Genomic DNA, 72,089 nt, shown 5'->3' on the forward strand with positions numbered 1-72,089 from the left:
GATGTCATAATGGGATTTTATTAAATCATTTAAATATGTTTTTAATTCCTAAATAATTAATAAAACTTTGAAAATTAATATTAAATAATCCGTAAGTCAGATCAAAATATTTTCAACATGAAAGTTGATCAGCACATCGAGACGAACCCGGATACACGGTCCATTCGTCTGTCACGCGTCCCTAGCATAGCAAACATGGAACTTTTCCATCGTTTCCAGTATAACCGGTAGTAGCCCGAGACCCGGAAAATATCGTCAGATATTCTTCCGACCCGTCTATGACGGATGTTGCTGCGTTAGCTCATGTCTAGCCTCCATCTTGCCATGTCATGCTTTGTGTTGCATCGGTGCTATTATTTATTGTTTCTTCCCCCTCTTCTTACCGGTAGACCCCGAGACTGACGCTGCTGCCGGGTACATCTACGACCCTGCCGATCAGTCCTTTGCCGCAGAGCAGCAAGGCAAGCAAACTCCCCTTGATCATTCCTATATCGCCTATGTCTTTCTTCCTACTGCTTGCATTAGTATTTTGCTACTGTTGTAGTTAGCTCCTATATCTGATGCATAGCCTGTTTTTGATGAACTGCTACTTTCAGTCATGTACCTTTAACCTGCTTAGTATAGGTGGAGCAGTCATCCCCTCTGACCCCGTAGTTCAGTTGCCCCGCTTGTTTTCAATCTCGATCTCTGATCGACGAGCCAGACCCGACACAGCGCATCCACCCCCCCTTCGTTGTACGACGCTACAGAGATACTATCGGGTACCGAGGGTGACATCTCGCTAAGTACTCCTGATGATATCTCTGTAGTATAGCTAGTCGGTCGTGGTTATCGAGGGTGATTCCTCTTTCACCATTCCCGATGACGCCCCTGTCGTGCAACCCCTCAAGTGTGGGACCCCCGAGGGTGATTCCTCTAAGCCCACCTTGACGGGTACATCGTTCGGAATCCAACGAGGGTGATACCTCGGATTCCCCCCGATGTTACAACCACACAGTTACTCGACCATGTTACTGGGATCATTGGTGATTAGTTGTAAGACGGGTGGATTCCCGTGAGATTGTGTTGCTGGCCTAATTAAAATGCTAATGGATTTGGGTATTTGATCTGGGTTGGTCGGAGACCTTTTCGCACTAACCGGCTACGCGGGAAGAATTATGGGTACTCGGCGTCGCGGTATCAGCCGAAGCTTTTCAGATGCCAGCAATGTAGCGGCACGCGCCCGAGTGGTCCCGAGATGCATCGCGCTTGTGATTAAGGGATGCTAGGACTGACGTCGGCTGCCCACGCCACGTGCAGGAGCGTGAAGGGGAACTGGGCCCATGAACCCTTTGTGCTTAGGATTTAGACCGGCGGGCTGGCCTCTCTGATTAGTGTTAGGTGGGGCTGCGACGTGTCGATATTCCGAGGCCGGGCAGGACCGAGAAAAGTATGTCCGGCCAGAGTGTTATCGAGCGTGACAGGACATGTGGTGCACCCCTGCAGGGATGAAAATTAACTATTCGGACAGCCGTGTCCACGGTTACAGGACGACTTGGAGTTGTGCCCCGATCTTTTACAACTACAATTGTTACTTAACTGGAATTAGTTTGCCTCGGGATTGCTTCCTCGCAGGGAGTCGAGGGAGGATCCTTAGGCGTGACCTCACTTTAATTTTGCTGCAACAATATGACTATTAATGTTTTACCCGTGTTCTACTCTCGTCTATTGCTGCAAGACCCTAAAGATGCTAGTCTTCGATAGGACTAGGCCTTCTCTCTCTATTCTCGCATTGCTGCAGTCAGTCCACATATAAACCCCCCTTCTTTGATACTGATGCATAATTAGAATAGTTCTGATGTAAGACTTGCGAGTACTTTGGATGAGTACTCACCGCTGCTTTGCTCCCCCCTTGTTCCCTTGATCCGTTTGTTGCGACCAGATGATGGAGCCCAGGAGATGGAGGTCCCCGCCGCCGACGGCTGCTACCCCGACGGTGCCTACTACTACGTGGAGGCCGCTGATGATCAGGAGTAATTAGGAGGTTCCCAGGCAGGAGGCCTCGCCTCGTTCGATCGTTGTATCTTTTGTGCTAGCCTTCTCTAAGGCACCCCATTTTTTATGTCTGTACTCAGATATTTGTTGCTTCCGCTGACTCGTGTGTTTATCGAGCTTTCGTATTCTAGCCCTCGAGGCCCCTGGCTTGTAATATGAAGCTGATGTTATTTTATTTGTGTCTAGAGTTGTGTTGCGGTATCTTCCCTTGAGTCCTTGGGTTTGATCGTACGCATTTGCGTGTATGGTTAGCGTACGATTAAGCCGAGGGCGTCACAGATGATCAAAGAACAACTATCTACTACCTCAATCCAATGATGTCTCGGTAACAAGTATCCACTTCATGCATTCTTCTCTTACAAAGGACCCAACCTGTCTTTTCTTTTCCAGGTTGCATCATGGCATGAATCTCTTGATTCGTTCTTGTAGTACTTGTTTGCTTTCTCAAAGCATCTGAACGATGATGTCTTACTACTAGTTGGGATGTCTTTGATGTTCGTATGTTGGAAGTTCAAATTATACAGTAAGAAAATATTTGGCCATGTGCTATGCTTCCAAGCAAAAGATCTCATTGATATATTTATGACTTCCTTTGGATATCTAGTTTGTTCCTTCTTGTAACCATTTCGTGTGTACACCCTTCTTTATGGATATATATCATCATGATTGTCTTCTACTTAGAATATTTTACACATGAGAGAAGTTACATCTCTAATTGATATCCTCTTTTCTTTCACGTCCATCGTTGCATTTCCTCTTTCAAGTTTTTTTGATGGCTTCGTGAAAGGATTTGTTTTGAGTGCGCATCTTATTTCTACATCTTGATGCACTCTTTGGCCGTGAAGATTATTTTTCCTCATACTTGTCTTGATGAGGGTTTTGCCATTTTCAATTAGTATCCCTCCTCTTGACAAGATTCTTACTTCCTATCTTCACAATGGGTTGTCACAAGCGTTGGTTCTTATTTTGTTTATTAGTAAGCTTGTGAACCCATTTGCTAGTATGTGTGTGTGGGAATGACATGTCTTGCACTTTGTATCTCATATTCATCAAGACTATGTTGATGAGCAATGCTCATCCTTACCTTAAGTCTTCTCAAGTGCTTTGCCATGACTCACACACATTACTTTGGTTGAGCTTATTCTTAAGTTGCTTCCTTTACATGTTGCTCAACCATTAGTTTTGTGCAATTGATATGCCTATTGTCTCCTCTATCTTCTTGCACTCGTTGTGTGTGTCTATTAATTCTGGGGGAGCAACGATCCTATTTTGTGCACCTGTGTCAAATACAAAAATCTTACATTAATGCACAAATCATGGGGAGCTTCTCTAGTTTTTGATAAAGCACTATGTTGCCTTTATCATAATATCTTTTATTCATGTAGTTCGAAGGACCATATGATTGTTTGTTCCATCTGGGATGTTTTGATTGCTTGCCTCTATCTTTGTATGTCTTTGTGGCATACGATTCTTCCTGCAATCTTTGGGTCCTTAATATAGTTTGTTCTCCTCCAACTACTTATCATTGTATTTGTGTATTTTTCTACACTCATTTGCTGAGAAGTACACACTTTTTGGAGGACCACCTACTATATTTGCTTTCTAAACTTTTCGTCCATTTTGGCAATCGATGCCAATGGGGGAGAAGTTTAGAGAGTTTACTTTGGATATGTTTAGAGGGTTTTGCTTTTATTGCGTAAGCATTTACATCTTGCTCACATGCACTATTACCTTGTCTGTGTGCGCTTGGTTATGCTTATTTCCTTATATAAACTCTCTTGAAGTGGTTGTCTTCAATTACCAAAATGGGGGAGATTCATAGAGCATAATATATCTCCATATGTGGTTTTGGTAATTGATGACAATCCTATGGACTAATGGTTGCCTTAAGTTATATTTATAGGATTTGTCCATAGGCACTTCTTGAAGTCCATCTGTTGGGTTCAAGGAGTTTATATGTTGACCAAGATGTTATTAAAGGTATTATCCAAAGAATGGTCATAGAAACACTAGGTTGATCAAGATCTCAGACTAAGAGCAAATCAAGATGATCAACACACAAAGCGTATAAGATGTACCGAGAGGGATCAAGTGATCCCATGGTATGGTAAGCATTGTCCATTACGTGTTTGTGTACTAACCCATGGTCTTTGTGAGACTCCTATGTGGGGGTTAGGTGTGTTTCCATTGGGCTTGCGTCAAAAGGAAGATCTCATACAACCCATGAAGGATGACGTCAAGTGGTGATCGTCATCAAGATTGTGGTGTGCAAGTTCAAGTGGATCAGCAGAATATATCATTGAAACTATTGTCAATGATCATGTGCTGACAAGGACAACCTCATGTGCTAACAAGGACAAGATCAAAATATGCATTCCTGAGCACTACATGCTTGATTCTTGTGGATGTACACATGGTGGACAGGACAAGATCAAGATAAACATTCTTGAGAACTTCATGCTTGATTCTTGTGGATGTTCACATGGTGGACAAATGAAGATGAATACATAAGCTAGTTTTTCCGCATTGTGTATGGGAAAGCTACTTGAAGACTTCATCATGTCTTGCTTTCAACTTGAGCCAAGAAGGAACAACAACATCAAGCTCAGGTGAAAGGGCTAACTCAAAGGTATCAGTTCCTTTGATGTTAGTTGTGCGGAGTGATGATCAGGGAATAAAAGTATACAATCAAGTATGGATCATCAGTACTCTTTTATGATTCTTGAGTCCTTAGGGATCCCGCACTATTAAGAGGGGATCACAGGTTTTGCGATGAACTTGCTCAAACTACAACTTCACTTTCTACTCAGACCACATCTCCACTCCTCTGTTGTTATCTAAAAAACAGAACCAGTGCCTCGGACATCCGGCCTCCTCCGGACGTCCGAGGGCCGGACGACCGACAGCTTCGGAAATCCGGAATCCTATACCAGAGAAATCGGAGCCATATAACTCAGACTTCCGGCTCTCTCCGGACGTCCGAGGCCCGGATAGCCGACCAGCTTCGGAATTCCGGAACTATGCACCAGAGAAACCAGAGCCATATAACTCGGACTTCCGGCTACCTCCGGACGTCCGAGGCACGGATGTCCGGCCAAGTCCCGGAAATCCGGAAGCCTTCACCAGTAGAAGTTGAGTTCTATAGCTCGGAAATCCGGCTCCCTCCGGACGTCCGAGCGCCGGACTTCCGACACCCGTCGGAAATCCGGAACCTACCACCAGTAGGAATTGTGCTGTATAACACGGACTTCCGGGCCACTCCGGACGTCCGTATGTTGATGAATTCAAATATGTTCAGGCACATCTACAGGCCTCGGACGACCGACCCCTGTCGGACGTCCGGCCGCTGACGAACTCAGAAGATTTCCAGTCATGCCTACAGGTCTCGGACGTCCGGCCTCTGTCGGACGTCCGGTCCCTCGCGGACGCCCGGACTTCCGACAACTGTCGGACGTCCGGACTCTGTGTGACTTAAAGTACCCCCAACGGCTCTTTTTCTCTCCACACTATAAATACCCCCTCCCACTTCGTGAGAGGGTTGCCCCAACACAGCCTTATCCTCATAAGAACACACTTCCACCTCACACACATTTGCTCACTCCAAATCTTAGATCCCAAGAGCATTTGTGAGCCCCTTTGAGAGTTGTTCCAATCAAAAGATAGATCTTCTCCCTCTCCTTCTCTCAACCCAAGCTATTTGTGATTTGAGCAAGTTTTGAGCATTCCCGTGATCTTATTACTCTTGGAGGTTGGAGACTCCTAGGCGGTAGGAGTTCTTCGGAGAGGAATCAATTCGTGTGATTTCCCCCGAAAAGTTTGTGAGGGTTTGGAAGCCACCTCAAAGGCTTACCACCAGTGGTTGAGAAACGCCTTCGTGGTGTTATCTCAAAGGGAGAATAGGGTGAGCCTTCGTGGCGTTGGTGAGCCTTCGTGGTAACATCCACCTCTCTAACGGTGACTAGCTTTCCTCCAAGGAAGTGAACATTGGGATACATCTTTGTCTCAGTGACCTTGGTTATCCTTAACCCTAACTCCTTACTTGTTGTTTACTTAGCCCTTTACAATGACAGTGATATACTTCATGGACATAAGGCACAAATGCTGAGTGGGGGCCCCTTCACAACATTCATGAAGTTATTAAACTAAGCATTTAATAGGGAATCTCATATCCAAGATAGAGTTCATATCTTACATATGCCAAGGTTCATCCATATCAGGAAATAGGGATCTACTCACAGATGGAGGCAACAAACATCATGACAAGGGCTATATCATGCAGGGATGGATGATTCAACTAACACACAAGAGGACCCCTAGGGTTCCTGAGGTTACAATTGTTGGGGAACGTCGCATGGGAAACAAAAATTTTCCTACGCGCACGAAGACCTATCATGGTGATGTCCATCTACGAGAGGGGATTTCCGACCTACGTACCCTTGTAGATCGCACAGCAGAAGCGTTAAGAAACGTGGTTGATGTAGTGGAACGTCCTCACGTCCCTCGATCCGCCCCGCGAACCGTCCCACGAACCATCCCGCGATCCGTCCCACGATCCGCTCCGATCTAGTGCCGAACGGACGGCACCTCCGCGTTCAGCACACGTACAACTCGACGATGATCTCGGCCTTCTTGATCCAGCAAGAGAGACGGAGAGGTAGATGAGTTCTCCGGCAGCGTGACGGTGCTCCGGAGGTTGGTGGTGATCTAATCTCAGCAGGGCTCCGCCCGAGCTCCGCAGAAACGCGATCTAGAGGAAAAACCGTGGAGGTATGTGGTCGGGCTGCCGTGGCAAAGTTGTCTCAAATCAGCCCCAATACCTCAGTATATATAGGAGGGAGGGAGGGGAGGAGGCAGCCTCAAACCCTCAAGGTTTGGCCGAAATTTTAGGTGGAGGAGTCCTACTCCAATCCTACTTGGAGTAGGATTCCACCTTCCCACTTGGAAACTCTTTCCACCTTGTGTTTTTCCCTTCTCAAACCTTATGGGCCTTAGTGGGAACTTATTCCAGCCCACTAGGGGCTGGTTTATCTCTTCCCATAGCCCATGAGACCCCTTGGGGCGTGACACCCCTCTCGATGGTCCCCGTCACCCCTCCCGGCACTCCCGGTACACTACCAATGAGCCCGAAACTTTTCCGGTAATGCTCGAAAACTTTCCGGTAACCAAATGAGGTCATCCTATATATCAATTTTCGTCTCCGTACCATTCCGGAAACCCTCGTGACGTCCGTGATCCCATCCGGGACTCCGAACAATATTCGATGACCAACCATATAACTCAAATACACATAAAACATCGTCGAACCTTAAGTGTGCAGACCCCGCGGGTTCGAGAACTATGTAGACATGACCCGAGGGACTCCTCGCTCAATATCCAATAGCGGGACCTGGATGCCCATATTGGATCCTACATATTCCGAAGATCTTTATCGGTTGAACCTCAGTGCCAAGTATTCATATAATCCCGTATGTCATTCCCTTTGTCCTTCGGTATGTTACTTGCCCGAGATTCGATCGTCGGTATCCGCATACCTATTTCAATCTCGTTTACCCGTAAGTCTCTTTACTCGTTCCGTAATACAAGATCCCGTGACTTACACTAAGTCACATTGCTTGCAAGGCTTGTGTGTGATGTTGTATTACCGAGTGGGCCCCGAGATACCTCTCCGTCACACGGAGTGACAAATCCCAGTCTCGATCCATACTAACTCAACGAACACCTTCGGAGATACCTGTAGAGCATCTTTATAGTCACCCAGTTACGTTGCGACGTTTGATACACACAAAGCATTCCTCCGGTGTCAGTGAGTTATATGATCTCATGGTCATAGGAACAAATACTTGACACGCAGAAAACAGTAGCAACAAAATGACACGATCAACATGCTACGTCTATTAGTTTGGGTCTAGTCCATCACATGATTCTCCTAATGATGTGATCCCGTTATCAAGTGACAACACTTGCCTATGGTCAGGAAACCTTGACCATCTTTGATCAACGAGCTAGTCAACTAGAGGCTTACTAGGGACAGTGTTTTGTCTATGTATCCACACATGCACTGTGTTTCCAATCAATACAATTATAGCATGGATAATAAACGATTATCATGACCAAAGAAATATAATAATAACTAATTTATTATTGCCTCTAGGGCATATTTCCAACAACAATGGTGAGGATGTGGATGATGATGATGACTACATTGGTGATGATGTTGATGGCAACGAGATGGTGATAATGTTGAAGCCCCTTTGAACACGGTGAGGAAGATGGCCCTCTTCTCCTTACCAATCCCTCCTCCGGATGAACCCCGGAGTTAGGGTTCTATCTTTCGGACGAGTTTCTAGTGTCTCTGGGCGTGTGATTCATGATCCGATTTCACGGGGCCGAAATAGTCGATCAAGCGGTGCCGGCGACTCTCTATACAACCGCCTATACGAGTGGGCACAGTCGTACGGAACGTCGTCTTTTGACTTGGAACCTCAGCGATGCTTTTTTCCTTTAGCCTTCTTGCTTGATTATTTTATGTAGGTGATTATCACTGTAAATACGTGAGTTCACTATCTTTTCTGGGGATCTTCTCCGTATTATGTTAATTGGTCCAAAAAGCGCTACCTGAGAGATTATCAATAAAAAGAGGTGCACGAGCACGGTGAAATTTCACAAAGCCTACCATGCAGGCATAAAGTACTTGGTAAAATTATTACATAAATTGGACTCATCAACATTGTCAGCAAGCTTTAGCATTCCACCATGCACTGACACTTCTGAAGAGCTGCATTGAATATGCCCAAACCATCTCAGACATGTTGGACAAGCTTCTCTTCAATCGGTGCTATTCCAACTCTATCTTGAATATCACCATTCCGGACCCGTTCCTTCCTTGTGTGGACACACATCTATCTCAATATTCCCATCTTTGCTAGAACTAATTGTTGAACATGTAGCCTTTTAGTTGGCCGACACTCAACGCTATACAACATTGTGGGCCGAATCGATGTCCTATTGAACGTGTCTTTTAGCTTTTGTGGCACCCTCTTATCACAAAGAACTTCAGAAGTTTGGTGCCACTTCACCCATCCCGCTTTAATTCGATGGTTCACATCTTTATCAATATCCCCATCCTTCTGTAACATTGACCACAAATATCAAAAGGTGTCCTTCTGAGGCATCACCTACCCATCAAGGCTAAACTCCTCCTCCTCCTCCTCGTGCAAAAAATTCAAGGGAGCGCACTGCCCATCTCTAGACTAATGGGCTCAAACTTGTGTTAACAGTGCAGCCCCAAGAAGCATCACAACACAAAATTTATATACATGCGCAATATATGAGAACATCGGACAAAAAAATTCTTCATAGTTTGCCATATGTCCAAACGTACAGGGACACATTCAACAAGTGCTAAGATAATTTATTTTCACGGAGAAGATTTTGAATGCTGATCCAATGGAGAGAAGAGTCTTGGTGTAGCCAATCAGCAACGACGTCGCAAGAGAAATATATTGGCATCAGTAAATCTAGTGTGACTTATTATTTTTTTACTTTCCAATGAGTCCTTCAAATCACCAGAACCTTAGTGCAGATTCCTCCCTCTCTATCTAACACTAGAACCTTAGTGCAGATCACTTTTCTTTTTTACATTGATGACACTAAAACATTGAAAAGAAAATAAAAAAGAATTAATGTGTCATTTATAGTTCTAGATAAGTTGTATAGATATAGGGTGAACATGTAGGGTACAATCTCAGCCATGTAAATGTAATATTCATCACCTATGTTTCTACACTCGCGACGTCGCAAGAGAAATATATTGGCATCAGTAAATCTAGTGTGACTTATTTTTTACTTTCCAATGAGTCCTTCAAATCACCATAAATGACCCTTACATTCTCCCATTTGCAGCATTGAGCGCACACAATACTTCTTTGTTTTGTGTAGTGTTCTCCCTTTTGATCCCTTGAAGGTTCAAGAGGGGAGTTTTGGGGTTCTCTTTGTTACTCTTGTGGTCTTCGCTCCTTCTCATGCTAGTGATACTTCTCTGGTTCTTCTTATGTACTAGCAGGAAACTGATCTATTGTTGTTGGTCTAGTCTAAAACTGTCATTTTACCCTTGAACCTCTTTTGTAAAGGCCCAATCTATGTTTTATTAGGATAAATGGCTCTGATGCGAAAACCCGAACAAGTTATTAGATCCTTTTGATAGATGCTTCATGTTGTTCTAGTGGTCTCTACAATGCATTTGCTTCAACTTCTCCAAATCGCATCAGATTACTCTTTTTCCACTAATCCAGTCGATGGATCTCTCAAAGGTGCTTAGGAAGAACGACAAACTCATCTGATAACTACATTCATAGAGCATCAAAGAACTTAGCTTCCTTGGCACATTGGCAATGAATTCTTAATCCCGGTGTATCCTCGCATGGGCAACCAACTCATGTAACAGTTTATTTTGTATTTTCCCACCTAACAAACCTGATGGGCAGCGGAGCAAGAAAGCAACTTCTTGGTGTCTTTGGTGAAAGGAAAAAAAAATTGATTTGATTATCGCTCGCTCGTTCAATTCTCTTGTACTAAAAGTGGTGTCGAGCTCTAGGATTGCATGACCCTTGTACGCCTTCAAGAGGGCCAGTAAGGCAATTAGAGTTGTGCTTACCTTTGCTTCCTCAATGTTGTTGGACGTATCCATTCAATTAGAGCTAGCCAGTGTCCGGAAGGAAGCATGCATTAATATTGATTTTCACTGCCCCTTCAACACGAGCCACCCGATGCCCACCCTCCAGTCTTGTAGGCGCCGGTACAGGCTCCACCTCACCATTCCAAGGGTCTTATTCTCTCACAGGCTCAACAACATTAACATCCCCCTTGAACTCATTAGCATATGGTATCCGGAAGGTCACGTGCCCCGAAATTTGTTCCTTGCCATTTTTGTGGATGCTGTTATCTTATTTCTCAAGTTCCAAGCCCTCCATAAAATCATCAAAATTTTGCATCTCATCTCGTCAGTACACGAGTCCAGAAGTAATTGCAACGTGTCCACCGTTGTATATACTAGTAGGCAGACTCATCATGGATGTCCCAAATCTCCCTCATTACATGACAAAGGGCTCTACTCTTGGTGCATGTAACAAGTGCATAGTATTCTACCTCTACAGAGTTCCCATAAATATCACAAACATCATCATGGGCAATGGTTCTCCTACACTTGTTCAGTTTTATCGCCCATGAATTTTATGCCACTCTCCATCCAAAAATCTGAATTTACTCCAGAACAGGGGCTTCCCAAAGATTACCAATTTTCTCAAAATGGCAAGCAAGGCAATCATCAACTTCCACCACGGGTACTCTGATATTGCATATTTCTTCAGCATCAAAGGGATGAAATTTTTGCTTTAATTAGCTCAGCATTCCATGTACAAGTTCTCTAAATGTGGATGTGGATGCACCCATGCCCTTTCTGTTGGGGAACGTCACATGGGAAACAAAAAATTTCCTACGCGCACGAAGACCTATCATGGTGATGTCCATCTACGAGAGGGGATGAGTGATCTACGTACCCTTGTAGATCGTACAACAGAAGCGTTAGAGAACGTGGTTGATGTAGTGGAACGTCCTCACGTCCCAAGATCCGCCCCGCGAACAATCCCGCGATCAGTCCCACGATCTAGTACCGAACGGACGGCACCTCCGCGTTCAGCACACGTACAGCTCGACGATGATCTCGGCCTTCTTGATCCAGCAAGAGAGACGGAGAGGTAGAAGAGTTCTCCGGCAGCGTGACGGCGCTCCGGAGGTTGGTGATGATCTCGTCTCAGCAGGGCTCCGCCCGAGCTCCGCAGAAACGCGATCTAGAGGAAAAACTATGGAGGTATGTGGTCGGGCAGCCGTGAGAAAGTCGTCTCAAATCTGCCCTAAAAGCCCCATATATATAGGAGGAGGGAGGGGGACCTTGCCTTGGGTTCCAAGGGACTCCCAAGGGGTCGGCCGAGCCAAAGGGGGGAGGACTCCCCCCCCAAACCGAGTTGGACTTGGTTTGGTGGGAGGAGTCCCCCTCCCTTCCCACTTCTTCCCTCTCTTTTTTTTCTTTTCCTTTGATTTCTTTCTCTTGGCGCATAGGCCCCTTTGGGGCTGTCCCACCATCCCACTAAGGGCTGGTGTGTCTCCCCAAAGCCTATGGGCTTCCCCGGGGTGGGTTGCCCCCCCCGGTGAACTCCCGGAACCCATTCGTCATTCCCGGTACATTCCCGGTAACTCCGAAAACCTTCCGGTAATCAAATGAGGTCATCCTATATATCAATCTTCGTTTCCGGACCATTCCGGAAACCCTCGTGACGTCCATGATCTCATCCGGGACTCCGAACAACATTCGGTAACCAACCATATAACTCAAATACGCATAAAAGAACGTCGAACCTTAAGTGTGCAGACCCTGCGGGTTCGAGAACTATGTAGACATGACCCGAGAGACTCCTCGGTCAATATCCAATAGCGGGACCTGGATGCCCATATTGGATCCTACATATTCTATGAAGATCTTATCGTTTGAACCTCAGTGCCAAGGATTCGTATAATCCCGTATGTCATTCCCTTTGTCCTTCGGTATGTTACTTGCCCGAGATTCGATCGTCGGTATCCGCATACCTATTTCAATCTCGTTTACCAGCAAGTCTCTTTACTCGTTCCGTAACACAAGATCCCGCAACTTACACTAAGTTACATTGCTTGCAAGGCTTGTGTGTGATGTTGTATTACCGAGTGGGCCCCGAGATACCTCTCCGTCACACGGAGTGACAAATCCCAGTCTTGATCCATACTAACTCAACTAACACCTTCGGAGATACCTGTAGAGAATCTTTATAGTCACCCAGTTACGTTGCGACGTTTGATACACAGAAAGCATTTCTCCGGTGTCAGTGAGTTATATGATCTCATGGTCATAGGAATAAATACTTGACACGCAGAAAACAGTAGCAACGAAATGACACGATCAACATGCTACGTCTATTAGTTTGGGTCTAGTCCATCACGTGATTCTCCTAATGACGTGATCCAGTTATCAAGCAACAACACCTTGTTCATAATCAGAAGACACTGACTATCATCGATCAACTGGCTAGCCAACTAGAGGCATGCTAGGGACGGTGTTTTGTCTATGTATCCACACATGTAAATGAGTCTTCATTCAATACAATTATAGCATGGATGATAAACTATTATATTGATACAGGAATTATAATAATAACTATACATTTATTATTGCCTCAAGGGCATAATTCCAACAGTCTCCCACTTGCACTAGAGTCAATAATCTAGCCCTCACATCACCATGTGAATTACATTGTAATAAATCTAACACCCATACAGTTCTGGTGTCGATCATGTTTTGGCCGTGGAAGAGGTTTAGTCAGCGGATCTGCTACATTCAGATCCGTGTGCACTTTGCATATATTTACGTCCTCCTCCTCGACGTAGTCGCGGATGAGGTTGAAGCGTCGTTTGATATGTCTGGTCTTCTTGTGAAACCTTGGTTCCTTTGCTAAGGCAATGGCACCAGTGTTGTCACAGAACAAGGTTATTGGATCCAGTGCACTTGGCACCACTCCAAGATCCGTCATGAACTGCTTCATCCAGACACCCTCCTTAGCCGCCTCCGAGGCAGCCATGTACTCCGCTTCACATGTAGAATCTGCTACGACGCTTTGCTTGGAACTGCACCAGCTTACTGCAACCCCATTAAGAATGAATATATATCCGGTTTGCGACTTAGAGTCGTCCGGATCTGTGTCAAAGCTTGCATCGACGTAACCTTTTACGACGAGCTCTTCGTCACCTCCATACACGAGAAACATCTCCTTAGTCCTTTTCAGGTACTTCAGGATATTCTTGACCGCTGTCCAGTGATCCACTCCTGGATTACTCTGGAATCTACCTGCCATACTTATGGCCAGGCTAACATCTGGTGTAGTGCACAGCATTGCATACATGATAGAGCCTATGGCTGAAGCATACGGGACGGAGCGCATATGCTCTCTATCTTTATCAGTTGCTGGGCACTGAGTCTTACTCAATCTCGTACCTTGTAACACTGGCAAGAACCCTTTCTTGGACTGTTCCATTTTGAACCTCTTCAAAACTTTATCAAGGTATGTGCTCTGTGAAAGTCCTATCAGGCGTTTTGATATATCCCTATAGATCTTAATGCCTAGAATGTAAGCAGCTTCTCCTAGGTCCTTCATAGAGAAACTTTTATTCAAGTAACCTTTTATGCTCTCCAAAAGCTCTACGTTGTTTCCAATCAGTAATATGTCATCCACATATAATATTAGAAACGCCACAGAGCTCCCACTCACTTTCTTGTAAATACAAGATTCTCCAACCACTTGTATAAACCCAAATGCTTTGATCACCTCATCAAAGCGTTTGTTCCAACTCCGAGATGCTTGCACCAGTCCATAAATGGATCGCTGGAGCTTGCACACCTTGTCAGCATTTTTAGGATCGACAAAACCTTCGGGTTGCATCATATACAACTCTTCCTTAAGGAAACCGTGAAGGAACGCCGTTTTGACATCCATCTGCGAGATTTCATAATCGAAAAATGCAGCTATTGCTAACATGATTCTTACGGACTTAAGCATCGCTACGGGTGAGAAGGTCTCATCATAGTCAACTCCTGGAACTTGTGAAAAACCCTTTGCCACAAGTCGAGCTTTATAAACGGTCACATTACCGTCAGCGTCCGTCTTCTTCTTAAAGATCCATTTGTTCTGAATAGCCTTGCGGCCCTCAGGGAGTATCTCCAAAGTCCACACTTTGTTCTCATACATGGATCCTATCTCGGATTTCATGGCTTCTAGCCATTTGTTGGAATCTGGGCCCACCATTGCTTCTTCATAATTTGCAGGTTCATTGTTGTCTAACAACATGATTGACAAGACGGGATTACCGTACCACTCTGGAGCAGCGCGTGATCTCGTCGACCTGCGTGGTTCAACAGAAACTTGAACTGGAGTTTCATGATCATCATCATTAACTTCCTCCTCAACCGGCGTCGCAACGACAGAGGTTTCCCCTTGCCCTGCGCCACCATTCAGAGGGATGAGAGGTTCGACAACCTCGTCAAGTTCTATCTTCCTCCCACTCAATTCTCTCGAGAGAAACTCCTTCTCGAGAAAAGTTCCGTTCTTAGCAACAAACACTTTGCCCTCGGATTTGAGATAGAAGGTGTACCCAACTGTCTCTTTTGGGTAACCTATGAAGACGCACTTTTCCGCTTTGGGTTCCAGCTTTTCAGGCTGAAGCTTTTTGACATAAGCATCACATCCCCAAACTTTAAGAAACGACAACTTTGGCCTTTTGCCATACCACAGTTCGTATGGTGTCGTCTCAACGGATTTCGATGGTGCCCTATTTAAAGTGAATGCAGCTGTTTCTAATGCATAACCCCAAAATGATAACGGCAAATCAGTAAGAGACATCATAGATCGCACCATCTCTAACAAAGTACGATTACGACGTTCGGACACACCATTACGCTGTGGTGTTCCAGGCGGTGTTAACTGCGAAACAATTCCACATTGTCTTAAGTGAGTACCAAACTCGAAACTCAGATATTCACCCCCACGATCAGACCGTAGGAACTTGATCCTTTTGTTACGATGATTTTCCACTTCACTCTGAAATTGCTTGAACTTTTCAAATGTTTCAGACTTGTGCTTCATCAAGTAGACATAACCATATCTACTTAAATCGTCAGTGAAGGTGAGAAAATAACGATATCCGCCGCGTGCCTCCACGCTCATTGGACCACACACATCGGTATGTATGATTTCCAACAAGTCACTTGCACGCTCCATTGTTCCGGAGAACGGAGTCTTAGTCATCTTGCCCATGAGGCATGGTTCGCACGTGTCAAGTGAATCAAAGTCAAGTGACTCCAAAAGTCCATCAGCATGGAGTTTCTTCATGCGCTTTACACCAATATGACCCAAGCGGCAGTGCCACAAAAATATGGCGCTATCATTGTTTACTCTAACTCTTTTGGTCTCAATGTTATGTATATGCGTATCGCTATCAAGATTCAATATGAACAATCCTCTCACATTCGGTGCATGACCATAAAAGATGTTACTCATAGAAATAGAACAACCATTATTCTCAGACTTAAAAGAGTAACCGTCTCGCAATAAACAAGATCCAGATATAATGTTCATGCTCAACGCAGGCACTAAATAACAATGATTTAAGTTCATCACTAATCCCGATGGTAGTTGAAGTGACACTGTGCCGACGGCGATTGCATCAACCTTGGAACCGTTTCCTACGCGCATCGTCACTTCGTCTTTCGCCAGCCTTCGTCTATTCCGCAGTTCCTGCTTCGAGTTGCAAATGTGAGCAACAGAACCGGTATCGAATACCCAGGCACTACTACGAGAGCCGGTTAAGTACACATCAATAACATGTATATCAAATATACCTGATTTTTCTTTGCCCGCCTTCTTATCTGCCAGATACTTGGGGCAATTGCGCTTCCAGTGACCCATACCCTTGCAATAGAAGCACTCTGTTTCAGGCTTAGGTCCAGCCTTGGATTTCTTCGGCGGATTGGCAACATGCTTGCCGCTCTTCTTCGAATTTCCCTTCTTGCCTTTGCCGTTTCTCTTGAAACTAGTGGTCTTGCTCACCATCAACACTTGATGCTCTTTACGGAGTTCAGACTCTGCGACTTTCAGCATCGCAAACAACTCGCCGGGAGACTTGTTCATCCCTTGCATGTTGTAGTTCAACACAAAGCCTTTATAGCTTGGCGGCAGTGATTGAAGGATTCTGTCAGTGATAGCTTCTTGCGGGAGTTCAATCCCCAGTTCAGCTAGACGGTTTGAGTACCCACACATTTTGAGCACATGTTCACTGACAGACGAGTTTTTCTCCATCTTGCAAGCATAGAATTTATCGGAGGTCTCATACCTCTCGATCCGGGCGTTCTTCTGAAAGATAAACTTCAACTCCTGGAACATCTCAAATGCTCCATGACGCTCAAAGCGACGTTGAAGTCCCGGTTCTAAGCCATACAAGACTGCACATTGAACTATTGAGTAGTCCTCCTTACGTGCTAACCAAGCGTTCTTAACATCCTGATCAGCCGTAGCGGGTGGTTCATCTCCTAGCGCAGCATTAAGGACATAATCCTTCTTTCCAGCTTGTAAGATTAGCTTAAGATTACGAGCCCAGTCTACAAAGTTGCTTCCATCATCTTTCAACTTAGCTTTCTCTAGGAACGTATTAAAATTCAGGATGACACTTGCGTGAGCCATGATCTACAACACAAATATATTCAAAGTGGACTTAGACTATGTTCAAGATAATTAGAGTTCAACTTAATCAAATTATATGCTAAACTCCCACTCAAAAAGTACATCTCTCTAGTCATTTGAGTGGTTCATGATCCACTTACACTATCCCAAGTCCAATCATCACGTGAGTTGAGTATAGTTTCAGTGGTAAGCATCCCTATGCTAATCATATCAACTATATGATTCATGATCGACCTTTCGGTCTCATGTGTTCCGAGGCCATGTCTGCACATGCTAGGCTCGTCAAGCTTAACCCGAGTGTTCCGCGTGCGCAACTGTTTTGCACCCGTTGTATGTGAACGTTGAGTCTATCACACCCGATCATCACGTGGTGTCTCGAAACGACGAACTGTAGCAACGGTGCACAGTCGGGGAGAACACAATTTCGTCTTGAAATTTTAGTGAGAGATCACCTCATAATGCTACCGTCGTTCTAAGCAAAATAAGGTGCATAAAAGGATTAACATCACATGCAATTCATAAGCGACATGATATGGCCATCATCACGTGCTTCTTGATCTCCATCACCAAAGCACCGGCACGATCTTCTTGTCACCGGCGCCACACCATGATCATCCATCAACGTGTTGCCATCGTGGTTGTCGTGCTACTTATGCTATTACTACTATAGCTACATCCTAGCAAAATAGTAAACGCATCTGCAAGCACATATGTTAGTATAAAGACAACCCTATGGCTCCTGCCGGTTGCCGTACCATCGACGTGCAAGTCGATATTTCTATTACAACATGATCATCTCATACATCCAATATATCACATCACATCGTTGGCCATATCACATCACAATCATACCCTGCAAAAACAAGTTAGACGTCCTCTAATTTTGTTGTTGCAAGTTTTACGTGGTGACCAAGGGTATCTAGTAGGATCGCATCTTACTTACGCAAACACCACAACGGAGATATATGAGTTGCTAGTTAACCTCATCCAAGGACCTCCTCGGTCAAATCCGATTCAACTAAAGTTGGAGAAACCGACACTTGCCAGTCATCTTTGAGCAAAGGGGGTTACTCGTAACGATGAAACCAGTCTCTCGTAAGCGTACGAGTAATGTCGGTCCAAGCCGCTTCAATCCAACAATACCGCGGAATCAAGAAAAGACTAAGGAGGGCAGCAAAACGCACATCACCACCCACAAAACCTTTTGTGTTCTACTCGAGAAGACATCTACGCATGAACCTAGCTCATGATGCCACTGTTGGGGAACGTCGCATGGGAAACAAAAATTTTCCTACGCGCACGAAGACCTATCATGGTGATATCCATCTACGAGAGGGGATGAGTGATCTACGTACCCTTGTAGATCGTACAGCAGAAGCGTTAGAGAACGCGGTTGATGTAGTGGAACGTCCTCACGTCCCTCGATCCGCCCCGCGAACAATCCCGCGATCAGTCCCACGATCTAGTACCGAACGGACGGCACCTCCGCGTTCAGCACACGTACAGCTCGACGATGATCTTGGCCTTCTTGATCCAGCAAGAGAGACGGAGAGGTAGAAGAGTTCTCCGGCAGCGTGACGGCGCTCCGGAGGTTGGTGATGATCTCGTCTCAGCAGGGCTCCGCCCGAGCTCCGTAGAAACGCGATCTAGAGGAAAAACTATGGAGGTATGTGGTCGGGCAGCCGTGAGAAAGTCGTCTCAAATCTGCCCTAAAAGCCCCATATATATAGGAGGAGGGAGGGGGACCTTTCCTTGGGGTCCAAGGGACTCCCAAGGGGTCGGCCGAGCCAAAGGGGGGAGGACTCCCCCCCCCCCAAACCGAGTTGGACTTGGTTTAGTGGGAGGAGTCCCCCTCCCTTCCCACTTCTTCCCTCTTTTTTTTTTCTTTTCCTTTGATTTCTTTCTCTTGGCGCATAGGCCCCTTTGGGGCTGTCCCACCAGCCCACTAAGGGCTGGCGTGTCTCCCCAAAGCCTATGGGCTTCCCCGGGGTGGGTTGCCCCCCCCCCCCCCGGTGAACTCCCGGAACCCATTCGTCATTCCCGGTAACTCCGAAAACCTTCCGGTAATCAAATGAGGTCATCCTATATATCAATCTTCGTTTCCGGACCATTCCGGAAACCCTCGTGACGTCCGTGATCTCATCCGGGACTCCGAACAACATTCGGTAACCAACCATATAACTCAAATACGCATAAAACAACGTCGAACCTTAAGTGTGCAGACCCTGCGGGTTTGAGAACTATGTAGACATGACCCGAGAGACTCCTTGGTCAATATCCAATAGCGGGACCTGGATGCCCATATTGGATCCTACATATTCTACGAAGATCTTATCGTTTGAACCTCAGTGCCAAGGATTCGTATAATCCCGTATGTCATTCCCTTTGTCCTTCGGTATGTTACTTGCCCGAGATTCGATCGTCAGTATCCGCATACCTATTTCAATCTCGTTTACCGGCAAGTCTCTTTACTCGTTCCGTAACACAAGATCCCGCAACTTACACTAAGTTACATTGCTTGCAAGGCTTGTGTGTGATGTTGTATTACCGAGTGGGCCCCGAGATACCTCTCCGTCACACGGAGTGACAAATCCCAGTCTTGATCCATACTAACTCAACTAACACCTTCGGAGATACCTGTAGAGCATCTTTATAGTCACCCAGTTACGTTGCGACGTTTGATACACACAAAGGATTCCTCCGGTGTCAGTGAGTTATATGATCTCATGGTCATAGGAACAAATACTTGACACGCAGAAAACAGTAGCAACAAAATGACACGATCAACATGCTACGTCTATTAGTTTGGGTCTAGTCCATCACATGATTCTCCTAATGACGTGATCCAGTTATCAAGCAACAACACCTTGTTCATAATCAGAAGACACTGACTATCATCGATCAACTGGCTAGCCAACTAGAGGCATGCTAGGGACGGTGTTTTGTCTATGTATCCACACATGTAAATGAGTCTTCATTCAATACAATTATAGCATGGATGATAAACTATTATCTTGATACAGGAATTATAATAATAACTATACATTTATTATTGCCTCTAGGGCATAATTCCAACACTTTCTTCTAAGGATCCAATTGTCTCTTTGAATCTGAATATTTCTACCATTCCCCGCGCGCCATATTAGTAATTTTTTTAAGCAATTCCAAACCAAACTCAATTTCTCTCTCCATGACTGGGATACGTCGGACGTAAATACTATATCAAGTTGATCACCATTCAAATATTACTTGGATTTGAGAACTTCGACGCCCAAACTATTTAGGTTTTGCCTCAGTCTCCATCCTTGCCCCACGAGTAAAAAATTGGTTGAAGAGATGCATATCCCTAAAGCCGATCCCTCAACTCCGTTTAGGCTTTGGCATGTGGTATTTTCTTTTCCCATTTTGTTACCGGGTCTCTATATTGACACTTACTTTTTTCTTCTGGGATTTATCCCCACTCGATCTTAGAACATAACACAAAGATATTTTATAGAAAAAAAAACACCCTATTTCCTAGGACACGGTGGGACATGTGTCTTGCAAGGTTGGTGGACTTTTATTTCAAAGACACATGTCACATAAAATATTTGTGGATAACGTATTTTGCGTGGCATGCAGAATTACCTATTAATAAACTGCTAATAACCATAAGCATGTCAAGGTTTCGTGGTGTAGTTGGTTATCACGTCAGTCTAACACACTGAAGGTCTCCGGTTCGAACCCGGGCGAAGCCAAATTCAATTTATTTTTTTCGCATGTTTTTCCATCGAGTAGAAAAAGAAGAAAAAAAAAAGATAAATGGCCCATACAGGTCTCGAACCTGTGACCTTCGCGTTATTAGCACGACGCTCTAACCAGCTGAGCTAATAGGCCTTTCTGTATATTTTGGTTTTCTTTACTTATATCTACATTTTTGGAAACAGTAGTGAAACGTGATGAACATGTCATAGTGACGCTTAAGCGATTTGAGAGGGTGATAGATGAGCCATGCCCAGACTTGAAGGGGTTAATCTAGTGTATTATGTCAGTTGTGGCATAAATGGTGTTAAATATTAGACGTTAATCTAATAAAATAAATTTCTCAGGGGAGTCATAGCCCAATTTGGCCCTAACTAAGCTGCGCCACAATAAATCTTAGATGTGGCGAGCCTGGGTGAATGATGCGAGGTGGCTTTGTTCACAGAAAATCAGTTTTTGTAAAAATCACTATTTGTCGACTCTCCAAAAGCATGAAATATTGCGCACATGCAAAGCTGATTTTCATAATCCATGGATTAGTTGCGTTACCCAAACAAAGTTTACGTGAGAATCCGGACGAGATCAGTTTTGCTTGAACATGGGTTCTCTACAAACGCGCTATCGAAACAACCACGAAGAAAAGAGTGATAAGATAATGAATCAAAATAAAGAAAAAATATCACCAGGGGGATCGAGCTAAGAGAAGAAATCATCTTTGCTCCATCACGCGATCAGCAAAATGAAACAATAGATCTTGTAAGTAAATGTCGCTGTTGGAATCTTTTTTATCATTGTTTCTGGCTTTCTCTGATGTGATGTGTGTGCAAATCATCCTGCAACAGCTACATGATATTAAAGCCATATATGCAGGCGGGCGAATAGTACTCAAGGCACATCTCTATTGACCCATCATGTCTATATACATCACTATATACATGTGTTTCTACTTGATTGTTTGAAACTTTGAAATTTTGTTTTTGAATTTTGCAAAAAAAAAGGCTTTACTGAGGCCTCACTATTTTTTTGTCATTATTTTTAAAAAAGTCAAGACTAATCATAATGTACATGACTGGGTTTTATGTACCTTGTAGAATTTAAGATTTTTCATGTCATGTACCCATCATGGACTTCTATGATCTTGTAGGGATGGAAACTATAAGAATATTCATATCGCCTCCTTTGCAGGAAGATAATTTCCGTTGAATGAAATCTTGTGGTTCCTTGGTTGTTAGTTCAAATTTAACTTGATGCATATTCAAAATTTACCAATTAATACCATTATTTCCAACATCATCAAGATCCTTCCTCTCCTTTAATAACATGAATTGTAGTTATGGATTAGCACAAAAATATACAATTACTGAGTATGAACCAATTCCTACAACAAATGAATATTGGCGCTAGTTCCTTATTGTAACAAATAAGCTAGCTAGAGACAAAGGGAATCAAATGACGGAAGGACCATATCCTTAGTCCTCTTGCCTATACGGCGACCCCCGCTTGCACGATCCTTTTGCTAAAGTGTGTGTATGTGTGTGTACGTGCAGTATCTCTCATCTTATCTCCTTCTTCCTCCTGATCGCTCGCCCTCGCTGCCTCACTATTGTTCCCACTGTTCAAGAATTCATCTGATTTTTCCATAAAAGAAAAATCATTTAATTAATCAGTTAACGAGCCAGTTAACCGCTGCTCATAGGGTGAGCGACGAATAGCACCTTGCCTGTCTGATTAAATTGTCTGTCAGACCGATTAAACGGTTGTTAAGTCAATTAGCCGTTGTTGGCCTGTTAACTTGTGGGTTAAGAAAGCCCAATTATTTGGCCCGTAACCGATCTCAGTCCCACCCCGCTCCCAAATATCCAGGGTTTGGCCCTCCCCGCACCCCTTATCAACCTAACCATCCCATTGTTCCTCAAACTATCAACCAAGAAGCTCAAGAAGCTCTTGACCAATCAGAGCCTGATCTGCATCACTACCGAATCTTATTTGCTGTTTTGAGCGAGGACATGCTAATTATGTAATTTCTCCATGAATATGAAAATGATTGCATAATGTGATCAGTACCACTAATGTGGAGCATCGGAGGCCCTACAAGAAATATCACTGATATTAAAAATATCCCGCGTACAAGAAATATCACTGATATTAAAAATATCCCGCGTAAGAAAAAGGTCGATCATATAGCCCACTTCTGTAAGAAACAAGTCAAGAAGTTCATAGCCATAGCTGGAGCTTTCCACGTGCAGGTGACAAGGATTATTGGCTTTAGAACGCTGATCAAATCCTTCCGTCCACGTACGTGCAAGCTAGCTAGAAAAGCTAGCAAGCAAGCACCTGGATGGATACTTCTATGAGTAGCAGTAACGTGCTTAGTCAAACTAGCTAAGCTAGCCATCGAATCGATTGTCTTCGGCGACGGAAAAAACAATGGCCGCAGGCTCGTATCGAGCCGGTTAAACTTTGTATTGCGTTTGATCTGGTCTGATGTTACAAGCACCACTCCTAGGGTGTCTTTTATACACATTTATAAGGGACTATGAAAATAGACTAGGACTAGGTATTCTAATACTATTAGGACTCGGTTTGGCTTTCTTTTCTAATCCTACGTGTACAGGAGTAACATGATTAACTTCTACATTCACCTCCTTAATCTTGTTACTTGAATTCACTTCTTGCACTCCGACTTTCTTCCTCATCTCGATGAACTTCTGTCGACCGAGGAACTTGATGAGAATATCGGCAATCCTTTTTTATTTGCTTTCGGTAATCACTAGAGTACTGTTACCATCAAACAGTAGTCGGTCAAATGAATACAAGAGCCGGTAATACTTGCATGCTAAGCATCTCAAGGCCCGGAAGCTTCCAGAAACAAAAAAAATCTATCCCAAATGAAAACAAAAGTACTATGCCAAATGAAACATAAATAATTGACCGCAGATGCGTTAAATATCGAATGGGCATTGCTATGTCGAGGTGGAAGAAGCCCTTGCCCGCGCATCACCTCGTAGATGGGCCACGTGGCCACCGCCTAGGGGCATAGTTGCCGTTACGTTAGTTTCTTTTTCTTTTTTTTTGTTCATGTTTCCAAAACATATAATTACTTACAACTTTATGAATTTAAATAAAATGGTTACCACCTATTCAGAACATGTTCAAAACACATATATTTGAAAAAAAAACATTAATATGGCATTTTAATTTTTCCTAAACATGTATGAAAAAATCTTTCTGGTGTATACAAAAAAATGTACAACGTGAGTAAAGAAAAGTAGACATCAAAACACTTAAAACAATATCAATCCTGTATTTTCAAATGTTAATGTAGTGTAAAAAATTGGACAACATAAACCAAATGTTAATGCAATGAAAAAAAAACCCAACAAAAAACGAGAAAGAATGATACAAAACCAAAGAAAAGTTAAACAAGAAAAGAAAAACGGAATTCCAATGAAAACTAAGAAAAATCACCAAAGAAAAAACGAAAAATGAAAATAAGAAGAAAGATCGAAGAAAACTGAAGAAAGCCGATAAAATCCATCAAATAAATTAATAGTAATCGAAGAAAACCAAAAATCAAAAAAGAGAAGGAAAACCCGAAGAAAACAGGGGAATGAAGGAATGAGGGAAGTTAACCGAAAGACCTATTATGGGTGCGGAATAGCGTGAATATTATATCTTGCTCATTACATCCGACTCGGCCATGGAAGCCTCGAAATAGGCTTTCGCCCCGCTATATTAATATAGCAACCACCCGATACATACTGAGATCAGCACAATCATGCCCAAGAGAAAAAAAAACAAGAGAAAAAAATGCCGATGACACCGGATCAACGAAAGCTATAGTATCCCGCAACTGTCGCGCCCACCGGAGAATTCCATCCCACTTCAATGCCGTCGAGTTGCCACGTATCAAGCAACACCTTCAAGAAGGACTGTGACGGTGACGACGTTGTTGCCCGGTCATGACCTAGGATTTCTCCCGATACACGGAGGGGAGTGTGGGAGAGATATAACCGACGCCCTTCAGGAAGGGTGGCGGTGTCCACATGCGTCACAGAGTCGGTGCCGACCAGACCCAGCAAGGATTTCTCCCGACCCCTTACACCCACCACCCAGGATCGATGGTAGCTCCACCATGCCTACTGCCCCACCATCCTGCGCCACCACAGTCACGAGGACACCACCAACGTCTCTTCCTCGTAAACGCTGCGAGGCCGGCCGAACCAACCGAGGCCACCGGAGACAGGGACCGGCAGCACTGCAGCCGCGTGGGAGGGGACAACCTCCACCGACGTTTACGGTAGCAAACTGTACACGAAGCTGGAGCACGCCATGTCAATTGCCCATGCGGACCCATATCGGGCCCGCTAAGCTCCTGCACCCACGCTGTAGCTGACGCATCACAGGAGCCGCCGCCCCCATCGCCCGTAGCTCGCTTGCCCAGCCGCAAGCGGTGCATCGGAGGCCAGATCGGCCCGCCCAAGCCCAGATCGGGCCCGAGTAACCTAGATCTAGGCAGGGAGGGAGTCGTCCGTCAACCACCGCCGCCAGCCGCCGCCGCCAAGGGATCATCGCCTCGCCACCACCGGATCTGCAACGGAGCACGCCGCCCGAGCCGAATTCCGCGACGAGGAAGGAAAGGGGCCGCCACCGTCGGCCTCGCCATGGCGCCGCGCGGGCAACGCCTGTCCGCACCAGCCAATGACAACGGCCAGAGGGAGAGGAAGGAAGGGCCGCTGGACAGCGAGGGGAGTGGCCGCCCCGGTCGCCTCGCTCGGGAGGGCGACGCGGGGGGTACGTGGGAGGTTTCGTGTGTTTTTGCTTGGCTCAGGCTGTGGGATATCTGACCATGGAAGCCCGCAGCAACGATGCGTATGGGCAGGGCCAGTGATTTATGCGTTTGGCCCGCCCATACGTATCGTTGCTGTGGGTTTTTGTCTTAAAAAAGGTAATTTACGCGTTTGTTTCTTCAGGTTTTTTTTCCCGCTAGTTCTTGGTTTATAGGTTTAATATATGTAAGATCACTGTTGTGTTTATTTAGGTTTTTTTTTCCGCTACTTCTTGGTTTATAGGTTTAATATATGTTTCTGACATGGTTTTTTTATGAATTTCTGTGATTTTCATCGTTTTTATGTTTATTTCTCAGTTTTCACTAATTATTTATTTTATTTCTTGTTTCATCCTTCGACATCTTTTTACTCCATTTTCGTTTTTTCTCCAGGATTATTGTTTTCATTGTTTATTTTTTTGCAAGGGTTTCCTCCTGTTATCTTGTTTTTAATTTCTGTATATTTTCTTCTTCATTTTTTTCTCTTTTTTCATTTTTTCAATAGATGTATATCTTTTTTATACAATGTACATTTTCATACATGTCGAGAAATGTTTCCAATAAATTTTTGACATTTTTATAGTACATGATTAACATCATTTTCAAATAAATGTTGTGTTGACTTTTTGTTTCTTACTCCCTCCGTCCGAAAATACTTGTCCTAGAAATGAATAAAATGGATGTATCTATAACTAAAATAAATCTAGATACATTCATTTCTAGGACAAGTATTTTCGGACGGAGGGAGTATATGATTAACACCCTAGTTTTCTTCGTACGCACCATACAATTTTCTTATACATCTGATACATTTGTCATAGGAATTTAACATTTTACACACTTTCTGTATACATTAGGATAATTTTGTATAAAGACATTTCAAAATTTTCAAACGAAGTTTACACACTGTTGATATTTTTTTCAAAATGTTTACCTTTTTTCATACGGATCGTACATTTTTATATACATAGGTAGCATTTTTTCTTTTCTTTACATATTTGACATAATCAAAATGAATGATTAAAATGTACAGAAATTTATGATAAGAGTTTTTTTAAACTATATATTTAGAACATTTGGAAGTGTAAACAAAAGTTAAGAAACCAAAATACAAAAATATGTGAATAACAATGTGAAGAAAAGAGCGTTTTGGTTCCCTGGCTTCACGCGTACTGGGCCATGCAATCTTTCCCTCGCTTCAAGCGAGAGATAGGGGAACCAGGAATCCCCTGGTTTACGAACAATTCTATTGGGCAACCGTTGTTTTAGAAAACTTCTATAAGGTTTTTGAACCATTTTTTCATTTTTCTTTTCTGTTTATTTTTAAAAAATAATGAAATTTTCATTTTCTGTTTCAAAAAATGTTTTGAACTTCGATAAAATGTTCTCCAAATATGGAAAATGTTCTTAAATTTCAAACAATGTTCTTGCTTTTATAAAATGTTTCAAATTTCAAAATTTTATCATTTTAAAAACATCATTCATAAATTCTAAAAATGTTCCGGATTATCAAAAATTGTTCTTCAAATGTGGAAAACGTTTCTGCTTATTCAGTCTCTTTTTCTGGATTGTTCAAAACAATTTCTGGATTTTCAAAAAATGTTTCAGGTATTCCAAGAATGTTCTGAATTTTTAAAATTTGTTCCTAAAATTCAAAAAACAATTGTTCCCTATTTAGAAATTTATTCTTGATTTAAACATATTTAAAACATAGTTCGGGCTTCTAATTTTTTTTACGATTTTTCTAAATTTTTCTCTTCTTTTAAATTTATTTTCGTAATTAAAAAAATGTTCATGCTTTATTTGTTTTATGCATTAGTTTTTATCCGTTTTAAATAATATTCAAAATTGGTCTCGCTTCCAAATTTGTTCTCCATTTCAAAATTTTATTCTCAAGATTCAAATAATATTAGTGCTTTAAAATTTGTTCACGCTTTCAAAATTTATTCACGATTTTTCAAAATTGGTCGCTTTTCCAAAATTAGTTCTCAAGCTTCAAAAAATGTTCATGCTTTAAAAAATTGTACACGTTTTCAAATTTTTTCATCATTTCTCAAAATTATTCTCAGTTTCAAAATTTGTTCTCAAACTTAAAAAAAAATCTGGTTTAAAAATTTGTTCGTTTTCAAAAAAAAAATCCATGTCAAAAGTTTGTTCTCAAGATTCAAAAACACATTCGTGCTTTAAAAATTATTTGCACTTCGAAATTTATTCACAACTTTTCAAAAAATGTTCTTCAAATTCAAAGAAATGTTTTTGGTTCATATAAAAAAGGAAATAAACAGAAAATCAGACAGAAACAAATAAAAGCTGGGCAACACCTTGTGCGTTGCATCTCTTCCCTGCCGCAACGAGCTACACGTAGGAGCTCCCTGGGAACCATAATGAGATGTACGCTCCTATCGCCTCAGGAGCGATTTACCGCTCTGTGCGAAGCGGGAGGGGGCTGACGGGCTGCACCGCTCCGGTTCTCTAGATTTTTTTCGGTTTTGGGAACTTCTAAAAGGTTACCTGAACTGGTTTTATCTTTTCCATATTTTTTTTATTTTTTCTATTTCTTTTTTTTCTTTCCTTTTTCTGTTTCAAAAAATGTTCTAGATTTTTAGAAAATGTTTTTGAATGTTAAACAATTTCTTGATTTTTGAAAATGTTCTGTAGTTTTCAAAACTTGTTCTCGGTTTCAAAAAATGTTGTCAGTTTCAAAAAATTTCATGAACATTTTTCATATCTAGAGAATAAACTTTGAAACAAAGAACAATTTTTTAAAGCACAATCATTTTTTGAAACTTGAAAACAAAATTTGAAACTGAAAACAATTTTGAAAAATCATGAAAATTTTTGGAAGCACTAGCAATTTTTCAAAGTAAGAAATTATTTTGAATCTTAAGAATGAAATTTTGAAACGGAGAACAATTTTGAAAAATCCCGAACAAATTTAGAAGCAAGAACAATTTTGAACAATTTTTAAAAAGGAGAAAAAATTTGAAAACACAAACAAATATTTAAAGCAAGAACAAACGGAGAACAATCTTTATATGAAGAAGCAACATCAACAGAGGAAGCATCCAGTGACTGGCTAATTACCTCCAGCAGCAGAGACAAGTCTATGCTATTAATTTTTGGAGTCCATTGAACATCAGCAAACTCTTTTTGTAAATGGCTATATAGGAATGAACATACATGCTAGCTTGTTTTTAAACAAACATATTCATACAATGGGGTTATTGAAGCATCCTGTATTTTTTTAATTAGTGAACTCATCACATACATCTTCTTTTATGAATTTAGTCTGCTGCTGTCAAGTACAAACATAATCCATATATGTAGGAGGGCATGATGTGTTGCTTGTCAGTCAAATGTAGTCTATTGTCGGCAACAACTATATTGGCTACAGTAAACTGACGAATTGACTAATAGATGAGATCCATCATATGCTTCAAAAGTACCTGCGAAAAAGTAGGTCTAGGCTATAATTGATGGTCTTCTGGCCAAGTCAGCGGAGGCGATGGCATATGGCCTTGCGGGCAGGTCGACGGAGACAATATATTCAGTGATGTCGAAACCAATTAATCCACTCCACTGAATGCACCTCCTAATCCTATTGTGCTAGGTGCAGCAAGCATATCTAGTCATGTGTATGCAATTAAGCTAATTGATAACTGAAGAAAGAGCAGAATATATGAAACTTCAAGAATTACTCCAGCATCATGCCCAAGAATTACCGTAACCAAGTCAAAGCCACAATGTTCAGGTATATGTAGTTAGAAACTTGAAATTTCTTGGTCTAATCCTTGGATAGTAACAATATATTTTTAGACAAAATAAACTCAAATAGGAGATTGTATCATATCAGGGAAACTGAAATTGTGAGCAATTGGAAGTAGCACCAATTTTCAGAAAAATAAACTGAGACAGGGGTAGATCCAAGGTGGGGGTGGGGGTGAGTTACATTCATTATACAACAGGGCAAACAAAGTAAAATTGGTTGAATTCATGCAGCAATGACGTGCATGACATTTGGTAACATCTAAATTTATCAAATCAATCATGTATTTTTTGTGTAACATATTCTTTTGGAATAAAAAACTATGACCCATTAAATATGATAATTGGAACTTAGTCTTACCAACTCACATTTTTTTTGGAATCTCCACTGATGATTGTTATAACAACACAAAAGAATTTAGTCGGCACAATAAAGTCAGTCACACATCAAATCTTGGGGCATGCATAGCCTGTTGCATTTGGGAGACGGGCTGTAGGGAGCCCTTTGTTTCAGCGATCTATTCTAGATCCTTTCAGTGGCATGTTGGTAAGTGATTCAGCAACAATGGAGCTATGTAGTGTCTTGGGGGGCTGTGGCTCCCAACATTGAACCAATTTGTGAAGAAAAAATATGTGAGGGCTTAGATGAGATTTTTTTAGCTTTTGCCACCCCAAACCCTTGTATTTTATGTTTCGCCCCCCATCCATTTTTGTCTAGCTCCGCCACTGTTATTCAGTACATGGATTTTGTCACAACCATCATTTATTTTAGTGTCTATCTGAATATATCGTACCTCTCTTTCGTTGTGTGCTGTCTTGGAGCAGAGCAGTAGCGACTCCACTACACTTTTCTTTGTGTAGGAGCAGAGGCAGATTTACATACTCCACTTGTGTACAAATAATTTTGTAGTTAAATTTCAGCAAACACTTTGTTTGCCCGAAATCAGAATATTATGGAGGTAGGGGGAGTGGGATCCAGGGGGCCGACGAGTTGGGGAAACATACCGAGCGGCAAGTGGGAGGCGTGCACTGTCGAGGGGACTGGGCACTGTCTTCAACAGGTTTGTGAGATGGACGCCGACGAGCAGCTCGTCTGTGCTCCCCGCATGGCCAACGAGAAGCTGCAGCCGGGTGTCGTGCGAGATGCGATGGATCTTATCGATCTTGTCTAGATTCAGCGACAACGGAGCAAGCACGGGCACCATGGTGCGGAGGGACGGGGGAGCAAACGGTGGAGTATGGGGGCGCGGCAGCAGAGGAGCCGCCATGGACGGACATTGCATCGGCGTTGACAGCGGACGAGCGCTTGTGAGCAGTCAACGCCGATACAGTGACCGTCCATGGTGGCGAGCAGAGAGGAGGCATGGAGGTGGGGTCGTCGGACACGCGCGCTCGCGTGAAAAAATGTATGGAGATTTTTTTGGGGCTGCAGATCGAGCAACAACACTCCCGATCCGATTTGGAGCCCCAAAAAAATCTCAAAACATTTTTTCATAACTCACTGAGGATTGCGGGTTGAATATCCAAAACATGAAGTACTTTTTTACAAAAATGCCACGACGGTAAGCGGACAGCAGCTATAACCGCTTTAGTATTAATTAGGTAAAGATAAAGATTCCGGATGGGTTTCGTTGTCCAATTTTCACTCCTAGGTCTGGTTTCTTGTTTTTTTAGTGCTATCCCCACTTCGGTTTTATATTTTTTCCAACGATTTCTTAGATATGTCTTATTTATTTTTAATAATTCGGTTTCCTTGGTGTGTCAGCGATTTTTTGTTATATGTTCAGTTTTCTTTGTTTATATCTGGCTTTCTTTGTTTTCTTCCCTTCTCTTTGTTTCTTTCTCTATTTTTCACTTGTTTTGTTTTACTCGCTTTTAATATTTTTTTGTTTTCATTAACTTTATTGGGTTTCTTTGTTCTTACTTGTTTCTTTTATTGTTTTTGTGTTTTTCTTTGTCTTCTTCTTTAGAACTAGGACATTTTTAATACATATTTACCATTTCATTGAAGGATAATTAAATTTATTCCCCTAGTTGGATCTCATCTGTTTTATTTACCCCTTGTTTTGAAAAACCCTCAATTCTTCCCGATTGTATTTGTTTCTCTTATAAATTTTTTCCTTTGACGCGTTGACCGTCACTTTCAAAACTTCTTTACAAATTCTTATTAAATTTCAAAAATTCAAATAAGATATCAACATGTTAAAAAACATCAACTATATGTGCATGTTATTTGCATTTGTGACAAAAGTATTGTTCCTACATTTTTAGGTTTAATAATTTTAATAACCTCATGTGTTTTTAAAAAACACTTTTGTCACAAATGAAATGACATGTACATATACGTGATGTTTTTCTGAATATTTTGATATCCTATTGTAATTTTCTGATGATCTTTTAATGTAGTTTTCAAAGTGATGGTTAAATGGTTAAAGGGCAAGCTTCTAAGAGGAGCAAGCACACTTTGTTAGAATTGATAATTTTTTGAAACTAGGGGGAAATCCAGCAGATGGAATCCAACTAGGGATAAAAAACCTAATTATCCTTGAATAAAATGGTAAACATGTAAAGTTTTTGATTCAAATTTTCTAAGTACACGATTTACATTTTCCTCAAACATATGTTTTTGATGTCAAATTTAGTTCTTACACATTCTACTTTGTTTGTATGCAACCGGACGATTTTTATACACATGTTTAACATTTTGCTAATAATACATGATTAAGATTTTTTAGACAAATCTTTTTAGCCTCTATTTTGCATACACATTGTTCTCTATTCTGTACATTAGGAATATTTTTCTTATACACATTTAATTATTTATCAATTATACATTTTGATGTCTATATTTATTATATATTGCACTCCCTCTGTAAACTAATATAAGAGCATTTAAATACATTTTACACATACTAAACATTTTTATTATACACTTTTAACATTTTTTAGTTACACGATTAATATTTTTGGATGTTATACTACTTCTTTTTAGAAATATAAGAGCGTTTAAATAATGATCTAAATGCTCTTATATATTTTTATGGGATGGAGTACATTTTCTGAATGCTATGAATATTTTTCTTGAAATTATGCTAACAATTTTTTCACACTGCACTAACCTTTTTTGAATGTGGGAACATTTTTGTTATTGTACCAACATTTCAACAAATTTATGAAAAGTTTCAATGGATGCATCAACAAGGCTAGAATATGTATAGTTGTACCAAATATTATCAACATGTCTTTTGAAGCATGCATCTACAACCTAGTCCAGGATTTTTTGAAGCTTTTATCTAGAGGATAGTAAACACCAACATGTGTACCTGATCGATCTTTTTTTTTGAAACATTAATTATTTCTCAAATAATCACAAGGTCATTAAAAGGCATGAGAAATAAAATCAGGGACCATAGAGTCTAAAAAGTAGAGGATCTATCGCTAAATGAGTTCCTCGCAACATCATTTGCAACTTCATTTGCTTCCCGCATGCAGTGGGTATACGAAGCATCTACAAAGCATCTACAAAGTCCAGTGCTAGCTCTTTGTATTCAAGAATAGTGGCTATGTCCGAGTCAATAGCTCGCAGTTATGTCATATGCCAAGTAATAATCCTTTGCATGTATCTCACACGCCTTGACTCCTTTCCGCTTTTCGCAACATGGGCCTGCCCTAGTTAGCCTCATGTTGTAAGCGAGTTGTGAGACGATCTTGCTGGGAGCAAGACATAGGCACCCCTGATATATAGCTCATGTGGTGTCGTATCGTCTATATTGACCAATTATTGGCCAGGCCAACTTCGTGTTCCGTCGTTACCCAAGCACTACAGATCGACTTTAATGATTTCTTTCCTTATTTTTCTTTTCAGTTTTGGATGTTTCATCTGTTTTTTAGGAGTCGTTATTCCTTTTCGTTTCCTTTTATTTTCTTGTTATTCTTTTATTATTTCATTTTATCTGGCTTTTTAACCTATTTATTCTAGGTTTGATTTATTCTCTGATTTTTCTGTTTTTTTGTTCTACACTTTTTCTCTAGGTATCATCTATAATAGTTTTCCAATATACAGTAATGAACAGTTTAAAATATATAATTTTTTATTTGTAAATAGTTTAAAACATTAAATGTCGTACGAAACCTAGCAATCGGTTTGTGGGAAATAACCGTCTGAAAGTAGGCTAGAGGTGAATCCTATAAGATCTCGCAACCAGCTCATGGTTCTGGCATATTGATAGCAAGCTTCCACCCACTCCTGTCCATGGCTAGTTCTTTGATGATACTCTATTCCTTTGTATCTCTCTTCTCCCATGTCAGGATTGGCTACCCCAACCTCTCTTATCATTTGATAGCCGACAAGTGCACATGGTTTAGTTGTTGCCTTATCAAAGTAAGAGCATCGATCCCACAAGGAGCACATGAATCAGACTTTCGCCTCTTGTAGTGAATTATGTATTTTTTATGCATGTAGATAATTTTAGAATTAAAGCAAAGTGGGGGCGGATATCAGTTGTAAATGAATATTGGAACAAACTTTGAAGTAAATAACATAAAAGTAAATATATCAAAGTGAGTGAATGATTAATGAAACATCAAAAGAGTAAGGCGTTCTCACGGAGTCCGGAAACCCCATTGGTATGTGTCTAGTGCATCTATGCTTGGGCATAGTGTCGTATGCATACTTGAGCCACTGTTGATGATTATGCTGGGCGGAGCCGGGTACAAAACACGTTCTACTCTAGGTAGACCTCGTGGCACATATGCCACCATCATAGTCTCCCCCTTAAGGTTACAATTCATGACAATTAAGGACTTCCCCATGGACGCGACCTCTCTAAGGGTTCTCCGTACTTCCTCAATCAATTGTAAAGGTTAGTAGCTGATAGAGCATAATATATCTCCATATGTGGTTTTGGTAATTGATGACAATCCCTATGGACTAATGGTTGCCTTAAGTTATATTTATAGGATTTGTCCATAGGCACTTCTTGAAGTCCATCTATTGGGTTCAAGGAGTTTATATGTTGACCAAGATGTTATTAAAGGTATTATCCAAAGAATGGTCATAGAAACACTAGGTTGATCAAGATCTCAGACTAAGAGCAAATCAAGATGATCAACACACAAAGCGTATAAGATGTACCGAGAGGGATCAAGTGATCCCATGGTATGGTAAGCATTGTCCATTACGTGTTTGTGTACTAACCCATGGTCTTTGTGAGACTCCTATGTGGGGGTTAGGTGTGTTTCCATTGGGCTTGCGTCAAAAGGAAGATCTCATACAACCCATGAAGGATGACGTCAAGTGGTGATCGTCATCAAGATTGTGGTGTGCAAGTTCAAGTGGATCAGCAGAATATATCATTGAAACTATTGTCAATGATCATGTGCTGACAAGGACAACCTCATGTGCTAACAAGGACAGGATCAAAATAAGCATTCCTGAGCACTACATGCTTGATTCTTGTGGATGTACACATGGTGGACAGGACAAGATCAAGATAAACATTCTTGAGAACTTCATGCTTGATTCTTGAGGATGTTCACATGGTGGACAAATGAAGATGAATACATAAGCTAGGCTTTCCGCATTGTGTATGGGAAAGCTACTTGAAGACTTCATGATGTCTTGCTTTCAACTTGAGCCAAGAAGGAACAACAACATCAAGCTCAGGTGAAAGGGCTAACTCAAAGGTATCAGTTCCTTTGATGTTAGTTGTGCGGAGTGATGATCAGCGAATAAAAGTATACACTCAAGTATGGATCATCAGTACTCTTTTATGATTCTTGAGTCCTTAGGGATCCCGCACTATTAAGAGGGGATCACAGGTTTTGCGATGAACTTGATCAAACTACAACTTCACTTTCTGCTCAGACCACATCTCCACTGCTCTGCTGTTATCTAAAAAACACAACCAGTGCCTCGGACATCCGGCCTCCTCCGGACGTCCGAGGGCCGGACGACCGACAGCTTCGGAAATCCGGAATCCTATACCAGAGAAATCAAGCCATATAACTCGGACTTCCGGCTCTCTCCGGACGTCCGAGGCCCGGATAGCCGACCAGCTTCGGAATTCCGGAACTATGCACCAGAGAAACCAGAGCCATATAACTCGGACTTCCGGCTACCTCCGGACGTCCGAGGCACGGATGTCCGGCCAAGTCCCGGAAATCCGGAAGCCTGCACCAGTAAAAGTTGAGTTCTATAGCTCGGAAATCCGGCTCCCTCCGGACGTCCGAGCGCCGGACTTCCGACACCCGTCAGAAATCCGGAACCTACCACCAGTAGGAATTGTGCTGTATAACACGGACTTCCGGGCCACTCCGGACGTCCGTATGCTGATGAATTCAAATATGTCCAGGCACATCTACAGGCCTCGGACGACCGACCCCTGTCGGACGTCCGGCCGCTGACGAACTCAGAAGATTTCCAGTCATGCCTACAGGTCTCGGACGTCCGGCCTCTGTCGGACGTCCGGTCCCTCGCGGACGCCCGGACTTCCGACAACTGTCAGACGTCCAGACTCTGTGTGACTTAAAGTACCCCCAACGGCTCTTTTTCTCTCCACACTATAAATACCCCCTCCCACTTCGTGAGAGGGTTGCCCCAACACAGCCTTATCCTCATAAGAAAACACTTCCACCTCACACACATTTGCTCACTCCAAATCTTAGATCCCAAGAGCATTTGTGAGCCCCTTTGAGAGTTATTCCAATCAAAAGATAGATCTTCTCCCTCTCCTTCTCTCAACCCAAGCTATTTGTGATTTGAGCAAGTTTTGAGCATTCCCGTGATCTTATTACTCTTGGAGGTTGGAGACTCCTAGGCGGTAGGAGTTCTTCGGAGAGGAATCAATTCGTGTGATTTCCCCCGAAAAGTTTGTGAGGGTTTGGAAGCCACCTCAAAGGCTTACCACTAGTGGTTGAGAAACGCCTTCGTGGTGTTATCTCAAAGGGAGAATAGGGTGAGCCTTCGTGGCATTGGTGTGCCTTCGTGGTAACATCCACCTCTCTAACGGTGACTAACTTACCTCCAAGGAAGTGAACATCGGGATACATCTTCGTCTCAGTGACCTTGGTTATCCTTAACCCTAACTCCTTACTTGTGGTTTACTTGTGTTATTTGAGCATACATACATTGCATATTACTTGTACTCATTATATTGTGTTGGTCATTTCTTGTACAAGATTAATCATTCAAGCATACACTCTATATCCACACGTACATACTTGCAGCCCTTGATATATCGTGTGATATAGTGTGATCTAGTATCTCGTGTTATTTACCTACTTGTCGTGTGATATAGTTCAAGTAAGTTTGTGTAACTTACTTGTGCTTGTTAGTAACTGCATTGTGCCCATCTTAGTAGATCGTGTTGTTGATACACGTTGCAGTGCCTAGTGCACTTAGGATTTGAGCTTGACAAGTACCCTCTTAGTTTATTTCCGCATCAGGTTCAAGCCAAATCTGAAGAAGTTTTTAAATAGCCTATTCACCCCCCTCTAGGCGTCATCGAGGTCTTTTAAATTGGTATCATAGCTAGGTCTCTCTTTAATTAGGTTTCAGGACCTAGAGAGTATCGATGTCGACTATTGGATTAATGCACAATGGCATCTTTAACTTTGATGGCACAAATTATACCCTATGGAGAATTCGTATGCTTCATCACTTTCGGGCCATGGGCCCAAATACTTTACGAATTGTTCTTGAAGGGATTGCCGACAAAAAGGATGATGCATCTTCATTTACTAATGAAATGTATCTTGATTGCGAGGCTTTTCTTGCCATTCATCGAACCATAAGTCCTGAAGTGTTTAAGTCTATCTCGACTTGCAAGTCAGCTCATGAAGTTTGGACTAAACTTGAAGATATATATGGTGGGTCCAATCTCGATGAAGACGGTATTATGATGAAGGAGTTGGTGCATGAGCTCTTCACTCTTTTCGATCCTAAAGAGTCCACCACTACTTCCATATCCGATTGCTTGCACACCTCAGCATCTTCAATCTCACAAGGTAATGACATGGTGAGTGAAGAAATATATGTTGATGAAAATGGTATAGCCTCTATGGACACGAGCATATCTAGCACCACACATAGTGTAAATTATTGTGCTGATAGGTCATGCATTTCACCTAAAGATTCCTTGACAAATGTCTGTGGTGATATGCCTGCTTCCTCGTGTCCTCTTGATCAAAATATCTTGTTTCTCCCTAGTTGCTCTATGACTAACCATTTAAGGGAAATCAAGAATTATGAAGTACTTTTGGCTAATGAAGAATCTGATTGACCAAAAGAATCATCATCAACTCCTCCAGTTCACATGTGCCTCATGGCAAGAGGTAATAATGAGGTATCATCTTCCCTGTGCAATAACGATGATATTTGCGATGAGGATGATGATGATGACTTGATTGAAAATATCTATGTGATCAGTAAAATTCTTCATAAAGCTAAAAATAACTCTCTTCAAAGGTTCCAAGATGTTCTTGCTTACTTTGAAAACTGTAATGAGTCACTTAATCATGAACAAGGTAAAAGTGAACAACTTGAACATGAACTTGAGAAGAGTCATCAAGCATGTAGAGACTTAAGATCTTCAAAAGGAGAGATTGAAGTTGCTCATGATAAACTTAAAAGGGATTTTGAGGTCCTCCTCCTTGAATGCAATAATGTCAAGGAAGAGCTCATCAAAACCTCTAAGATCTATGAGGAGCTTCAATCTACTCATGAGAAGTCTCTATTTGCTACTTACTCCTCTCATATTGTTGATGATACTTGTACATCTAACTCTACCTCTTTTGAAGTATCAACATTGAAGGAGAATGTTGAGCTACGTGCTCAACTTGATTTACTAACTAGCAATTATGGGAAGTTGGAAGAAAACCATGCAATGCTCACAAGCTCTCATGCCGATCTTCTAACATCCCATAATGTGCAAAAGTTAGCTCATGAGGCTATCATCACCAAGGTAACATCAAGCGAGCCTCATGTGGACAACGGCACTACTTCTAGTCAAAGTACTATATTTCCATGTGCTAGTTCTCGTAATTCGTCTACTCATAATGTTGCTACCTCATGTGATGAATTACTTTCCTTGCCTTGTTGCTCTAACACTGAAGCTTACACTTCCTCTAGTACTTGCATTGATACTAACCGTGCAGAGGAAATCAAAGAGCTCAAGGCCCAAGTCACTTCTTTGAAGAAAGACTTGGAATAGTGTCATGAAGGGATGCCCACACTCAACAACGTTCCGTGTGAGCAAACATCTCCGAATGACAAAAATGAGTTTGGCGTAAACTCAAACAAGAACAAGAGGGGCCTAGGACAAGTCAAGAATTCGGCCAAAATCATTTGCTTCAAGTGCAAAGTTAAAGGGCACCATGTTAGATCTTGCCCTCTGAAGACGAAGTCTCAAAGTCACAAGCAACAAGGGATGCGGCCACAAACTCAATCACATATTCAACTACAAGTTGAAGGAAGGCCTCTTCTCAATAAGACCCAAGCCAACACTCCCCGAGGTGAGAAATCAACTGGGAAGAAAGCAAAGGGTAGATGTTGCTACTTATGTCGTGAGAAAGGTCACGTCGCTTCGTCTTGCACAAGAGGTAACTTATCCAACCCAATCACTATTGATGATACATATTCCCTTGGGAAGGATAAGGTTGGCAATGTGTTTGCCAAGTTTGTTGGTACTCAAAATGGTGTCAAGAAAAGAACCATTTGGGTTGCCAAGCCTATTGTGATTAACCTCTTAGGACCCAACATAGTTGGGGACCAACAAGCTCAAACTTGATCAATAGGTGACCTTGGAGGACATTAGAGACTTGGATACATAATGAAGAATTAAGGGGTCTTCATCATTCATATTATCTCAAGCCAAGTCATTTGGATTATCGAGTTTCTATCTTATATCCAATGTGCCTCCTTACGGTAACTTATACTTAAAGTGTTTACATTGTTAGGTGCTTGCCCCTTTGCATGTTGTGGTTTTGTACCTTGCATGCGTTTGTATATGTTGTGCTTCCAACTTGCTTATCTTGAGTAATCGAGTATGTGTATGTTGGTTTGCACATCATGTACATGTGAGTCTTGTATTGAGCCTATTTGCATCTTGTCTGAATTTGTGTTGGCTCTTGTGAGAGATTAATGGACTATCCCATTGTGGGGGAGTGATGTGCTTTGCACACCTCACAATCCTATAAATGTGTATACATGGGGAATACCACTTAGTTTTGATGCTTCACGATTATCTAGTGTCTATGTGGTATGTCTTACTCATGAGAAATTCAAATTCTATATGGTCCATTAAGTATCTCTTGTTGGTTTTAATTTGCCACTTGTTTATGTTATTGGTTTATCACATTATGGGGGAGTAATATGCTATGTGCATATTACAAACCTAGAAAATGTGTACATTTGACGTATTGCCACTTAGTGTTGATATTGTAAATTATCTTGTTCCTAGGTGGCATGTTAGCTCTACAAGTGTCATTTGCTTGCGTTTTATGGGTAAAGATGATCTAGGATATATTTGTGATCTACCAATGAGTATCATTTCAAAAATACTTCTTGTCCTTGACAATTGGTATTCCCATCATGTGATTGGAATGGCTAATCATCTTTACATTGGATTTTGTGTTTCGTTTGTCTTTCTTGCCTCTTATGAATCTATTTTTAACATGTCTAGTGTGGTTATAGATATAGATAAAGTGATGATCCCATCGTGTGCGTTTTGTATTCAAATGCAAATTCTATATAATGCACGTCCCTTGGGGGAGCTATCCTATTCTCATTAAAAACACTCTCTTTATTCACCCATCATAAAATCATTTGATCCCCATCAAGTGTGTGTTAATGGGAGGCAAGTCTTGCTCTTTATGATGCTTTGTGCCATCCTGAAAATTTGTCGAGGGCTTTGTTTGTTGGAACCTAGCTCTCTTTTGGAAACTAGAAACCTCGTGTCTACTTTCCTTCTTTGACCCAATATATAGGGGAAATTCCACCTTGTCATAAATTGGCTAAAGTGTGCATGAAATTAAAGTTCATATCTATATGCACATATGTATGTGGAGTGTGTCCTATGTATTGCTGGTTTTCTAACTCTTTGGTCCCAATAAGTTTGGGCACCATTTTGTTTGTTTTGTTGTTCCAGGAACAACTGGAGATGCATTGGATGCTTGGCTCACCTATAAGGAAGATGTTGAGACCATATGATTATGGGAGACAAGTTAGGATGATGTGACATCCTCGACTTTTGCTACAGTAATTATTGTAATTAAGCTACAGTGATCACCCTCGCTAATGATGCCACATCATCGAGAATTCCCATCTCACACCCGCTTTGATTCAAGTCTATCCGGATTAAAAAATTTGGAAACAAAAGAAAAGTACTTTATAAGTTCACTACAAATATTAAAAGAATATATATATAAAAAGAAAGTATAAAAAAAAAATGATAAAAGAAAGAAAGGAAATTAGAAAGAAAGAAATAATAAAAAAGGGAAAAGGCAAAATAAAACAAAACAAAACAAAACAACAACAAAAAAGGAAAAAGAAAAAGAAAGAAACCCCCCCACCCCCTGGCCGAGCTGGGCCAAAAGGCCCAACTGGCCAGGCCCCCGCGCCCCCTCCCGCTCAAACCCTAGCCCCCCTGGCTCGCTCCCTCTCCCTCCCCTTAGCGCCGCCACCCCCCCACTCCCTTGTCCCAGCCCCTCACCCCCACGAGAGCCCCCACCCCCACGCCTCTCTCCCGTGACTCCCTCCCCCACGACTCGCCCCCCCTCTCAGATCCGCCCACCTCAGCCGGCTCGCCTCCCCCCCGCCGGCGAGCCGATCCCCCATCTCCCTCCCCTAGCCGGCGAGCCCCCCCGCCGGCGAGCCGCTCCCCCACTGGCCGCTCCCTAACCAGACCCTCCCACGACCCTCCTCTCCACCTCGCCCCACCTCGGCCGGCGCCCCTCTCCTGCCTCCTCCCGCCGGCGAGCCCCCACGGCCACCCACTCACCCGAGCCTCTCCACCTTCTCCTCCTCACGTCGGCCTCTCCCAGGTCCGGCCGAGGCATCCCAGAGGTCCCTCTTGCCGGCCTCATCCACTCCGGCCGGCTCCATCTCCGGGGGCCCCTCCTCACCGGGGCCCCTCTCGGCGAACCTCCGGCCGGCTCCTCCTCGCCGGCACGACGGACCGTCCTCACCGGCATCACCACCACCGTGTCATCACCGCCGTCAACCCCGTCTTTCCCGCGAACTCCGGCTTCACCGGCCCCTCCCGTCAACGTCGGTGAGACCCTCCTCGGGCTCCTCCCACCATGTCGATCTCCTCACCGCCCCGGTTCCGTTCCGGCAAACGGGACCTCGATCCGTCGACGGTAGACTCCGGTAGGAAGGATTGAACTTTTGGTTCTTCTAGGTGGAGTTAGCAAAGAACCTCTGTGTTTATTTGTTAACAGAGAGAGGGAAATGAGAGTTTTGAGAGAAAATAAATAAAAATAAATGATGTATTAGATGCGTATGTATGTATGTATGTATGAGATGCGATGTATGTATTTGCGTATATGGATATTTAGAGGAATACGACATTTGTATGGTTATGTATTTGTGATTAATAAAATGAGTAAATGGCCTTGGGTCACTTACCGGTGGGGCCAATGCACCCGCTGTCTATGACAGGGAGGCCCCACACGATAGTTGAAATAAAAATAAAAATAATGTTTTTATTAAATAAATAAATAAATAGATATAATAATTAATTAATGAGGTAATGGATTAGTTAAATAGATATATAAGTTAATCTGTTAATTAGAATAATTAATTAACCTAATGAGAGAATGACACGTGGGTCCCCCACTAAATTAATCTGTTTAATTAATAATTAATCTTAATAAAAACTTGTGCGTATGACGTTCGGGACCCGCTGGTCAGTTGACCGGTCAAATGTTGATGTCAGCCTGACATCGCGATGATGTCATAATGGGATTTTATTAAATCATTTAAATATGTTTTTAATTCCTAAATAATTAATAAAACTTTGAAAATTAATATTAAATAATCCGTAAGTCAGATCAAAATATTTTCAACATGAAAGTTGATCAGCACATCGAGACGAACCCGGATACACGGTCCATTCGTCTGTCACGCGTCCCTAGCATAGCAAACATGGAACTTTTCCATCGTTTCCAGTATAACCGGTAGTAGCCCGAGACCCGGAAAATATCGTCAGATATTCTTCCGACCCGTCTATGACGGATGTTGCTGCGTTAGCTCATGTCTAGCCTCCATCTTGCCATGTCATGCTTTGTGTTGCATCGGTGCTATTATTTATTGTTTCTTCCCCCTCTTCTTACCGGTAGACCCCGAGACTGACGCTGCTGCCGGGTACATCTACGACCCTGCCGATCAGTCCTTTGCCGCAGAGCAGCAAGGCAAGCAAACTCCCCTTGATCATTCCTATATCGCCTATGTCTTTCTTCCTACTGCTTGCATTAGTATTTTGCTACTGTTGTAGTTAGCTCCTATATCTGATGCATAGCCTGTTTTTGATGAACTGCTACTTTCAGTCATGTACCTTTAACCTGCTTAGTATAGGTGGAGCAGTCATCCCCTCTGACCCCGTAGTTCAGTTGCCCCGCTTGTTTTCAATCTCGATCTCTGATCGACGAGCCAGACCCGACACAGCGCATCCACCCCCCCTTCGTTGTACGACGCTACAGAGATACTATCGGGTACCGAGGGTGACATCTCGCTAAGTACTCCTGATGATATCTCTTTAGTATAGCTAGTCGGTCGTGGTTATCGAGGGTGATTCCTCTTTCACCATTCCCGATGACGCCCCTGTCGTGCAACCCCTCAAGTGTGGGACCCCCGAGGGTGATTCCTCTAAGCCCACCTTGACGGGTACATCGTTCGGAATCCAACGAGGGTGATACCTCGGATTCCCCCCGATGTTACAACCACACAGTTACTCGACCATGTTACTGGGATCATTGGTGATTAGTTGTAAGACGGGTGGATTCCCGTGAGATTGTGTTGCTGGCCTAATTAAAATGCTAATGGATTTGGGTATTTGATCTGGGTTGGTCGGAGACCTTTTCGCACTAACCGGCTACGCGGGAAGAATTATGGGTACTCGGCGTCGCGGTATCAGCCGAAGCTTTTCAGATGCCAGCAATGTAGCGGCACGCGCCCGAGTGGTCCCGAGATGCATCGCGCTTGTGATTAAGGGATGCTAGGACTGACGTCGGCTGCCCACGCCACGTGCAGGAGCGTGAAGGGGAACTGGGCCCACGAACCCTTTGTGCTTAGGATTTAGACCGGCGGGCTGGCCTCTCTGATTAGTGTTAGGTGGGGCTGCGACGTGTCGATATTCCGAGGCCGGGCAGGACCGAGAAAAGTATGTCCGGCCAGAGTGTTATCGAGCGTGACAGGACATGTGGTGCACCCCTGCAGGGATGAAAATTAACTATTCGGACAGCCGTGTCCACGGTTACAGGACGACTTGGAGTTGTGCCCCGATCTTTTACAACTACAATTGTTACTTAACTGGAATTAGTTTGCCTCGGGATTGCTTCCTTGCAGGGAGTCGAGGGAGGATCCTTAGGCGTGACCTCACTTTAATTTTGCTGCAACAATATGACTATTAATGTTTTACCCGTGTTCTACTCTCGTCTATTGCTGCAAGACCCTGAAGATGCTAGTCTTCGATAGGACTAGGCCTTCTCTCTCTATTCTCGCATTGCTGCAGTCAGTCCACATATAAACCCCCCTTCTTTGATACTGATGCATAATTAGAATAGTTCTGATGTAAGACTTGTGAGTACTTTGGATGAGTACTCACCGCTGCTTTGCTCCCCCCTTGTTCCCTTGATCCGTTTGTTGCGACCAGATGATGGAGCCCAGGAGATGGAGGTCCCCGCCGCCGACGGCTTCTACCCCGACGGTGTTGGGGAACGTCGCATGGGAAACAAAAAAAATTCCTACGCGCACGAAGACCTATCATGGTGATGTCCATCTACGAGAGGGGATGAGTGATCTATGTACCCTTGTAGATCGTACAGCAGAAGCGTTAGTGAACGCGGTTGATGTAGTGGAACGTCCTCACGTCCCTCGATCCGCCCCGCGAACAATCCCGCGATCAGTCCCACGATCTAGTACCGAACGGACGGCACCTCCGCGTTCAGCACACGTACAGCTCGACGATGATCTCGGCCTTCTTGATCCAGCAAGAGAGACGGAGAGGTAGAAGAGTTCTCCGGCAGCGTGACGGCGCTCCGGAGGTTGGTGATGACCTTGTCTCAGCAGGGCTCCGCCCGAGCTCCGCAGAAACGCGATCTAGAGGAAAAACCGTGGAGGTATGTGGTCGGGCTGCCGTGGAAAAGTCGTCTCAAATCAGCCCTAATACCTCAGTATATATAGGAGGGAGGGGGAGGGAAGAGGCAGCCTCAAACCCTCAAGGTTTGGCCGAAATTGGAGGTGGAGGAGTCCTACTCCAATCCTACTTGGAGTAGGATTCCACCTTCCCACTTGGAAACTCTTTCCACCTTGTGTTTTTTTCCTTCTCAAACCTTATGGGCCTTAGTGGGAACTTATTCCAGCCCACTAGGGGCTGGTCTATCTCTTCCCATAGCCCATGAGACCCCTTGGGGCGTGACACCCCTCCCGATGGTCCCCGGCACCCCTCCCGGCACCCCCGGTACACTACCGATGAGCCCGAAACTTTTCCGGTGACCAAAACAGGACTTCCTATATATCAATCTTTACCTCCGGACCATTCCGGAGCTCCTCGTGACGTCCTGGATCTCATCTGGGACTCAGAACAACATTCGGTAACCAACCATATAACTCAAATACGCATAAAACAACGTCGAACCTTAAGTGTGCAGACCCTGCGGGTTCGAGAACTATGTAGACATGACCCGAGTGACTCCTCGGTCAATATCCAATAGCGGGACCTGGATGCCCATATTGGATCCCACATATTCTACGAAGATCTTATCGTTTGAACCTCAGTGCCAAGGATTCATATAATCCCGTATGTCATTCCCTTTGTCCTTCGGTATGTTACTTGCCCGAGATTCGATCGTTAGTATCCGCATACCTATTTCAATCTCGTTTACCGGCAAGTCTCTTTACTCGTTCCATAATACAAGATCCCGCAACTTACATTAAGTTACATTGCTTGCAAGGCTTGTGTGTGATGTTGTATTACCGAGTGGGCCCCGAGATACCTCTCCGTCACACGGAGTGACAAATCCCAGTCTCGATCTATACTAACTCAACGAACACCTTCGGAGATACCTGTAGAGCATCTTTATAGTCACCCAGTTACGTTGCGACGTTTGATACACACAAAGCATTCCTCCGGTGTCCGTGAGTTATATGATCTCATGGTCATAGGAACAAATACTTGACACGCAGAAAACAGTAGCAAAAAAATGACACGATCAACATGCTACGTCTATTAGTTTGGGTCTAGTCCATCACATGATTCTCCTAATGATGTGATCCCGTTATCAAGTGACAACACTTGCCTATGGCCAGGAAACCTTGACCATCTTTGATCAACGAGCTAGTCAACTAGAGGCTTACTAGGGACAGTGTTTTGTCTATGTATCCACACAAGTATTGTGTTTCCAATCAATACAATTATAGCATGGATAATAAACGATTATCATGAACTAAGAAATATAATAATAACTAATTTATTATTGCCTCTAGGGCATATTTCCAACAGTCTCCCACTTGCACTAGAGTCAATAATCTAGTTCACATCACCATGTGATTCCAACGAATCCAACACCCATATAGTTATGGGGTCTGATCACGTCTTGCTCGTGAGAGAGGTTTTAGTCAACGGTTCTGAAACTTTCAGATTCGTGCGTTCTTTACAAATCTTTATGTCATCTTATAGATGCTGATACTACGTGCTATTCGGAAATGCTCCAAATATCTACTCTACCATACGAATCCGTTTCACTACTCATAGTTATTCGGATTAGTGTCAAAGCTTACATCGACGTAACCCTTTACGACGAACTCTTCAACCACCTCCATAATCAAGAAAAAATTCCTTAGTCCATTAGTTACTAAGGATAAATTTTGACCGCTGCTAGTGATTCAATCATGGATCACTCTCTGTACCTCTCAACATACTTTGAGTCAAGGCACACATCAGGTGCGGTACATAGCATGGCATACTTTAGATTCTACGGCTAAGGCATAGAAGACGACCTTCGTCTATTCTCTTTATTCTGCCGGGGTCGGGTTTTGAGTCTTACTCAAATTCACACCTCACAGCGCAACCAAGAACTCCTTCTTTGCTGACCTATTTTGAACTCCTTCCAAAAACTTGTCAAGGCATGCATCTTGTTGAAACTTCCGTTAAGCGCTTTTCGATCTATCTCCATAGATCTTTGATGCTCAACGTTCAAGTAGCGTAATCCAGGTACTCCTTTGAAAACTTCTTTCAAAACAACCTTGTATGCTTTACAGAAATTCTACATTACTTCTGATCCACAATATGTCAACCACATATACCTATCAGAAATTCTATAGTGCTCCCACTCACTTCTTTGGAAATACACGTTTCTCATAAACCTTGTACAAACCCAAAATCCTTGATCATCTCATCAAAGTGTATATTCCAACTCCGAGATGCTTGCACCAGTCCATTGAAGGATCACTGGAGCTTGCATACTTGCTAGTATCTTTTAGGATCGACAAAACCTTCTGGTTGTATCACATACAATGTTTGCTCAAGGAAACCGTCGAGGAAACAATGTTTTGACATCCTACGTGCAATATTTCATAAATAATGCATCAACAACTAACATAATTCTAACAGACTTTTAGCATCGCTACGAGTGAGAAAGTCTCATCATAGTCAACTGTTTGATCTTGTCGAAAACATCTTTGCGACAAGTCGAGCTTTTCTTAATAGTGACTTATCACCATCATCGTCTGTCTCCTTTTAAAGATCCATCTTTACTCAATAGTCCTATGACCATCAAGTAGTTCTTCCAAAGTCTACACTTTGGTTTCATACATGGATCCTCTCTCGGATTTCATGGCTTCCAGCCATTTGTCGGAACCCGGGCCCACCATCGCTTTCTCCATAACTCGTAGGTTCACTGTTGCTCAACAACATGACCTCCAACACAGGGTTACCGTACTACTCTGCAGCAGTACGCGACCTTGTCGACCTACGAGGTTTTGTAGTAACTTGATTCGAAGCTCAATGATCATCATCATCAGCTTCCACTTCAATTGGTGTAGGCGCCACATGAACAACTTCCTGCGCCCTGCTACACACTGGTTGAAGTGATGGTTCAATAACCTCATCAAGTTCTACTACCCTCCCACTCAATTCTTTCGAGAGAAACCTTTCCTCGAGAAAGGATCCGTTTCTAGAAACAAACATTTTGCTTTCGGATCTGAGATAGGAGATGTACCCAACTGTTTTGGATATCCTATGAAGATGCATTTATCCGCTTTGGGTTCGAGCTTATCAGACTGAAACTTTTTCACATAAGTGTCGAAACCCCAAACTTTCAAGAAACGACAGTTTAGATTTCTCTAAACCTCAGTCTATACTGTGTCATCTCAACGGAAATACGCGGTGCCCTATTTAAAGTGAGTGCGGTTGTCTCTAATGCATAACCCATAAACGATAGTGGTAATTCGATAAGAGACATCACAGTATGTATTATACCAAATAGTGCGTGGCTATGATGTTCAGACACATCATCACACTATGATGTTCCAGGTGGCATGAACTGCGAAATAACTTCCATATTGTCTTAACCGCGTACCAAAACTCGTAACTCAGATATTCATTTCTATGATCATATCGTAGATAGTTTATCCTCTTGTTACGACGAACTTCACTCTGAAACAGAATTGAACTTTTCAATATTTCAGACTTGTGATTCATTAAGTAAATACTCTAGTATCTACTCAAATCGTCAGTGAAGTAAGAACATAATGATATCCACTGCGTGCCTCAGCACCCATTGGACTGCATACATCAAAATGTATCACTTCCAACAAGTTACTATCTTATTTCATCTCAATGAAAACAAGGCCTTGCTCATGTGGTATGATTTGCATGTCACTAGTGATTCGAAATCAGGTGAGTACAAAGATCCATCAGCATGGAGCCTCTTCATGCAATTTATACTAACATGACTCAAGCGGCAGTGGCACAAGTAAGTGGTACTATCATTATTAACTCGTATCTTTTGGCACCAATGTGTAACACTACAATCGAGATTCAATAAACCATTGAAGGTGATTATTCAAGCAAATAGAGTAACCTTTATTCTCTTTGAATGAATAATCGTATTGCAATAAACACGATCCAATCATGTTCACGCTTAACGCAAACACCAAATAACAATTATTTAGGTTCAACACCAATCCCGATGGTAGAGGGAGCGTGCGACGTTTTGATTATATCAACCTTGGAAACACTTCCAACACGTATCGTCACCTCGCCTTTAGCTAGTCTCCGTTTATGCCGTAGCTTTCATTTCGCGTTACTAATCACTTAGCAACCGAACCGGTATCCAATACCCTCGTGCTACTAGGAGTACTAGTAAAGTACACATCAACATTATGTATATCACATATATACTTCTCTCGACTTTTGCCAGCCTTCTTATCCACCAAGTATCTAGAGTTGCTCCGCCTCAGTGACTGTTCCCCTTATTACAGAAGCACTTAGTCTCGGGTTTGGGTTTAATCTTGGGTCTCTTCATTAGTGCAGCAACTGTTTTGCCGTTTCACGAAGTATCCCTTCTAGCCCTTGCCTTTCTTGAAACTTAGTGGTTTTACTAACCATCAACTATTGATGCTCCTTCTTGATTTCTACTTTCGCAGTGTCAAACATCGCGAATCACTCAAAAGATCATAGTATCTATCCTTGATATGTTATAGTTCATCAAGAAGCTCTCATAGCTTGGTGGCAGTGACTTTGGAGAACCATCACTATCTCATCTGGAAGATTAACTCCCACTTGATTCAAGCGATTGTCGTACTCAGACAATCTGAGCACACGCTCAACGATTGAGCTTTTCTCCTTTACTTTGTGGACAAAGAATCTTGTTTGGAGGTCTCGTACCTCTTAACAAGGGCACAAGAATGAAATCACAATTTCATCTCTTCGGAACATCACTTATGTTCCGTGACGTTTTACAACGTTTTCGGCGCCTTGCTTCTAAGCCATCAAGTATCTTGCACTGAACTATCGTGTAGTCATCAGTAACGTGTATGTCGGATGTTCATAGCATCCACAGACGACGCTCGAGGTGCAGCACACCGAGTGGTGCATTAAGGACATAAGCCTTCTGCGTAGCAACGAGGACAATCCTCGGTTTTACAGACTCAGTCTGCAAAGGTTGCTACTATCAATTTTCAACTAAATTTTCTCTAGGAACATATAAAAACAGTAGAGCTATAGCGCAAGCTACATCGTAATTCGCAAAGACCATTAGACTATATTCATGACAATTAGTTCAATTAATCATATTACTTAAGAACTCCCACTCAAAAAGTACATCTCTCTAGTCATTTGAGTGGTACATGATCCAAATCCGCTATCTCAAGTCCGATCATCACGTGAGTCGAGAATAGTTTCAGTGGTAAGCATCCCTATGCTAATCATATCAACTATACGATTCATGCTCGACCTTTCGGTCTCATGTGTTCCGAGGCCATGTCTGCACATGCTAGGCTCGTCAAGCTTAACCCGAGTGTTCCGCGTGTGCAACTGTTTTGCACCCGTTGTATGTGAACGTTGAGTCTATCACACCCGATCATCACGTGGTGTCTCGAAACGAAGAACTGTCGCAACGGTGCACAGTCGGGGAGAACACAATTTCGTCTTGAAATTTCAGTGAGAGATCACCTCATAATGCTACCGTCGTTCTAAGCAAAATAAGGTGCATAAAAGGATTAACATCACATGCAATTCATAAGTGACATGATATGGCCATCATCACGTGCTTCTTGATCTTCATCACCAAAGCACCGACACGATCTTCTTGTCATCGGCGTCACACCATGATCTCCATCAACGTGTCGCCATCGGGGTTGTCGTGCTACTCATGCTATTACTACTAAAGCTACGTCCTAGCAAAATAGTAAACGCATCTGCAAGCACAAACGTTAGTTATAAAGACAACCCTATGGCTCCTGCCGGTTGCCGTACCATCGACGTGCAAGTCGATATTTTCTATTACAACATGATCATCTCATACATCCAATATATCACATCACATCGTTGGCCATATCACATCACAAGCATACCCTGCAAAAACAAGTTAGACGTCCTCTAATTTTGTTGTTGCATGTTTTACGTGGTGACCATGGGTATCTAGTAGGATCGCATCTTACTTACGCAAACACCACAACGGAGATATATGAGTTGCTATTTGACCTCATCCAAGGACCTCCTCGGTCAAATCCGATTCAACTAAAGTTGGAGAAACCGACACTTGCCAGTCATCTTTGAGCAACGGGGTTACTCGTAGCGATGAAACCAGTCTCTCGTAAGCGTACGAGTAATGTCGGTCCAAGCCGCTTCAATCCAACAATACCGCGGAATCAAGAAAAGACTAAGGAGGGCAGCAAAACGCACATCACCGCCCACAAAAACTTTTGTGTTCTACTCGAGAAGACATCTACGCATGAACCTAGGTCATGATGCCACTGTTGGGGAACGTCGCATGGGAAACAAAAAAAATTCCTACGCGCACGAAGACCTATCATGGTGATGTCCATCTACGAGAGGGGATGAGTGATCTATGTACCCTTGTAGATCGTACAGCAGAAGCGTTAGTGAACGCGGTTGATGTAGTGGAACGTCCTCACGTCCCTCGATCCGCCCCGCGAACAATCCCGCGATCAGTCCCACGATCTAGTACCGAACGGACGGCACCTCCGCGTTCAGCACACGTACAGCTCGACGATGATCTCGGCCTTCTTGATCCAGCAAGAGAGACGGAGAGGTAGAAGAGTTCTCCGGCAGCGTGACGGTGCTCCGGAGGTTGGTGATGACCTTGTCTCAGCAGGGCTCCGCCCGAGCTCCGCAGAAACGCGATCTAGAGGAAAAACCGTGGAGGTATGTGGTCGGGCTGCCGTGGAAAAGTCGTCTCAAATCAGCCCTAATACCTCAGTATATATAGGAGGGAGGGGGAGGGAAGAGGAAGCCTCAAACCCTCAAGGTTTGGCCGAAATTGGAGGTGGAGGAGTCCTACTCCAATCCTACTTGGAGTAGGATTCCACCTTCCCACTTGGAAACTCTTTCCACCTTGTGTTTTTTCCTTCTCAAACCTTATGGGCCTTAGTGGGAACTTATTCCAGCCCACTAGGGGCTGGTCTATCTCTTCCCATAGCCCATGAGACCCCTTGGGGCGTGACACCCCTCCCGATGGTCCCCGGCACCCCTCCCGGCACCCCCGGTACACTACCGATGAGCCCGAAACTTTTCCGGTGACCAAAACAGGACTTCCTATATATCAATCTTTACCTCCGGACCATTCCGGAGCTCCTCGTGATGTCCTGGATCTCATCTAGGACTCCGAACAACATTCGGTAACCAACCATATAACTCAAATACGCATAAAACAACGTCGAACCTTAAGTGTGCAGACCCTGCGGGTTCGAGAACTATGTAGACATGACCCGAGTGACTCCTCAGTCAATATCCAATAGCGGGACCTGGATGCCCATATTGGATCCCACATATTCTACGAAGATCTTATCGTTTGAACCTCAGTGCCAAGGATTCATATAATCCCGTATGTCATTCCCTTTGTCCTTCGGTATGTTACTTGCCCGAGATTCGATCGTTAGTATCCGCATACCTATTTCAATCTCGTTTACCGGAAAGTCTCTTTACTCGTTCCATAATACAAGATCCCGCAACTTACATTAAGTTACATTGCTTGCAAGGCTTGTGTGTGATGTTGTATTACCGAGTGGGCCCCGAGATACCTCTCCGTCACACGGAGTGACAAATCCCAGTCTCGATCTATACTAACTCAACGAACACCTTCGGAGATACCTGTAGAGCATCTTTATAGTCACCCAGTTACGTTGCGACGTTTGATACACACAAAGCATTCCTCCGGTGTCCGTGAGTTATATGATCTCATGGTCATAGGAACAAATACTTGACACGCAGAAAACAGTAGCAACAAAATGACACGATCAACATGCTACGTCTATTAGTTTGGGTCTAGTCCATCACATGATTCTCCTAATGATGTGATCCCGTTATCAAGTGACAACACTTGCCTATGGCCAGGAAACCTTGACCATCTTTGATCAACGAGCTAGTCAACTAGAGGCTTACTAGGGACAGTGTTTTGTCTATGTATCCACACAAGTATTGTGTTTCCAATCAATACAATTATAGCATGGATAATAAACGATTATCATGAACTAAGAAATATAATAATAACTAATTTATTATTGCCTCTAGGGCATATTTCCAACAGACGGTGCCTACTACTACGTGGAGGCCGCTGATGATCAGGAGTAGTTAGGAGGTTCCCAGGCAGGAGGCCTCGCCTCGTTCGATCGTTGTATCTTTTGTGCTAGCCTTCTCTAAGGCACCCCATGTTTTATGTCTGTACTCAGATATTTGTTGCTTCCGCTGACTCGTGTGTTTATCGAGCTTTCGTATTCTAGCCCTCGAGGCCCCTGGCTTGTAATATGAAGCTGATGTTATTTTATTTGTGTCTAGAGTTGTGTTGTGGTATCTTCCCGTGAGTCCTTGGGTTTTATCGTACGCATTTGCGTGTATGGTTAGCGTACGATTAAGCCGAGGGCGTCACAAGTTGGTATCAGAGCCAACTGCCTGTAGGTAGCCCCCTTTCCAACTCCTTGGCCGAAGTTGAGTCTAGTGTTTGAAAAACTTTACTAACACTGATGTTGTGGCTTACGGGCCCACATCTCAATTGGGTGGTATTAGTATGTTTTACTCCTTTCCTATACTCTGGGTTCTACTTTCTCTTCTCTTTCGGGTCAAAGATTTTACTAACTCTAACATTAGGTTCTCGAATCACATCGATCCGGAGCGCTGGACTATCTACTCTTTTTCTCCTGAATATGTATTACACACACTGTCATTTACATCCGTCAATCTTATTTTCAGATGCGTCCCGCAAGACAGCACGTGCGCCTGACACAGGCCACCGAGACGACTGGGTTCCCGGCCATTTTGGTCGATCTCCTGACCAGGCTGGGATATCGCTGGTACCCCGAGTACATTGTGTTCGAGGATTTCCGCGAGTATAACCAGTACCAGTACCAGGCTGAGGTTCGCATCTTCGACTAGAGGGGCGGCGAGACCCTCGAGCGCCACGTGTTCTGTGGTATTGGAGTGTCGGTCGAGATGGCCGTCCATGATGCGGCCTACATCGCCATCACCCGTCTCCGTGGAGCGTACCCTCACCTGGAGGAGAGCCCTTTCAGATACATCCCGCATGCTCCTGCTGGGGATGAGACTGGGTCTGATCTCACTGCCTACGCTTCCAACGTTCAGGAGCGCAGCGACCGTTCCTACGTCGCTGTCTGTGCCCCCTACGTGACGCGTCGCTACGACGCGCGGATTCTGGTGCAGTACACTGAGGCAATGGATCGTGCTTTCCGAGCTCTGACTGTGGAGTTGTATGCTACGCGCGCTCGTCTTTACGACGCGTTGACAGAGCTGCAGCCATCACACTGTCCGAGGGTTCCACCTATGCGCATCCGCGAGCCGAGCAGGACAGAGCTACCATCAGCTCTCGAGTGGACTGATGTTGGGGGTAGAACCCCTGCACTTGGACCTCAGCTGCTCGACTGGATGCGGTACCCTCACCAGAGTCACAATGGGACACAGGGTCCTGTCCCTACCTTCTATCACCGCCAGCTACCAGGATTCGATCGTCCTCTCCGACGTTGATGTAGCCTTATCGCTACATCTCGTTGTGGTACTCTTCCACCGCGTGCCTGCGCGCCGCCTAGTGAGTCCAGGGTATCGTCAAATGCGTCCGGTCTATCGCCAAATTTCGAATTTGTAATCGTTAGTCTGTAATCGAACTTATGTATGGGTCCGTATGTCGAACTCAACTACTATGGAGTATCTATCGCATTTCCCTTTCATAATGCTTAATTACTTCAGGAATGCGTGCGATGCCTTTGCAATTACTTTAAGCTAAACTACCCCTGCTAAATATTTAACAGGATGGTTAGACCAGCTGGCCGCCCGTGTGGCCCTGCCAACGATGCACCACCCCCGCCTCCTGAGTATATGGCGGGGATGATCCAACAGTTTGAGCTGAACCGCCAGTTTATGCAAGGGCTCATGGATCAGTTCCAAAGGCCGAACATGAACCAACCGCAAGGCGTGACACTGCAAGACTTCTGCCGTCTCAACCCTGCGATCTACCGCAGCTCAACTCAGCCTCTAGATGCTGATGACTGGCTCCGTGACATTTCTTATGAGCTAGAGTCTGCCAATGTGCCCCTGAAGAGCTATGTCAACTTTGCCGCCTACTTTCTGAAGGGTCCCGCTGCTCAATGGTGGGACAGCCACAGGCTCTCTCAGCCCGATGGAACTATCATCACTTGAGCAGAGTTCAAGGCTGCTTTCCGTGCTCGATACATTCCCCAGGGAATCATGGACCGGAAGAAGCGTGAGTTCCGCAACTTGGTCCAGGGCAACAAGACTGTGGATGCTTATCAGCGGGAATTTCTGGAATTATCTCGCTATGCTGAAGAAGACATTGCGACTGATGCACGCAGGCAGGAGAAGTTCCGTGAAGGCCTCCACCCTGATATCAAGCTGACACTCCTCGTTCAGGACTATGTTGATTTCGCCATCCTCGTGAACAAGGCTATTCAGGTTGAGACTGGTCTACAGGAATACAAAGATAGCAGCAAGCGCAACCGTGACATGGGCTCATCTTCGGGCTCATCTGCACAGAAGCGGAAGATCTGGATTCCCAACAACATGTACCATGCACCTGCTCCTACTCCGAGGCCGTCCTATGCTGCACCTCGCCTGCCTCCTCCACCACCTAGGCAGCCGAGGCTTCCAGCTCCACCGCCTCGAGTTCCTCCTTCCCGCCCTGAGGACGGGTTGTGCTTCAAGTGTGGCCGTCCAGGTCACTGTGCTAGAGACTGCAGGCAGAAACCGAATCAGCTGACACTTCCGGCAACTGGCAGTGGCAACAACCAGAACCGCAACTTCAACACTAAGCCTGCTTATGTTCGTGGTCAGGCCAACAACATTGATATGGGTCAAGCTCAAGACCAGCCTGCTACCGTGATGGGTACACTTCTCGTTAACTCAGTACCTGCTTCTGTATTGTTTGATACAGGAGCATCGCATTCCTTTATGTCGGAAAATTTTGCATACATGCATGACATTAGGAGCGAAGAGATGAACATCCCGATAGTGGTAAACACCCCTGGGGGCGAATGTCGAACCTCTGTGGTTTGCCCCCATGTTCCAGTTGAAATTGAAGGATTAGAATTCCTTGCCAACCCCATCCTACTAAAGTCATCCAACATTGATCTCATATTGGGGATGGACTGGTTGAAAGCTCATACGGCATCGATCGTTTGTGCCACCAAGACCGTCCACCTCCTACACCCTTCAGATGAAGTAATAAGCTACCATGCGCATCTCGTCCGTAATGCTGAGGCACGACTGTATGCTTTGAATGCATTAAATGCGTCGCCTCTTGAAGGGATTGAAAACATACCAGTGGTCCGAGAATTTCAAGATGTCTTTCCAGAAGAACTTCCGGGGATTCCCCCTGCTCGAGCTGTCGAGTTTGTCATTGACTTGGTACCCGGTACCACTCCTATTGCCAAGCGTCCTTATAAAATGCCACCACATGAACTCCTTGAACTTAAGCAAGAAATTGACAACTCGCTCCGTCTGGGTTTCATCCGTCCGAGTTCCTCTGCTTGGGGAGCACCTTCTCTCTTTGTTAAGAAGAAGGATGGGACAAATCGATTGGTTCAAGACTATCGTCCTATCAACCAGGCCACTATTCAAAACAAATATCCTCTCCCTCGGATAAATGATTTGTATGATCAACTTGCTGGTTCCACCGTTTTCTCTAAGCTCGACTTGAGATTGGGATACCACCAGATCCGTGTTCGCAAGGAGGATATTCCAAAGACCGCCTTTGTTACTCGATATGGATCATACGAGTACACCGTCATGTCCTTCGGCTTAACCAATGCACCGGCAACCTTCTCTCGATTGATGAATTATATATTCATGGACTACCTCGACAAATTTGTCGTAGTATATCTCGATGATATTCTGGTGTTTTCGAAGAACAAAGAAGAGCATGCTGAGCATCTTCGTCTTGTACTGGATAAGCTTCGGGAGCATAAACTCTATGCGAAGTATTCCAAATGTGAGTTCTGGCTAGACGAAGTGACTTACCTTGGACATGTGATTTCCAAGGATGGTATTGCGGTCAACCCTGAACGAATTCAAGATATTCTTGACTGGACTCCCCCGAAGAATGTCAAGCAAGTCAGAAGTTTTCTCGGACTCGCCAGCTATTGCCGTCGATTCGTCGAGAACTTCTCCAAGATTGCGAAGCCCTTAACCAACCTGCTTCACAAAGGTGTTAAGTATGAATGGACTGATAAATGCCAGGAAAGTTTCCAAGCGCTCAAGGACAAACTGACGTCCGCTCCAGTACTTGCTCCTCCAGATACGAAAAGGGATTTCGTCATATACTGTGATGCTTCTCGTCAAGGAATAGGTTGTGTCCTAATGCAGGATCGCAAGGTGATCGCTTATGCTTCACGTCAACTGCGTGCTCATGAAGAGAACTACCCAGTTCATGATCTCGAGCTTGCCGCAGTCATTCATGCATTGAAGGAATGGCGACAATACCTTGTCGGTAGTCGCTGTGAAATCTACACCGACCATCAAAGTCTGAAGTACTTGTTCACTCAACCAGAGCTGAACCTGCGTCAACAAAGATGGATGGAGCGTATAGCAGATTTTGACTGTAGTATATCATATACCCCTGGCAAGGCTAATGTAATGGCTGATGCCTTAAGTCGCAAGTCATACTGCAACCACCTCCAAGTTCATCAGGTTCACGATCGTCTGCAAGAGGAATTCCGTAAGCTGAACCTCCACATTGTTCCTCAGGGTTACCTTGTTCCCCCTCCTGAAGATTGTCAAAAGATGAACCTCCGTGTTGTTAGTCAGGGTTCCCGCAGTAACCTAGTGGTTGAACCAGATCTTGTGAGCTCCATAAAGAATATACAAGACTTTGACGATGATGTCGACAGGATTAAGAGCTATATTGCGAAGGGTAAACCCTCCTTTTTCACTGTTGATGAAGGTGGCGCCTTGTATTTCAAGGGTCGCCTATTCGTCCCAAATAAGAGGGAAAATCTCAGGATGACTGGGAAGGTGATGGGAGAAGCTCATGACACACCACTGTCTATTCACCCGGGTAGTACCAAGATGTACCAAGACATCCGGCAAAGATTCTGGTGGCCCAATATGAAACAAGACATTGCACGCTATGTGGCAGAATGTGATATATGCCGGCGTATCAAAGCCGAACACCAAAAGCCTGCTGGAACCCTACAACCTATCTCTATTCCCGAGTGGAAATGGGACCATGTTGAAATGGACTTCGTCACTGGTTTTCCCAGATCTCAGAAAGGTAATGATGCTATTCTTGTCGTCATTGATCGACTGTCCAAAGTTGCACATTTCCTGGCCGTCAAAGAAACGATTAATGCTAGTCAACTGGCAGATCTTTATATGTCAAGAGTTGTTTCACTTCACGGTATTCCGTTGGTAATCAGTTCGGACCGTGGCAGCTTGTTCACTTCAAAATTCTGGGAAAGTTTTCAGAAGGCTATGGGGACTCATCTGTCCTTCAGCACTGCATTTCATCCTCAATCCCAGGGACAAGTTGAACGAGTCAACCAAATTCTCGAGGACATGCTTCGAGCTTGTGTCATTTCTTTCGGTAAGAAATGGGAGGAATCTCTCCCGTATGCCGAGTTCTCTTACAACAATAGCTGTCAAGCTAGTCTGAAGATGGCCCCTTTCGAAGTATTGTATGGGCGAAGGTGTCGAACTCCTCTGAATTGGTCAGAAACTGGGGAACGATCACTCTTCGGTCCGGATATTATTCAACATGCCGAAGATCAAGTCCGCATTATTCATGAGAATCTGAAGGCTGCTCAGTCTCGTCAGAAGAGTCAGTATGACCGTCATCATCAAGATATGGTCTATCAACCTGGCGAAAAGGCTTATCTTCGTGTCACACCAATGAGAGGTGCACACCGTTTCGGAATCAAGGGCAAGTTAGCTCCTCGTTATATTGGTCCTTTCACTGTTCTCGAAAGGCGTGGAAGAGTGGCTTATCAATTGGAACTGCCGGCGAACCTTTCTCAGGTTCACGATGTCTTCCATGTTTCTCAGCTCCGTCGCTGCTTCAAGGACCCTATTCGAGCAGTGGATCATGATATGCTTGAACTACAACAAGACCTCTCTTATAAAGAGCATCCGGTCCGCATTCTCGACCAAGCTGAACGTAAGACTCGTCGCAAGGTCACCAAGTTCCTTAAGGTGCAGTGGTCAAATCACTCTGAAGATGAAGCCACTTGGGAACGCGAGGATCATCTTCGTGATGAATATCCCGGGCTCTTTTCCTCTACCTCTTAATTCTCGGGACGAGAATTCTTGTTAGTAGGGGAGAATTGTGACATCCTCGACTTTTGCTACAGTAATTATTGTAATTAAGCTACAGTGATCACCCTCGGTAATGATGCCACATCATCGAGAATTCCCATCTCAGACCCGCTTTGATTCAAGTCTATCCGGATTAACAAAATTGGAAACAAAAGAAAAGTACTTTATAAGTTCATTACAAATATTAAAAGAATATATATATATATATAAAAAGAAAGTATAAAAAAATAATAATGATAAAAGAAATAAAAGAAATTAGAAAGAAAGAAATAATAAAAAAGGGAAAAGGCAAAATAAAACAAAACAAAACAAAACAACAAAAAAAAGGAAAAAGAAAAAGAAAGCAACCCCCCCACCCCCTGGCCGAGCTGGGCCAAAATGTTGGGGAACGTCGCATGGGAAACAAAAATTTTCCTACGCGCACGAAGACCTATCATGGTGATGTCCATCTACGAGAGGGGATGAGTGATCTACGTACCCTTGTAGATCGTACAGCAGAAGCGTTAGAGAACGCGGTTGATGTAGTGGAACGTCCTCACGTCCCTCGATCCGCCCCGCGAACAATCCCGCGATCAGTCTCACGATCTAGTATCGAACGGACGGCACCTCCGCGTTCAGCACACGTACAGCTCGACGATGATCTCGGCCTTCTTGATCCAGCAAGAGAGACGGAGAGGTAGAAGAGTTCTCCGGCAGCGTGACGGCGCTCCGGAGGTTGGTGATGATCTTGTCTCAGCAGGGCTCCGCCCGAGCTCCGCAGAAACGCGATCTAGAGGAAAAACTATGGAGGTATGTGGTCGGGCAGCCGTGAGAAAGTCGTCTCAAATCAGCCCTAATTGCTCCATATATATAGGAGGAGGGAGGGGGGGGGGCCTTGCCTTGGGGTCCAAGAACCTCCAAGGAGTCGGCCGAGCCAAGGGGGGGAGGACTCCCCCCCCCAAACCGAGTTGGACTTGGTTTGGTGGGAGGAGTCCCCCTCCCTTCCCACTTCCTCCCTCTCTTTTTTTTTTCTTTTCCTTTGATTTCTTTTTCTTGGCGCATAGGCCCCATTGGGGCTGTCCCACCAGCCCACTAAGGGCTGGTGTGTCTCCCCAAAGCCTATGGGCTTCCCCGGGGTGGGTTGCCCCCCCGGTGAACTCCCGGAACCCATTCGTCATTCCCGGTACATTCCCGGTAACTCCGAAAACCTTCCGGTAATCAAATGAGGTCATCCTATATATCAATCTTCGTTTCCGGACCATTCCGGAAACCCTCGTGACGTCCGTGATCTCATCCGGGACTCCGAACAACATTCGGTAACCAACCATATAACTCAAATACGCATAAAACAACGTCGAACCTTAAGTGTGCACACCCTGCGGGTTCGAGAACTATGTAGACATGACCCAAGAGACTCCTCGGTCAATATCCAATAGCGGGACCTGGATGCCCATATTGGATCCTACATATTCTACGAATATCTTATCGTTTGAACCTCAGTGCCAAGGATTCGTATAATCCCGTATGTCATTCCCTTTGTCCTTCGGTATGTTACTTGCCCGAGATTCGATCGTCAGTATCCGCATACCTATTTCAATCTCGTTTACCGGCAAGTCTCTTTACTCGTTCCGTAATACAAGATCCCGCAACTTACACTAAGTTACATTGCTTGCAAGGCTTGTGTGTGATGTTGTATTACCGAGTGGGCCCCGAGATACCTCTCCGTCACACGGAGTGACAAATCCCAGTCTTGATCCATACTAACTCAACTAACACCTTCAGAGATACGTGTAGAGCATCTTTATAGTCACCCAGTTACGTTGCGACGTTTGATACACACAAAGCATTCCTCCGGTGTCAGTGAGTTATATGATCTCATGGTCATAGGAATAAATACTTGACACGCAGAAAACAGTAGCAACAAAACGACACGATCAACATGCTACGTCTATTAGTTTGGGTCTAGTCCATCACGTGATTCTCCCAATGACGTGATCCAGTTATCAAGCAACAACACCTTGTTCATAATCAGAAGACACTGACTATCATCGATCAACTGGCTAGCCAACTAGAGGCATGCTAGGGACGGTGTTTTGTCTATGTATCCACACATGTAAATGAGTCTTCATTCAATACAATTATAGCATGGATAATAAACTATTATCTTGATACAAGATTTATAATAATAACTATACATTTATTATTGCCTCTAGGGCATAATTCCAACAGTCTCCCACTTGCACTAGAGTCAATAATCTAGCCTTCACATCACCATGTGAATTTACATTGTAATAAATCTAACACCCATACAGTTCTGGTGTCGATCATGTTTTGGCCGTGGAAGAGGTTTAGTCAGCGGGTGTGCTACATTCAGATCCGTGTGCACTTTGCATATATTTACGTCCTCCTCCTCGACGTAGTCGCGGATGAGGTTGAAGCGTCGTTTGATGTGTCTGGTCTTCTTGTGAAACCTTGGTTCCTTTGCCAGGGCAATGGCACCAGTGTTGTCACAGAACAAGGTTATTGGATCCAGTGCACTTGGCACCACTCCAAGATCCGTCATGAACTGCTTCATCCAGACACCCTCCTTAGCCGCCTCCGAGGCAGCCATGTACTCTGCTTCACATGTAGAATCTGCTACGACGCTTTGCTTGGAACTGCACCAGCTTACTGCACCCCCATTAAGAATAAATACGTATCCGGTTTGCGACTTAGAGTCGTCCGGATCTGTGTCAAAGCTTGCATCGACGTAACCTTTTACGACGAGCTCTTCGTCACCTCCATACACGAGAAACATCTCCTTAGTCCTTTTCAGGTACTTCAGGATATTCTTGACCGCTGTCCAGTGATCCACTCCTGGATTACTCTGGCACCTACCTGCCATACTTATGGCCAGGCTAACATCCGGTCTAGTGCACATCATCGCATACATGATAGAACCTATGGCTGAAGCATAGGGGACGGAGCGCATATGCTCTCTATCTTCATCAGTTGCTGGGCACTGAGTCTTACTCAATCTCGTACCTTGTAAAACTGGCAAGAACCCTTTCTTGGACTGTTCCATTTTGAACCTCTTCAAAACTTTATCAAGGTATGTGCTTTGTGAAAGTCCTATCAGGCGTTTTGATCTATCCCTATAGATCTTAATGCCTAGAATGTAAGCAGCTTCTCCTAGGTCCTTCATAGAGAAACTTTTATTCAAGTAACCTTTTATGCTCTCCAAAAGCTCTACGTTGTTTCCAATCAGTAATATGTCATCCACATATAATATTAGAAACGCCACAGAGCTCCCACTCACTTTCTTGTAAATACAAGATTCTCCAACCACTTGTATAAACCCAAATGCTTTGATCACCTCATCAAAGCGTTTGTTCCAACTCCGAGATGCTTGCACCAGTCCATAAATGGATCGCTGGAGCTTGCACACCTTGTCAGCATTTTTAGGATCGACAAAACCTTCGGGTTGCATCATATACAACTCTTCCTTAAGGAAACCGTTAAGGAACGCCGTTTTGACATCCATCTGCCAGATTTCATAATCGAAAAATGCAGCTATTGCTAACATGATTCTGACGGACTTAAGCATCGCTACGGGTGAGAAGGTCTCATCGTAGTCAACTCCTGGAACTTGTGAAAAATCCTTTGCCACAAGTCAAGCTTTATAAACGGTCACATTACCGTCAGCGTCCGTCTTCTTCTTAAAGATCCATTTGTTCTGAATAGCCTTGCGGCCCTCAGGTAGTATCTCCAAAGTCCACACTTTGTTCTCATACATGGATCCTATCTCGGATTTCATGGCTTCTAGCCATTTGTTGGAATCTGGGCCCACCATTGCTTCTTAATAATTTGCAGGTTCATTGTTGTCTAACAACATGATTGATAAGACGGGATTACCGTACCACTCTGGAGCAGCGCGTGATCTCGTCGACCTGAGGGGTTCAACAGAAACTTGAACTGGAGTTTCATGATCATCATCATTAACTTCCTCCTCAACCGGCGTCGCAACGACAGAGGTTTACCCTTGCCCTGCGCCACCATCCAGAGGGATGAGAGGTTCGACAACCTCGTCAAGTTCTATCTTCCTCCCACTCAATTCTCTCGAGAGAAACTCCTTCTCGAGAAAAGTTCCGTTCTTAGCAACAAACACTTTGCCCTCGGATTTGAGATAGAAGGTGTACCCAACTGTCTCTTTTGGGTAACCTATGAAGATGCATTTTTCCGCTTTGGGTTCCAGCTTTTCAGGCTGAAGCTTTTTGACATAAGCATCACATCCCCAAACTTTAAGAAACGACAACTTTGGCCTTTTGCCATACCACAGTTCGTATGGTGTCGTCTCAACGGATTTTGATGGTGCCCTATTTAAAGTGAATGCAGCTGTTTCTAATGCATAACCCCAAAATGATAACGGCAAATCAGTAAGAGACATCATAGATCGCACCATCTCTAACAAAGTACGATTACGACGTTCGGACACACCATTACGCTGTGGTGTTCCAGGCGGTGTTAACTGCGAAACAATTCCACATTGTTTTAAGTGAGTACCAAACTCGAAACTCAGATATTCACCCCCACGATCAGACCGTAGGAACTTGATCTTCTTGTTACGATGATTTTCCACTTCACTCTGAAATTGCTTGAACTTTTCAAATGTTTCAGACTTGTGCTTCATCAAGTAGACATAACCATATCTACTTAAGTCGTCAGTGAAGGTGAGGAAATAACGATATCCGCCGCGTGCCTCCACGCTCATTCGACCACACACATCGGTATGTATGATTTCCAACAAGTCACTTGCACGCTCCATTGTTCCGGAGAATGGAGTCTTAGTCATCTTGCCCATGAGGCATGGTTCGCACGTGTCAAGTGAATCAAAGTCAAGTGACTCCAAAAGCCCATCAGCATGGAGTTTCTTCATGCGCTTTACACCAATATGACCCAAGCGGTAGTGCCACAAAAAAATGGCGATATCATTGTTTACTCTAACTCTTTTGGTCTCAATGTTATGTATATGCGTATCGCTATCAAGATTCAATATGAACAATCCTCTCACATTCGGTGCATGACCATAAAAGATGTTACTCATAGAAATAGAACAACCATTATTCTCAGACATAAAAGAGTAACCGTCTCGCAATAAACAAGATCCAGATATAATGTTCATGCTCAACGCAGGCACTAAATAACAATGATTTAAGTTCATCACCAATCCCGATGGTAGCTGAAGTGACACTGTGCCGACGGCGATTGCATCAACCTTGGAACCATTTCCTACGCACATCGTCACTTCGTCTTTCGCCAGCCTTCGTCTATTCCGCAGTTCCTGTTTCGAGTTGCAAATGTGAGCAACAGAACCGGTATCGAATACCCAGGCACTACTACGAGAGCCGGTTAAGTACACATCAATAACATGTATATCAAATATACCTGATTTTTCTTTGCCCGCCTTCTTATCTGCCAGATACTTGGGGCAATTGCGCTTCCAGTGACCCATACCCTTGCAATAGAAGCACTCTGTTTCAGGCTTAGGTCCAGCCTTGGGTTTCTTCGGCGGATTGGCAACAGGCTTGCCGCTCTTCTTCGAATTGCCCTTCTTGCCTTTGCCGTTTCTCTTGAAACTAGTGGTCTTGCTCACCATCAACACTTGATGCTCTTTACGGAGTTCAGACTCTGCGACTTTCAGCATCGCAAACAACTCGCCGGGAGACTTGTTCATCCCTTGCATGTTGTAGTTCAACACAAAGCCTTTATAGCTTGGCGGCAGTGATTGAAGGATTCTGTCAGTGATAGCCTCTTGAGGGAGTTCAATCCCCAGCTCAGCCAGATGGTTTGAGTACCCAGACATTTTGAGCACATGTTCACTGACAGACGAGTTTTCCTCCATCTTGCAAGCATAGAATTTTTCGGAGGTCTCATACCTCTCGATCCGGGCGTTCTTCTGAAAGATAAACTTCAACTCCTGGACATCTCAAATGCTCCATGACGCTCAAAGCGACGTTGAAGTCCCGGTTCTAAGCCATACAAGACGGCACATTGAACTATTGAGTAGTCCTCCTTACGCGCTAACCAAGCGTTCTTAACATCCTGATCAGCCGTAGCGGGTGGTTCATCTCCTAGCGCATCATTAAGGACATAATCCTTCTTCCCAGCTTGTAAGATTAGCTTAAGATTACGAGCCCAGTCTACAAAGTTGCTTCCATCATCTTTCAACTTAGCTTTCTCTAGGAACGTATTAAAATTCAGGATGACACTCGCGTGAGCCATGATCTACAACACAAATATATTCAAAGTGGACTTAGACTATGTTCAAGATAATTATAGTTTAACTTAATCAAATTATATGCTAAACTCCCACTCAAAAAGTACATCTCTCTAGTCATTTGAGTGGTTCATGATCCACTTACACTATCCCAAGTCCGATCATCACGTGAGTTGAGTATAGTTTCAGTGGTAAGCATCCCTATGCTAATCATATCAACTATATGATTCATGATCGACCTTTCGGTCTCACGTGTTCCGAGGCCATGTCTGCACATGCTAGGCTCGTCAAGCTAAACCCGAGTGTTCCGCGTGCGCAACTGTTTTGCACCCGTTGTATGTGAACGTTGAGTCTATCACACCCGATCATCACGTGGTGTCTCGAAACGACGAACTGTAGCAACGGTGCACAGTCGGGGAGAACGCAATTTCGTCTTGAAATTTTAGTGAGAGATCACCTCATAATGCTACCATCGTTCTAAGCAAAATAAGGTGCATAAAAGGATTAACATCACATGCAATTCATAAGTGACATGATATGGCCATCATCTCGTGCTTCTTGATCTCCATCACCAAAACACCGGCACGATCTTCTTGTCACCGGCGCCACACCATGATCATCCATCAACGTGTTGCCATCGGGGCTGTCGTGCTACTTATGCTATTACTACTAAAGCTACATCCTAGCAAAATAGTAAACGCATCTGCAAGCACATATGTTAGTATAAAGACAACCCTATGGCTCCTACCGGTTGCCGTACCATCGACGTGCAAGTCGATATTTCTATTACAACATGATCATCTCATACATCCAATATATCACATCACATCGTTGGCCATATCACATCACTATCATACCCTGCAAAAACAAGTTAGACGTCCTCTAATTTTGTTGTTGCATGTTTTACGTGGTGACCAAGAATATCTAGTAGGATCGCATCTTACTTACACAAACACCACAACGGAGATATATGAGTTGCTATTTAACCTCATCCAAGGACCTCCTCGGTCAAATCCGATTCAACTAAAGTTGGAGAAACCGTCACTTGCCAGTCATCTTTGAGCAAAGGGGGTTACTCGTAACGATGAAACCAGTCTCTCGTAAGCGTACGAGTAATGTCGGTCCAAGCCGCTTCAATCCAACAATACCGCGGAATCAAGAAAAGACTAAGGAGGGCAGCAAAACGCACATCACCGCCCACAAAAACTTTTGTGTTCTACTCGAGAAGACATCTACGCATGAACCTAGCTCATGATGCCACTGTTGGGGAACGTTGCATGGGAAACAAAAATTTTCCTACGCGCACGAAGACCTATCATGGTGATGTCCATCTACGAGAGGGGATGAGTGATCTACGTACCCTTGTAGATCGTACAGCAGAAGCGTTAGAGAACGCGGTTGATGTAGTGGAACGTCCTCACGTCCCTCGATCCGCCCCGCGAACAATCCCGCGATCAATCCCACGATCTAGTACCGAACGGACGGCACCTCCGCGTTCAACACACGTACAGCTCGACGATGATCTCGGCCTTCTTGATCCAGCAAGAGAGATGGAGAGGTAGAAGAGTTCTCCGGCAGCGTGACGGCGCTCCGGAGGTTGGTGATGATCTTGTCTCAGCAGGGCTCCGCCCGAGCTCCACAGAAACGCGATCTAGAGGAAAAACTATGGAGGTATGTGGTCGGGCAGCCGTGAGAAAGTCATCTCAAATCAGCCCTAATTGCTCCATATATATAGGAGGAGGGAGGGGGGGCCTTGCCTTGGGGTCCAAGGACCCCCAAGGAGTCGGCCGAGCCAAGGGGGGGAGGACTCCCCCCCCCAAACCGAGTTGGACTTGGTTTGGTGGGAGGAGTCCCCCTCTCTTCCCACTTCCTCCCTCTTTTTTTTTTCTTTTCCTTTGATTTCTTTTTCTTGGCGCATAGGCCCCCTTGGGGCTGTCCCACCAGCCCACTAAGGGCTGGTGTGTCTCCCCAAAGCCTATGGGCTTCCCCGGGGTGGGTTGCCCCCCCCCCCCCGGTGAACTCCCGGAACCCATTCGTCATTCCCGGTACATTCCCGGTAACTCCGAAAACCTTCCGGTAACCAAATGAGGTCATCCTATATATCAATCTTCGTTTCCGGACCATTCCGGAAACCCTCGTGACGTCCGCGATCTCATCCGGGACTCCGAACAACATTCGGTAACCAACCATATAACTCAAATACGCATAAAACAACGTCGAACCTTAAGTGTGCAGACCCCGCGGGTTCGAGAACTATGTAGACATGACCCGAGGGACTCCTCGGTCAATATCCAATAGCGGGACCTGGATGCCCATATTGGATCCTACATATTCTGAAGATCTTTATCGGTTGAACCTCAGTGCCAAGGATTCATATAATCCCGTATGTCATTCCCTTTGTCCTTCGGTATGTTACTTGCCCAAGATTCGATCGTCAGTATCGGCATACCTATTTCAATCTCGTTTACCGTCAAGTCTCTTTACTCGTTCCGTAATACAAGATCCCGTGACTTACACTAAGTCACATTGCTTGCAAGGCTTGTGTGTGATGTTGTATTACCGAGTGGGCCCCGAGATACCTCTCCGTCACACGGAGTGACAAATCCCAGTCTCGATCCATACTAACTCAACGAACACCTTCGGAGATACCTGTAGAGCATCTTTATAGTCACCCAGTTACGTTGCGACGTTTGATACACACAAAGGATTCCTCCGGCGTCAGTGAGTTATATGATCTCATGGTCATAGGAACAAATACTTGACACGCAGAAAACAGTAGCAACAAAATGACACGATCAACATGCTACGTCTATTAGTTTGGGTCTAGTCCATCACATGATTCTCCTAATGATGTGATCCCGTTATCAAGTGACAACACTTGCCTATGGTCAGGAAACCTTGACCATCTTTGATCAACGAGCTAGTCAACTAGAGGCTTACTAGGGACAGTGTTTTGTCTATGTATCCACACATGCACTGTGTTTCCAATCAGTACAATTATAGCATGGATAATAAACGATTATCATGACCAAAGAAATATAATAATAACTAATTTATTATTGCCTCTAGGGCATATTTCCAACAACAATGGTGAGGATGTGGATGATGATGATGACTACATTGGTGATGATGTTGATGGCAACGAGATGGTGATAATGTTGAAGCCCCTTTGAACACGGTGAGGAAGATGGCCCTCTTCTCCTTACCAATCCCTCCTCCGGATGAGCCCCGGAGTTAGGGTTCTATCTTTCGGACGAGTTTCTAGTGTCTCTGGGCATGTGATTCATGATCCGATTTCACGGGGCCGAAATAGTCGATCAAGCGGTGCCGGCGACTCTCTATACAACCGCCTATACGAGTGGGCACAGTCGTACGGAACGTCGTCTTTTGACTTGGAACCTCAGCGATGCTTTTTTCCTTTAGCCTTCTTGCTTGATTATTTTATGTAGGTGATTATCACTGTAAATACGTGAGTTCACTATATTTTCTGGGGATCTTCTCCGTATTATGTTAATTGGTCCAAAAAGCGCTACCTGAGAGATTATCAATAAAAAGAGGTGCACGAGCACGGTGAAATTTCACAAAGCCTACCATGCAGGCATAAAGTACTTGGTAAAATTATTACATAAATTGGACTCATCAACATTGTCAGCAAGCTTTAGCATTCCACCATGCACTGACACTTCTGAAGAGCTGCATTGAATATGCCCAAACCATCTCAGACATGTTGGACAAGCTTCTCTTCAATCGGTGCTATTCCAACTCTATCTTGAATATCACCATTCCGGACCCGTTCCTTCCTTGTGTGGACACACATCTATCTCAATATTCCCATCTTTGCTAGAACTAATTGTTGAACATGTAGCCTTTTAGTTGGCCGACACTCAACGCTATACAACATTGTGGGCCGAATCGATGTCCTATTGAACGTGTCTTTTAGCTTTTGTGGCACCCTCTTATCACAAAGAACTTCAGAAGTTTGGTGCCACTTCACCCATCCCGCTTTAATTCGATGGTTCACATCTTTATCAATATCCCCATCCTTCTGTAACATTGACCACAAATATCAAAAGGTGTCCTTCTGAGGCATCACCTACCCATCAAGGCTAAACTCCTCCTCCTCCTCCTCGTGCAAAAAATTCAAGGGAGCGCACTGCCCATCTCTAGACTAATGGGCTCAAACTTGTGTTAACAGTGCAGCCCCAAGAAGCATCACAACACAAAATTTATATACATGCGCAATATATGAGAACATCGGACAAAAAAATTCTTCATAGTTTGCCATATGTCCAAACGTACAGGGACACATTCAACAAGTGCTAAGATAATTTATTTTCACGGAGAAGATTTTGAATGCTGATCCAATGGAGAGAAGAGTCTTGGTGTAGCCAATCAGCAACGACGTCGCAAGAGAAATATATTGGCATCAGTAAATCTAGTGTGACTTATTTTTTTTTTACTTTCCAATGAGTCCTTCAAATCACCAGAACCTTAGTGCAGATTCCTCCCTCTCTATCTAACACTAGAACCTTAGTGCAGATCACTTTTCTTTTTTACATTGATGACACTAAAACATTGAAAAGAAAATAAAAAAGAATTAATGTGTCATTTATAGTTCTAGATAAGTTGTATAGATATAGGGTGAACATGTAGGGTACAATCTCAGCCATGTAAATGTAATATTCATCACCTATGTTTCTACACTCGCGACGTCGCAAGAGAAATATATTGGCATCAGTAAATCTAGTGTGACTTATTTTTTACTTTCCAATGAGTCCTTCAAATCACCATAAATGACCCTTACATTCTCCCATTTGCAGCATTGAGCGCACACAATACTTCTTTGTTTTGTGTAGTGTTCTCCCTTTTGATCCCTTGAAGGTTCAAGAGGGGAGTTTTGGGGTTCTCTTTGTTACTCTTGTGGTCTTCGCTCCTTCTCATGCTAGTGATACTTCTCTGGTTCTTCTTATGTACTAGCAGGAAACTGATCTATTGTTGTTGGTCTAGTCTAAAACTGTCATTTTACCCTTGAACCTCTTTTGTAAAGGCCCAATCTATGTTTTATTAGGATAAATGGCTCTAATGCGAAAACCCGAACAAGTTATTAGATCCTTTTGATAGATGCTTCATGTTGTTCTAGTGGTCTCTACAATGCATTTGCTTCAACATCTCCAAATCGCATCAGATTACTCTTTTTCCACTAATCCAGTCGATGGATCTCTCAAAGGTGCTTAGGAAGAACGACAAACTCATCTGATAACTACATTCATAGAGCATCAAAGAACTTAGCTTCCTTGGCACATTGGCAATGAATTCTTAATCCCGGTGTATCCTCGCATGGGCAACCAACTCATGTAACAGTTTATTTTGTATTTTCCCACCTAACAAACCTGATGGGCAGCGGAGCAAGAAAGCAACTTCTTGGTGTCTTTGGTGAAAGGAAAAAAAATTGATTTGATTATCGCTCGCTCGTTCAATTTTCTTGTACTAAAAGTGGTGTCGACCTCTAGGATTGCATGACCCTTGTACGCCTTCAAGAGGGCCAGTAAGGCAATTAGAGTTGTGCTTACCTTTGCTTCCTCAATGTTGTTGGACGTATCCATTCAATTAGAGCTAGCCAGTGTCCGGAAGGAAGCATGCATTAATATTGATTTTCACTGCCCCTTCAACACGAGCCACCCGATGCCCACCCTCCAGTCTTGTAGGCGCCGGTACAGGCTCCACCTCACCATTCCAAGGGTCTTATTCTCTCACAGGCTCAACAACATTAACATCCCCCGTGAACTCATTAGCATATGGTATCCGGAAGGTCACGTGCCCCGAAATTTGTTCCTTGCCATTTTTGTGGATGCTGTTATCTTATTTCTCAAGTTCCAAGCCCTCCATAAAATCATCAAAATTTTGCATCTCAGCTCATCAGTACACGAGTCCAGAAGTAATTGCAACGTGTCCACCGTTGTATATACTAGTAGGCAGACTCATCATGGATGTCCCAAATCTCCCTCATTACATGACAAATGGCTCTACTCTTGGTGCATGTAACAAGTGCATAGTATTCTACCTCTACAGAGTTCCCATAAATATCACAAACATCATCATGGGCAATGGTTCTCCTACACTTGTTCAGTTTTATCGCCCATGAATTTTATGCCACTCTCCATCCAAAAATCTGAATTTACTCCAGAACAGGGGCTTCCCAAAGATTACCAATTTTCTCAAAATGGCAAGCAAGGCAATCATCAACTTCCACCTCGGGTACTCTGATATTGCATATTTCTTCAGCATCAAAGGGATGAAATTTTTTCTTTAATTAGCTCAGCATTCCATGTATAAGTTCTCTAAATGTGGATGTGGATGCACCCATGCCCTTTCTTCTAGGGATCCAATTGTCTCTTTGAATCTGAATATTTCTACCATTCCCCGCGCGCCATATTAGTAAT

At 43.8% G+C, this 72,089-nt stretch overlaps 2 non-coding genes across 2 annotated transcripts; one reads left to right on the plus strand and one right to left on the minus strand.

The window, feature by feature from the left end:
- Positions 1-21,008: 21,008 nt before the first annotated feature.
- TRNAV-AAC lies at positions 21,009-21,082 on the plus strand. The gene has a single exon. It is a non-coding gene; the product is annotated as a tRNA-Val (tRNA).
- Positions 21,083-21,147: 65 nt separating this feature from the next.
- On the minus strand, positions 21,148-21,221 carry TRNAI-AAU. The gene has a single exon. It is a non-coding gene; the product is annotated as a tRNA-Ile (tRNA).
- Between the last annotated feature and the right edge of the window lie 50,868 nt (positions 21,222-72,089).

Source organism: Hordeum vulgare, chromosome 3H, assembly GCF_904849725.1.
Source record: "Hordeum vulgare subsp. vulgare chromosome 3H, MorexV3_pseudomolecules_assembly, whole genome shotgun sequence".
Taxonomy (NCBI): domain Eukaryota; kingdom Viridiplantae; phylum Streptophyta; class Magnoliopsida; order Poales; family Poaceae; genus Hordeum; species Hordeum vulgare.